The 72,089-nt window shown below is 34.4% G+C and overlaps 5 protein-coding genes across 5 annotated transcripts; 2 read left to right on the top strand and 3 right to left on the bottom strand.

The window, feature by feature from the left end:
• Nucleotides 1-19,615: 19,615 nt before the first annotated feature.
• LOC132562956 (plasminogen-like) lies at nt 19,616-24,941 on the bottom strand. Its single transcript, XM_060227734.1, has 4 exons — nt 24,614-24,941; nt 23,211-23,390; nt 21,414-21,842; nt 19,616-19,851 (listed from the first exon to the last, which is right to left on the bottom strand). The coding sequence occupies exons 1-4, from the start codon at nt 24,939-24,941 to the stop codon at nt 19,616-19,618; spliced, it is 1,173 nt and encodes a 390-aa protein (XP_060083717.1).
• A 5,345-nt stretch (nt 24,942-30,286) lies between these two features.
• Nucleotides 30,287-36,942, bottom strand: LOC132562955 (plasminogen-like). The gene is made up of 4 exons (XM_060227733.1): nt 36,912-36,942; nt 36,192-36,371; nt 35,399-35,831; nt 30,287-30,518 (listed from the first exon to the last, which is right to left on the bottom strand). The coding sequence occupies exons 1-4, from the start codon at nt 36,940-36,942 to the stop codon at nt 30,287-30,289; spliced, it is 876 nt and encodes a 291-aa protein (XP_060083716.1).
• A 9,504-nt stretch (nt 36,943-46,446) lies between these two features.
• Nucleotides 46,447-47,478, top strand: LOC132562954 (uncharacterized). Its single transcript, XM_060227732.1, has 2 exons — nt 46,447-46,488; nt 47,017-47,478. The coding sequence occupies exons 1-2, from the start codon at nt 46,447-46,449 to the stop codon at nt 47,476-47,478; spliced, it is 504 nt and encodes a 167-aa protein (XP_060083715.1).
• A 2,893-nt stretch (nt 47,479-50,371) lies between these two features.
• Nucleotides 50,372-51,464, top strand: LOC132562953 (uncharacterized). The gene is made up of 2 exons (XM_060227731.1): nt 50,372-50,440; nt 51,069-51,464. The coding sequence occupies exons 1-2, from the start codon at nt 50,372-50,374 to the stop codon at nt 51,462-51,464; spliced, it is 465 nt and encodes a 154-aa protein (XP_060083714.1).
• Nucleotides 51,465-55,717: 4,253 nt separating this feature from the next.
• LOC132562944 (extracellular tyrosine-protein kinase PKDCC-like) lies at nt 55,718-65,968 on the bottom strand. Its single transcript, XM_060227720.1, has 6 exons — nt 65,092-65,968; nt 64,122-64,244; nt 60,277-60,485; nt 59,524-59,780; nt 58,656-58,832; nt 55,718-57,851 (listed from the first exon to the last, which is right to left on the bottom strand). The coding sequence occupies exons 1-6, from the start codon at nt 65,698-65,700 to the stop codon at nt 57,754-57,756; spliced, it is 1,473 nt and encodes a 490-aa protein (XP_060083703.1). The 5' UTR covers nt 65,701-65,968; the 3' UTR covers nt 55,718-57,753.
• Nucleotides 65,969-72,089: the final 6,121 nt, after the last annotated feature.

Here is a 72,089-nt window from a genome sequence, read left to right as displayed (position 1 = left end):
GGTGGTCAAATAAATTGAAATACAAAAATCATAAAGTTACACTTATTTACACTAATTATTATAATACAGAAAGGTATATTAATGATTAGACATGCGTCTTGTAAGACTGAATATGTCCTCTGTTTCCAATACACTGCTGTTGGAGTTGTCTTAGAAACATTGCTGTATAATGTAAAATCAATTCTCAAAAACATAGATTATTTCAGTCATATAAGAACCGCGGGCATGAAGACCTGACCTATATCGGTTCATGTACGTGACTGGTTGGCACGTTTGGTTCATGTATATAACTAAAGATGCAATTGTTTTGGATTCCTAATATCTGTGTATAAAACGTGTGTGAAAGCTTCACTAAAACCCTTCTAATGATATTGTGATGAAAATATGCGCATGCGTATCATATATGCTATTGTGTAAGCACACCTCTTATTAGTTCAGGTAAACTTGTATTGTTTAGGGTGTAAGCAATATTATGGTCATATACACTACAGTTGTCATGTGTCTTAATATAATAATAATGATAAAAACATTAAGTTATGATATTTTGTTGTGTTCATTGTCCAGATACGTACAGTATAGAGATAAAAGGCTGTGGCTATTTATAGATTGACAAAGAAGAGTAAACAGATAATTTTAACTCATCTTTCGTATCTGTATGATCTTAACTTATTAGCAATAGCACAAAATTTTGACACTTACATTAATTATGTTGTGACTGATATGTTTCTTCTTTCAGCTTTCGCATAGTCATAATGATTAAGGTCACGCTAAACGCATACCGCCCAGCTGTCACACGTATACATGAACACATGTATTGAATTAAATGCTAAGCTTCCGGTGATACCACTACATGCACATAGTAGCGGAGGATTGCACATAGAAGATTGTACAAAAGACACACAAGTCAAAAGCACCTTTTGATATCAATTTAGAGTCGGATACAATAGAGCCAAACGACGAAGTTAACTGTATCATACAGCTGTTTCGTCGTTTTAGGACTTGTCAGTGATGCTTAGGGTATATATTTTGAAGCCTAAGAGGCGATTGAGGAAAATCGAAAAAGAAAGTCAAAACTTAAATCGGGAGATGTACTAGACCCAAGATAAAATAGATTTCGGAATTTTTATATATCTGATGATTTTAAGACAACGTTTGTAAATGTGCTGCTGTTTTAATGAATTAAAACGTGGCATTCAGGTTTGTACGACTAGATGTAATAGTCTTTAAAGCCCGACTAGTGATGGTATATGCGATTCCTTGTGACACTTTGATGCACGTAAATAATATGCTTTGAAAATTGTTATCAGTGTTAGAAACATAGATCAAATCTCAAACAATTCGACTTATAAAGTGTATATCCTTGAATAGGACGCTCCGACAGTAAAAACCTAAATTGTATTTCACTATTGTGACCAATATTGAACAGTATTTCGGAATCACGATTTCCCCGTAAAAATATGAAAGGAAAAAATACCAATGAGGATAGATCGATGCCGTTGCCGATGGAAAGGCGAATCTGTAAATAAAAGTAGTCAAAAACAGTCAAAAATTCTTTTCGAATGACATTACTCAGCTTGCGACTTTATGATCGAGGTATAGATGTTAATTATTGGCAATGAGATATGTAATATTGAATGATATATTTGATTATTGAGAAAGCCAGAAACATTACTTAGGTTACCATTACCTTTTTGTTTGGCATTTTGGCATAAAAATCGATTTCAAATTAATTATCGCCATTTGGCGTGTTTCTTTTGTCGTTATTGAAGTGTATTATTGTCTATTCCTTACTGGGCATGTGACGTCATAAAGGATTAACGTTATAACAGTTTTTCATTATTTAACCGGCATGTCAACACAATTTTAATAAAAAGTTAAGATCGTTGCGATACTGACATAGTATGAACAAAGAATCAAGTTTTCGGAGATCCTTGAATATACCGGAAGGTCGATGACGACCGTTATATTAATCTTGGTAAATCCAAGTAAATGTAAGCAACAAAGAACCACCATGCATAGTAAAAAGAATGAAAACATTCTAATCACCAATGTGTCTTTTGTACAATTCTCCTGCGATTGAAAAAAAAACTCAATCAACAACACAATCTACATCAAAAGTCACATTTTATTAGTTAATGATAAAAAAATGAACAACACAATATGAAACATACCAAACAAAATCTACACCGTTTTTGTAACAAACACTACATCTGTAAATACATTGTATCTGACGTAACTTAAACCAATATGCTAATGAATTAAAACGTGGCATTCAGGTTTGTACGCCTAGAGTCGATACAGTCCTTTAAACCCCATGTAGTGATGGTGCAATCAATTCCTTGCGACACTTATCACTTTTTATGCATGTAAATGATATCATTTTAATAATTGATCCAAAGCGAAAAACACGTTTGTTTTAACAACACAAAGAGAAACAAACCGAACAAATCTACATCGTTTTTTGTAATAAAGGTTACAACTTAAAAGTCTAGATAAATTGTATCTGACTTAAACTGTCTGCATAGGCACAGCACCAATCCATGATCTCTGTATTGTCACTTGAATACATTTACCGATATATTTCGTACATTCGTATACACATTAACCTTGAAGACAAAAAGCAAAGCACAGTGAACTAGATATTACACTTAAGTTTTATTTACTGTTAACAAACAGTGGGAAAAAAGTGTCATAAAAATTGATAGCTTAAATTACATATGTACGTGTAATTGTAGTTTATCAAGTATTTTCACAGAAGAATTATTTAAGAAGGGCCTTATCAAATTCTATCAATCTTCAGTTCGAACCAATCATAACCAATGAACATGAACTATCAACTACGTTATTTCTTCGATTAAGAAATCAAGAATATATGATAACATTTCTATGTTATAGAAAGCAAGGAGTTACTGCAAAGATGCTAATTTGATATATTTTGGACCAGCCTTATGTCCAGGGGAATAGTACCTTGTATGATTCCATCATATTGACTTAGTCATATGTTAAGTATTTTAAATTGACTATATAATGAATTTGTTTTCAAAATATGTGAATCTATTAAGTAAGTCTATTTTTTTTAATGTATTGAGCCTTTGGCGAGGAAAGTAGAAAAACAAATTGTGACGAGTTTCATTAATCACTTATCAAATGAAATTGAACTTCTTTGTTACCACGTGACCTAATTTTCAAGCAATTATTGCAGAAAACGGACATTTAAAACAGATAAGTTATGTCCATTCTATATTTATGATCTCCACGTGCCATCTGTCAATGTGTGACGTGATTTTGGTAATCTGTAGTGACTTCACACGAAGCTGTATTACACCGACAATACAATCTATCTCACATAGACACATACAAAAAAACCATCAAATAACATTTGTAGATATCTGTTTAAAGTGATTATATGGCATCTATATATCTATTACATGATTAATGAAGTTATAGCGACAATACAGAAAACTTCATTGTCAAATTATCGAGGCAATCTGCCCCTTTATCAAGACACAAAATATTGCAAAAGTTACATCACATCAATATCTATATAATTACATTTACATATCAAACTCAGCTAAACACTAGGTAATCTGGATAAATTGAAAATGAAAGATTTTTGTCTGTTTCATCTCACTTTTGATAACTTGCTAAAATGTAGGTTTCTACAAGAATGCCAGACGTGTCATCTGACGGCCTGTTAGCCACGTGTATAACTATAATATTTATCGCTTTCAATCTGTGGCGTTTTATCACCATGAAACACAATGAAGCATTTGTTTGTCTGAGTGAAGCTTTGTCTATTTAAATGTATAACATAGTTATTGACACATTGTCTATCGTGATGTAGTAAATAGTGTATGCTGGTTGATCTGAGTGTATTATATATGTCTATCTAAATGAATGTAATACATAACATTTGTTGGTTGGTCTGAGTGTAGTACATACCATATATTTACCTATCTGAGTACATAACATATCTTAACTTATCTGAGTTTAGTACATAAGATATGTTTACCTATCTGAGCAGTGTACCTATTTGAGTGACGTATATAAGATGTATTTACCTATCTGAGCGGTGTACCTATTTGAGTGACGTATATAAGATGTATTAACCTATCTGAGTGTAAGTTCGTAAAAATGTTGGTCTATTAAAGTAAACAAAGAATATCATATTGTCTATCTGACAGCTATTGTCAGTTTGTTGGATATCAAAATTGTTCATTGAACTATACGCTTGTAAGCTTCAAAACTTTTGAAAAACATGGATACCGAAAAAAGGATGGAAAACATCACCCTCTCATGTTAGAGTATTAGGTAAATATAAATAAGTTGTTCATTAGAATATATAATGTACCATCCTACAGTTATAGCCTCAACAAAATCATACAGGTTTTTCGCACTTGAAATCAGTCTATGCCTGCTTCAGTTTTCATGCACAGTATTGCTGCTTTGAAGCTGGACTGGAAACAGACAGTTGAGTTGATCAAACTACTGTTAACACGTATTGCTTGAATGATGCCGACATAGCGACCTTAAACGAAGTAAAACATCATTGCCTCCTGGCGGTGAAAATTTCATAGCACTGCATGTGACCAAACTCTTGAATTACGCAACTGAGTGAGGTTGACTAGGTAAGACGTCAAACTCTTGGCGTGACGACGTTTTCTTTATTGATATACCTGCAAAGAAAAGTACACGCAACGATGACATCCGGCACGACAATACAGCTAACAACGACTGCTATGATAGCACAGGCCACGCCTCCCATGACAATACTAGAAGGCCTGGATTCAAATACGCTGATTCGTTTACGTCGATAGGTCGATGTGTTGTTTTTACTGACATAGAGTTTCTTCTTAAGTTCTGTTATTGCATCAAGGAGTTCGGCGTGACTAAGACGGGTGAAGTTCTCTTGTCTCTGTGTACATGTTTTATTGGGATAGACCTGATTAGCAGTGGCAACCGACATTGTGACTCCCATCACCGTGGTAACATTCGTTGTTGATACATTCGTGACTCCCATCACCGTGGTAACATTCGTTGTTGATACAATCGTGACTCCCATCGCCGTGGTAACATTCGTTGTTGATACATTCGTGACTCCCATCGCCGTGGTAACATTCGTTGTTGATACATTCGTGACTCCCATCGCCGTGGTAGCATTCGTTGTTGATACATTCGTGACTTCCATCGCCGTGGTAACATTCGTTGTTGATACATTCGTGACTCCCATCACCGTGGTAGCATTCGTTGTTGATACATTCGTGACTTCCATCGCCGTGGTAACATTCGTTGTTGATACATTCGTGACTCCCATCACCGTGGTAGCATTCGTTGTTGATACATTCGTGACTTCCATCGCCGTGGTAAAATTCGTTGTTGATACCTCTGCTACTTGCGTTTTCGTTGCTGAGGCTGGTGATACTGTGATCGCTGTAACTATCAACAATATACATTTTGAAATCTGTTACAAAAATTCACTATGTAAAAAATATTATCTACGCATTATAGGATGATCAGGGGAAAATCTGTCATCATTTGATATGTAAATGGATAGTCTAGTAGGATGTTAAATGATGACTGCATATCAGGATTAGAAACGATTCTATGGGACGCTTAGATTTTTGTATCCTCTCATAGTAAACCAAAGATAAACAGAATATTAAACATAATTTTTATCGAATACTGTAGACAGAGGATGCAGCAACCCTACCATTGACACATATTGCCGTCATTTTGGAACTACAAATGGCTTTGTGAAACCCGTTTAAGGTCAACATTCCGCACACGTCATCAGCGCATTTGGGTTCTCCAAAGTTCCATTCTGCCCAGTTAAACGGATTACCATTGGTCCAAACGTAATTCGGGCAGACAGCAGAGCCCATGTATAAACCAATCCAGACCGCCGGACCACTGCTGCAGTGAATATTAATATAGTATCATCTGAGCTTTGTTATAATTGATAAAAAGAAAATTCTGACAACCACTTACACTCGACATAAGTGAGAGAGCACTATACGTGAAAGGAAACTCGTTTGTTACATATTTCAATTCACGATTTATGATGATTTCAAAACATTGTGATTTTGCTCTGACAGTTTATTCATCTTCTTTTCAAATATTCTTGTTTTTTTCCCCGGATAATTAATATTCTCCGTTATTTTCTTCACAACACCTTTTTAAAATAAATTTTCGTCTTTTATTACAGGGTAAGAGTATTATAATTTGATATTAAGAAAAAATAAAGTGAAAATGATAAATGTTCATTTGATTAAATGAGAATTAAACTGCATGGCAAACAAAAATGAAAATATTCCAAAACAACTTAATACCTTTATTTGACCAACTTTTAAAAAAAAATTGTGTTTGAAAATTTCAGGGATATTTTCATAATTGAAAAGGAAGAGTTAAGAAACAAACTAAAATATTTGTTTTCTGGTCCTAGAAATCCTGGAAAGTGGTTCACCAAGTTGGAATTCACACGTTCGAAATCAGTGATTTGTGGTGATAATTCATGCAAAATTTAGTTGAAATCTTTCTAAGACTTACAAAGTTATTATCAAGAGAATTATCTTAGCAACCACAAAATGTTGAAAAAGCTGACGTCATCAACCGAACCGAACGGCAACTACGCAGACTAAAGAAGTAGTAAATAAGCGAAATTCCTTCAAAATGTCAAGAAAATCGCCCTTTTTGAGGTTTTAAGCACAGCTATGGATAGCCAAGTGTATCAGAATTGGTATCCATTTGCTGTTTCCGGTCAAACGTCAATGAATACACCCGAAAGTCAACGATTCGAAAATATGGGAAATAATAACGTTGATAACTTACATTCTGTAATACAGCGTGCATATATCTTTGAATGGTGTCTGGTGTAAACATCATGCTTCTGTGATGATTTTATTCAGTTAGAGTTATCTCCCTTCATGTAACGTTTTGTATGCATCTACTTTTGTAACATCACCACCTACCTAATTAATGTAATTAACGATGATTGACTGATGTGTAAACTAGTGTTTTCTAAATATGTAATCATATCTTTATAAGTAAATAAAAATATTTGTGTTACGTATTTTGGGTTATGAGATAGTTTTTGGTGCTTTATTAACCTGCAAAATAATGAAGACATCCAGAATGTTACACCAAATTCTATATAAAGGCTCATTGAAACCAGTACTAGTTGCTGAAAGTTTTGCCACACAAAAGACCATAGAATTAAGGTAAGCATTCGCTACATACTGCTAACAGTAGCTCCTACATAAGGGGTCCCCCTGAATAAGGCTACTCTGGTAACATATTGTACGTGTGGTTGGTGCCGGTTGGTCGACGGGTCAGTTACGCCAGAAGCTCCTGGATCTTTTACGCCTGACTGCTGATACAAGAACTGACACCTTACTTCGTAACCTTGTTGGAATATAAGTAAAGTTTACGTTACTTCTTACAGACTAAATGGTTCTCATCGAGAAGTCATTACGGAAACCAATTTCGAGATGAGTTACACATTGCCATTTACTTCCTGGATATCACATATCCGTCTAGGAGAATTAACTTACCTAAAAATGATGTGATACTTTTTGTCCATAATGTAGTCGTATTGTCCTTGTGTTTCTATTGTCAGCATTCGGCCATGGTTTAAATCACAGTAGCGTTTACCTTCGAACCAGTCCATATTTTGTGGTGTGCTGAAGAATGATGAGTTATAATCCGATTCCGATGTCGATCTGTGAACTGTAATAGAACATATGAATAATCTGTGAACAATGAAATATTCTGGTTCGATATATCTTTGCTAGCAAATTAAAAACTAACAACATGACAATAAAAAACGGAACGTACTTTCTGCATGTTTAACAACCTGTTAAATGTACATTAGATCTGTAACCACCCGGTTATTCATTGGTTGTATGTTTGAAACAAGGTAGGTGGGACAGGCACACAGGGCCGCGTTTAATACAATGAATTTATGAATGCCAAATAAATACATATGTACACATACCAATATACTGTTACAAAGTGTCAAAAAAGGGAACAGCTCCAGGAAATTTTAAACTTTCCAAAGTAATTCAGAGTAAAATATTATACTATTTCGTGTGACGGTCGTTATAAGATAACACTGAAAACAAAACTGCATGGAAAACGTTTCAGAAGAATTAAAATTGAATTTTTTAAATGTATCATAAAATTAATCCTTTCCGTGCGGCGGACAGAGTGATTGCTCAATTTTTTGTTCAAAGACAGAATTACAAATAACAAATCATGTCAAAAAATAAACATCGATACTTCAGTTCACTTTCTTTACTTAATAAAGATCAGAGATCCAACCAGCAGACCCTGAAATCATTACTTGTCATAAGCGAAATACATCTGTTGCGAGTAAGCATTACACAATACGTAATAAGCTATCCAGAAAGAGAGTATCATTGATTTTTATCATAGAAAAATCATTAAAATGAAATGATGGAACAATAACGATGAACAAATTGTACCGCTGAAGCGATAAGGTTCTTTTGTGAAAACAAGTATATCAGTTCAGCTTTAAAAATCAGCCGTTTCGTATATAACACAGAAGTTTTAGTGTATGCTTTAAAACGTTCAACAATTATACAGTGCACAAAAACAGACACCTTTCAATAACATTTAAATACAGATACCGATGTTACGTCCTTGAAGCACTCAGCAGTATAACTGAAACCCACTGTACCTTGTATCTTCTAAAAATGCAGTCTGAATGTTCTGTTTCACGAAAATGTTAACTCTTCAAATGTATTAGTTTTCAGACAGAAATATAAAATTTTCACTAACTGTGCTGTTACTACGATGAAGGTAAATGAAAGAATTTACCTTAAGATCGATAGGTCCATAAATATCTTCTACATTAAAATATTTTTACTTTACTTTCAAACGTAACAAAGGTTTATAAACTGGTATTTCAACAACTTAACGTTGTGTTGCATCTTCTATGTACTTTGATACCTTCATTATGATTTCTCATCCCCAATTTCTCAGTCAATTAGAGTTCATGAATTGCCGACCTGACACAATTGCTACTTTAGCAATATCTAAAGTTTAACACACTTATACATATTTTTTCTTTATTAGGAATTCTTTTCTCTCGTGGAAAAAAATTCTTTCTCTTATAATGTCATTCATTTTCCGAATCTACTTTTCCCTAGTAGTACAACTTAGTAGAGTGAAAGTAAAGATGTTGCCTTCCTGTCTTTGAATTGTGCGTTACTGATGATGGAATGACGAGGAAAATGATAGTTAGAATGTGATATGATATAGATCTTATAACAGTTTTGACAATAAGAAATGTGAATTTATCATCTTGATTAAATCGTGTATAATCACTACTGATGATAGAACCTCTCCAGTGATAATATAACTTTGGTCGCTTTGATTGATTAGAGCTATGCTTTATCGTCAGTGCATTGAAATTCACAAATTCCCTGCGATGGTTGGATAAGTTGGCTTTCCATCAACTAATTTGCTTGTACTTTTTTTCTCCTTTGCGACATACAGAAATAGTTTTGTTAGCCATTCTATCCAGATAACAGCATAAACTGAAAGAATACCATGTAAAATAGCGTCGTCTTGTTGTAAAGCGTAACCTTAAATTATCTCACTTAATTGAACGCGATGAAATTTCCCCAACTTTTTGGATAGGTGTTTTTACTTTTACGTCAAAATACTATGGTTTCCAGTTTCATATCATTTATATTTCACTCGTATGGCAGAACACATTCACATTTTTTCACTCGCGCTTCTCCTTGTGAAATATAGATATTCTGTGCTCGTGAAATATATTCGATATTAAATAGGAAACCATGTCATATGAAATTGATAGGACACTCAATATGTACAAATATATTACAACATTTTCGACAGGTTATGTAGACAAAGAGCTGAAAACATCATATATAGGGTACAAACGGAATATAATCAAACGTAAAAAAAAAAATGCCGGTGTGACGGAAAAAGTGGTGCTGGATGAAACATGACAAAGTCTTCGAAAATTCCCTGAGACAAAATCAGATGTTCTCCGAGAGCGACAAACGGGCAAAGCAAAAATGATAAATTATGCATCTGCAGTCCGATTTAGAATAATGTTCTTGTATTTGCTCTTTGTGACTTCTAATCCCTGTTTTGATGTAAACACATTATCCATGTAAATAAAAAGTAAATGGAGTTGCATGTGATAATGTCTCATAAAAACATTTAAAGTTGATACCAGAGGTGAAATATCACATCCCACGACAGCTGACACATATATACATTCTCTCATGGTTTGTAAATAAGTACTATTTGTGCTTTCAGAAGTCATATTTTTCAAAAGTATAGCTGCTGCTGACGGAGTAACAATCAAGAACCTAAATCAATGTGACTCATGCTGATTTCAGTAAAGTTCAACCTCAACACAAGAACAACCGTGATGAGCTAATGCTTTAGAAAACAAGCAGACGCACAATTCAATAAATAGTAAAAAGTTAAATAATAATATCAGTAATACCTGTCAGGAGAAATATCGGCGTCCACAGGATACACACAAGGTAAAGGATTTCCATTTTCTTTCATCAAAATCATCAATTGGCAAGTGTCTTGTAATGTATTCAGCCACAAATGTTTACAATACTGAGTCCCTTGTCTTTTTTTGTATTTATCATTCAAAGCATAGATTCATTATCCAATGACTTGTAGACGACATGAAACATATTTCCTTTGTCTACTTTGGTTGGCGTCTTCATCATTATGGATAGCAGATGCCAAAGTCGATGGAGTGGTCGTCTGTTGAAAATTCTCTTTGGTACTGGGGCAAATAAGGATGTGTTTAAATCATAACTTAACTCAACTCGCTCGTGACATGTTTATGATTGGTTCAAGTCATTCAAGTGAAAAACAGTCTCGATCGATCTTTCAGTATATAAAGCATATAACGCATGGTTTCTTCAACATAATGAGTTCCAAGAAAAAAGTTTTGCAGTAGTTATTAATTGTATATATCGATTTCTTGAGTTCGATCTATGGTGTCTGCAAGTCTCACTTGATTCGATATTCAATGGCTTGTTCCGAGATTTATAATTTGCGTACAAGATATCAACAACTGACAGATAAACTCACAACACAGAGCTTCGAGCGATGCAAGTTAATGAAAATTATGGGGAAGTTGTGCGCTCGTCATAAGCATCTCAATATTTTCTAATTTTTTCTACTGATAGTAATTACAGATATAAGTAACATTTTTTTTAAGGAGAAAAAAAGTATGACATTCGATGGATAGCTGAATTAAGGCTTTGCTAAAGCATCAGGACACATTTGTCTCATTAACTGATATAGATATTAACTACATATGAGACTTTGGATGGGGTGATGAGGTGCATTTTTCTACATATCATGTATCCATCCATGCATATGTATCTTGCGCAAATCATCGGTGCCGATAACTTTTACCCCACATTTTGTTGTACGTATAGACTGAAGTTAATGACATTCAGATCTATATATCATATAACAACAGTGATTGATATCATGGGTGTATTTGAAATGTTCCTGTCATTTAATAAATGACAATTTGACAACTTTTTTCCCCTGTTGTTGTTTTTTGTTTATATGATATGTACAACAAATAACAAGCGGCAGTCTCTGAGCTGGTTTACCGTGCTAACACAAATATGAACTACATAAGCATGTTTCAACTTATTTTTTTTAAGTATTATCCATTTCTGGAAAACAGTATTCCTGCATCTCCAACCTATTTACATTTGCATGTCACAGTTGATTCGATATTCAAGGGCCTGTTCTCATTATCACGATTTTCGTGCAAGAAGTCGTCATCTGACTGACAAACTCGTAACACGGGAGTTCAAAACATGCAGGCTGATGAAAATTATGGGAAAGTGTTATGATCGCCATAATGATCTCATTGAGAAACATGATATTTCTTTGTGCAATATGAAGCTGGACGTATTTGATTCTCGATAGTTTGCCTGTTGTATCCGTTGTTGTATACCTTGTTCTCATTTGATAACGTGACATTACTTACTTGTATTGACCAAGGTTTACACTAACTCTACGTAAAACTTGCTTAAACAAATGATGATATAAATCCATATCATGCACGGCGATGGTGCATTCACTCGAGTATGGGTCTGGTGATAACACTTCGTTGTATAGAAATGAGCGATGATTTTTTTTATATCCCTACGTGTCATATAAACATGACAGAAATATGAAAATACATGTAAGACACATAAATGTAATGTCACACATTGATATATATGCGAAGGTAAATAAACATCAAATTTAGTCATTTGCTCTTCGTTATGAGCGCTGCCGATGTCGCTGTAGTGCCATTGGAGGGTTTCGTCCACGATTTTAGCTTTCATTAAATTCTGTTACAACGTAATCAAAATAACACTACCATCTAGATATATTTTCTTTAGTTCCTTTTTTTATAAGAGATCGCAACATTGAAATCAAGCAAAAAAAGTTACAAAACATTGAATTAAGTCATAGAGCAGAGTTCATATCATTCAAAGGTAGCTTGATGTTTTGGCCACGGTCACCATAAGGTCATCCCATTCAGTGTCGTCTAACTTCACTTTCGTACGATCTCCCAGCAAGAAGCTGGCCTGATCCACTTCATCCAGGGCAGAAAAGTCAACATAGGCATGGGCTTTTATAGAGTCTAACACCTTCTCTTAGAAAACATATCTACTTTGAAAAAGCGTTTGACATTCAATAATGGAGTATTGTACTATATCGTCACTTTTCTTTGCATATAGCTTACATATTATTTCTTTCTCTGCCTAACTGAACGATAATTTTAGTAAAGATCGACGAGATACCATGTATACCGCCATTCCTTTGACTCACAGCAAAAGGATTGGGGTCATCTGTCCTGATAATAAGTGAACAGCGTTCTCCAAATGTAGCTCACTTCTAAAACAGCTTTTCTCTAGACTTGCTGAAGTACCACTCTGATAGGAATCTTTCTACAAAGCGCTTCCATGCTTGTTTCGGAATCAGAATATAACTAATAAGAAAGTCTTGGAACAGCACTGTATTCGGAAATTCGTAAATATGTTGAATATATCTGGAATAAAGTCGCGATATTTTGTCAATGGATATCCGTACAGGAAACTACTAAGCCTTGTAATGAGTTTCCACATAAAATCCATTTTGCCATTACAAAGTTTACTCCAGAACATCAATTTTTCTAGAAATGTCACCCATACCAAGAGCCGAGGATCGTTTCTTTAAGCCGAAACAACGTCGACACGCGTATCTCTGGGTTCTCCCAAGTAAATATACCGATATTTGATTAAAATCATTCCACAACTCCATCCGTACGTTATACTAGGTGCGACGATCCTCTTAATGATCGTAACACTAGTAAGTGGATGGAGACCATCCGGATGTAAACCAATACTTAGTAAGGAGTTCAGTATTTCCCTTCCCTTCGAACACGCTTCCCTAATTCCATGATTGGATTCAATGCTTCCGTTAAGATAAATACCTGTAAAACTTGTTGATTTTAGCCTATTGTAGATCGTTGTTTCCAATGTTAAAGGGCATTAAGCACTTGCTAGCATTTGATTCGCTTTGCCTGCTTCAAAAGGTCAAGTTTTTTGAAGCGATTATAGTTCAGCCTCCATTTGCTGTCGTACGCACAATATTTAGTTCATTTTGTAACATCGTTTAAGACGTTTCCGCTGATAAAACACGTGGTACGTTAAGACTGCCAACTTTTAATCCTTGGTTAAGCTAAACAAGATTAGCGATAAGGTCATTTATGATAGTCAGAAAATACCACTCAGATAGTGTTCTCCCCCGACCGACGTCTCGCAATATCGCGTATGGCTCGCTCTAATTTACGTCCAATAACACAAAAGAATTCACACCCTTACAGGAGCCAAATAACCACCGCCAAAATTTGCCATCCCGAATTGTACAACTTGTACATAAGCCCTTCGATCCAAACACTGCTGAAAGCTTTCTGATTGTTGAAATCGCTGCAAAAACTTAAGTTCCTTGTTCAAGGTAGTGAGTTATTGATTCTATTCTTGTACAATAAAGGTGGTAATACTTGCACATTGTGAACGGAATCCTTGTTGTATAGGATGAGGAAAAGACACACTATGGAACATATATGAAGATACAACACTTCCTCAATTAGCTTTATGGGACCAGATGTTAGCGTTACGTCCCTATAGTTAAAACATGTCCTTATTTCCTCCTTTGAATAGTGTTATAATTATTCCATGCTTGAAATGAGATGGAAAATGTTCAGCATCCAATCTCTTAATGTAGATATTTACAATAGCACGTAAAAATGTATCTCTAAGTGATTTGATATCCATAACAACGATCCCGCCATGACCCCCGCTTTGCCTTTTTTATGTCAGAGAGTGCGTGCTTCACTTCCCCTGTATAGATATTTTCGCATATACCATCGATATTCTGGTAACCTTTATTCCCTGACACAATGAGAGATATGTCGACGATGTTTTTCATCGAAATGCGGCTGACTTAATGGTTGGGAAATTTGCTAAAATGACGTCTCCAAGCATTTCTGATTTTGTCATTATCGCGCAAAATATGACCATCTATACGTCGTTTGTTCGAAAGTACTCGTTACGCATGAGTGAAAAGTCTAATGAGGTGACCGGTCACGTGGTACATAGTGTTAATTGGAATGGGCGTGTCTAATTTATACGTAAGCAGTAGTTTAGAGGCAAAAATTTCTCATGTGTCTCCGCGATACCCTTGATCATAAATGAAAAATTCTGTTTTAACTAAACACTGTATATAAAGTTTTACAAACACTTTAGCAGACAAACCTATTTAAATAAAATAATCATAGTGGAAAATCCACATCGAAGGATTGTAAGACGACGATATCCAATTATGCATGTATGTATATCTTCGAATAAGAACAGCTGGTACTGTTATGATGTAGTGTTTTGATAAATAATATGGAATACAATTATACAGGTGTTCATCATATTCAATATAGCGGCTCTTCAGATTAGGATGTATAAAAAAAGTTGTTTTGTGACAGAGGTATCTATGACGTGTGCTCAGTTTCATACATGTGTCAACTACGTAACATCCCGTTGCCAATTCACCAGTATGAACTATATGACTTGAAGGATATTGAACGTTGAGATTTCATTACTTTTTCAATACGAATGTCTTTATCACGTAGATGCTTTGACTGGCTATGTGCGGTACGCAAATGTCACGGTCCGATAGTATTTGCATACACAGGTCCAGATATTTATGTGAACTTAAATTTTTCAGAGCACAAGAACAATTTCTTGATACTTAATTTACAGTTATAAAATTATCTCCGTGCAAGATGAAATGAACGCACTTGTAGTGTGGGTGTGTAGGTGCACAAGTGGGGAAGTTGTATTACATGTCAACCAGTTATCCCTGAATACAAACCGTTTTGTTCACATTGCAATTTTAACAGGTCTATAAAAGAGACAAACAGCTATTTAACACATGTATTTGATTACAAACACGAAAAATGAACAGCACCACAATTTATAATCTTCATTTAGTTTCACTGTCGTCTGTCTGATTATTCCTTTTCCCAAGATTTCAATTATTAGGCAAAATCTATTTGATTTGGTCTTGAAATTTAAATTCAGTCGTTATTTATAACATATAGAAATACGACAAAAATATAATATTTCCCTCAAGATTTCTGATTTTGTATTTTGGTCATCAGTTTAATTCCAATATATTTCTGATAAGAACTATCCGCGTTAGGAATGTCACAACACAATAATATACGTTATGTAACAATCAATCATGGCATTTTTATCATGTTTGCTATCACTAGATATTATACCACGGAAAAATCTAGTCAAAAGTAATACAAAAATGCACTTATTTTGGATAAAGGCTTTGAATCGAAGTACTGGCACTTTGCATTCAAACTAGGCCTATTGATCGCCCGACTAAGCTTAAGCGGACGGGTCCAGTTTTCGCGGTCGTCTGTCGGAATACCGCCGACTATATTCACTATTTTATCACTTTAGGCGGAAATGTGGCATTATATAAAATCGTGGCAAAAACCCTTTCATTAATTATTGCTACTCAGGTGTGTGATACATGCATTTATCCTGCAACTGGCACTGCCGTTGTCGGAATACACTTGCCAAATATAATTTTGCTGTATTCGGCAGTGAAGGAAAACACCTGTATTTTAGTAAGTGCGGTACTTCTACAGAATTGCTCTCTGAATTTACTTAAATTTCACGTTTAGAAATAAAAAATAGCCGTTTAAATAAGCGATTTTACATGTTGTAGTGAACAGGTTGATTAATAAAATCGTTGTTATATCCAATGAAGTACGGAACTATATTTCCGCGCACGCAGAGCAGCTATTTTGGCGTCCGTCACGTCAATGTCAAGTAAACACAGATTGAACAACAAAACTGTTTGTTTCAATAGTCTGATTTTCAATCATTGTTGTAGGAAAAGTTAGAATGCATTGTCAGTGTCTTAAAATATATGCTGTATTTTTGCTCGGGACAGAAAGACACCCTGACAAAATACAGCTTATATTTTATGACGCGGACCATGTATTCTTTATATATTATATTTTCATTTTTGAAGAAAAATCGTGGGCATAAAAAGAAATAAGGTAACACGCACCAAGTGATATACAGTTATCCGAATCCTTAGGTAAACACCTAATGCATTAATGGTCAATCAACATCTCTCATTGTTTTCAGTACGTTTTTGTCGTTATCTTGTCACACCACTTTCCATTTTGGCGTATATAAGTTAAAAATGTGGCATGCGGAGTTCTGTCGATCTTATCTCCATTCTTACACTTAATACCTCGGACAACATACCCTTCGAGCCGACAAACATTTTGTTTTATCTTGTATAACAACCCGAGGAAAATATTTTAAAATATGATGCATACTTAAAAGATAATTGGATTTTCCAATTCTGATTTTGTCAATATCAATAACTCATTATCATGCTCTATTGAATATTCCACGTGAAAATATATTAAGCAATGATGATTACAGTTGTCCCATGAATAATTGACTATAGTGTTATAATTAGGCTCCAGTACAGAGATGGATGATAGACGCAATTCTCTTCTACACTTGTGTGAATTGTCTCCTAGATGTAGGAGATGTGAAATCTGTCCTACAAGTCCATAATAAACTACATCTACTGACTCACACGAAAAATAATTTAAACTGTTTGAAAATAATGGAGAGATATTCATTTTAAACAATATCTTTATTTATTATTTCATTATTTAAAAACGAAAATGATAGAGAGACGGGGCCAAAAACTATGGCCAACACAGCAACAAACAAATGGGAGATATAAACAACAAATCAGTTGTGAAAACTGAACCAAATACCGCCCTGTTGAATAAAGCCAGTCGTGCGTAAGAACGACGGGCAGGTAAGAGGGGCTCCATGGGGCTCCATGGGGCTCCATACGGGGGGGGGATATTGGGCTCTCTTTTTCGTTTATATTATAAACAAATCAATCGGAATTAGTGGAAGATGTGCATACTAAAGTTATAGTAAGCATTACATCATAAAAATTGGTTTTACAAGAAAAAGCTCAATATATACATACCAACGAATATAATTTTCATTACACCAACATACTTTTTTTTAAAAATGAAAATGATAAAGATGTATGATACTAAGTACGTTTCCTTATAAATTCACAAGTCAAATCCTAATACGTATTAATTCGAAGCTTAATCCGTTGAACTTGAAAATAAATCCAAATAAATAAGTAAAGAATCGGACTTGTATTGTTCATCACCATTTAATATTAAAAGTGATTTGTTCCGTGTTAAGATTGTTGATAACCCATCGTGTGCTTGTGGACATTACTGTGAGGATGTTGGACACTTTTTCCTAGAATGTAAGCTTTATGATAGGGTAAGAATATCATTTTTTCAAAGTATAAACATGTTGAACTTAGATCAAGTGAATTTACATCTATTTTTATTTGGAAATGAAAATCTGTCCCTAACCACCAATACAGAAGTATTCAGACACGTGCAAATTTTTATCAAATCCAGCAACAGATTTTAAGTAAAATGTACTAAATGTTAAATATATTATGTATGCCTTGTTAATGTTATCATGTAAATATTTATCATGTATTGTATTAGAGGAAAAGGCGGTCATAAGTTGAAATAACTTGTGCCTAATCCTCTGCTCAATTTTGGGGCAATAAATATGTTTAAATCAAATCATCAAATCATTTAATATTCCCCAACAGTCATGGGAAAACTTGTGTATTTGAGTGTAGTATTTACAATTTCATTGTACATAAATACTGGTGTGGAAAAATATAACATATGAAACGTTTTTTGATTAAGGATAAAATATCTGTATTTCGGGGTCATGGTATATTTTGAAAAATATAACATATGAAACGTTTTTTGATTAAGGATAAAATATCTGTATTTCGGGGTCATGGTATATTGTTGTGTAAATCGGAAATGTCATTCATAAAATAATTCATGCAAATTAAAGTTAAATACATCAGATGCTCTTTGTAAAGTGTTATAATTAAGAGATGTGCTAACAATGGCCAGTAAAATTTACTGGTATGTCAGCAATAGTTAAACTTGCAGCAGAGCGAAAATGCAAAACACCAAGGAACTACCATGCATGAGAGCGAAGGAATTTTTTACATTATCTGTTTGCGCTGCAATTGATCCTGACCTATTCCACTGCTCAGTTAGTGATATGTTAAACATTAAGTGTTTTTGTGTAGTTTAAGAATCATTTCTCATCTACATAACTTTTATATATTCGTTTGTTCATTGCCATTTCCTATGGTAAGAATTTGAAATTCCTTAAAGAAAACACGAAACGGATAATTTCTGTTCTGTTTATATAGATATAATTTGAGGAATTAATTGGATAACAATAATAGGGTTATAGGTTTCTAGCATAAGGCATATTTAATGAAAACAAAATGAGAAAGGTCTCCGAAGTTTTATCATACAAAATAAATCAAATGTATTAAAAAAAATGAAAAGAAAAAAAAGAGAAAACAATCCAATACATCTTGCAAAATAACAATGCTAAAAGGAACTATTTGACAATACGTCAACATACAAAGATAGATCATGTTACCATAGATTTAAACATTTAACAGTAATTCATACAAACGTGTGAAGTTTTTGTATCTAAAATTAGTGTTACTCCATCGAATACATTGATATCATGACAACAACGAGCCACCAATCTTCCTTGTCATTACAATTACAGCTCACAAACATTCCTTCGCAATACAGAATCCCCACTCTTACTCTAGGTGTTTAATTCAATTCTTTATTACCTCGAGCCTTGCAGCTCATCAGTTCAGAATAACATATACATGTATGAACAGCAATAATACATGTAACACCAGGGTGTCAACTCTCCTTCCAATGGACACCAGTTCTCAAGGCCCCTGCGATCATCATGTACCGAATGGTCATGCAGGCGTTGACTGTCCAATTGATAAAGTATACTTAGCCTGCTTATAGTTTTAACATTTAAGTAAACAGTAATTCATATAAGTGTGTGAACAACGAGCCGCCTTGTCATTATACAGCTTACGGACATTCTTCCACAGTGCAGTATTCCCATCTTCTATTTGGTGAAACAGTATAACACCAGGGCCTCGCCTCTCCATCAACCAACTGACACCAGTTCTCAAGGTCACTGCGACCTTTCAGTATCGAATGGTGGTGTGGGGTTTGACTGTCCCATCGCTGACATGTTATGCCAGTCTGCGTACACGTGACTCGACCCTTGTAGATCTGATTTGTGATGTCATAGCAATCACTCACTGTAAAATCAAAGAAACATGAAAGTTGTCGTTATAGAATGAAAGAGGCTTTGAAAAAAAATTGAAAAAAAAGAAAAAAATGAAACGAAACGCATTATATGGCCACATTTATGTTCGCGAAAAAATTGCTACAGTAATATATATATATATATATAAGATCGCATGTATTACTGTTTATCAAAAACGACAGCCTATTTTCTGTCTACAACAAGCAGAAGTAATTTTCCCCATGAGTTCCTGTTTTGTGCTTATTATCTTTATTGACATAATCAATTAAATGAACAGTTATTTGGGGTTCTTGAATTGTGTGATAAAAAGGATGATACCAACCTCGTTAAAGATGACTAAATAGTCATGATAAATAAATGGAACAGGTTTAAGTTATTGTATGTTAAAAAACACGGAAATGACGTTATATTATACCACAGTAACTTAATCCTTTATGTAACAAGCATTTTTATTGATCATTTCTTATGTTATCCTACAATTCCATAAAAAATCGCCGTCAATTCGTAACGCCAGGTTTGATTGGACAAAGCGGGGGTGAAAATAAATATCAAAGAAAAGAGCACGTTGTAATTAAAATAAGATATTGCAGTTTGTGATTACAAAACTTAAAGTTAATTTGCTTTTTGCTATCTATTGATAACACAAAAACGTGTGTACTCCTGGCATTTATATAAAGTACAGTCGCCTTTTTTTGCGTATTTTTTGTTTTTGTTTAGTTTAGGATCAATAATGTAAAATAATTATCAAAGTGGAACCTGGTTTAAATGGTTGTAGGAAGTTTTATAGAGTGATAAGCCGACATGAATTGCTGTCACAACATTTGCAATAGTAATTGCAGGTTAACTGCAAAATGTCATCATGTAACATTTTCAATATGACTTTAATAGTCTATGTGGTCTCGCGTTTGTTCATTCCTCCTGTGATATCCATTCAAAAATATAATATTGCATGTACAGTTGCGTAACATAACTTGAAATCAATCCCTTAGAGTTTTTATCTTTAACTGTATACAACGGTCGTCATAGGGACCAAATTGAGAAATATTCTTTTTATTTGTGCCATATGAAGCCGAAGGTGTTTGATGCTCGTTAGTTTACCTGTTGGTTTCGTTGTTGTATACATTGTTTTCATTCAAGAACTTGACTTTACTTACTTGGATTGACCAATGATTACATGGAGGGTGTTGTCGAAGCAGAAGAAGATGTAATTCTAGTCTTATTCTCATTGCACATTTTCCGTCTCCGTGTAAATCTTTTCTTTTGTTCATATTTTACCCTAGTTTTACCTAATTTGATTTTTTTTGACGCACTGTTGATGTTTTACATCAACAAGTCTTTCAAAAATGTTCATTACATATTTACTTTGGTAGATTATACAATTCTAAAATGACATCTTTGAAGTATTGGCGGTAACGTAACTATGTAACCATGAGTAATACATGAAGATTTATGGCCACACGCATCCTTTACATCACACGCTGGTTTATAATCAAAACCCCCGATGCTCTTTTGGACTTTTTGTTTTAAAACGCTAGTAATAAACTTGAGACTCACAAGAACAGGAAATATTTGCTTGCGACCATGTAAGGTCTCCGTCGCAGCGTGTCAGGGGACAATGAGACACGGGGTCTGCAGTTACCAAGGATGCACATCGATACCATGCAAATGCGGTTGAGCCTCGATATGGCCTTTCTGTGTTGATTCTAACACCTGTCATGTTAGGTGGTGTTAATATGGTTGGCGGGTTTCCACAGTCCAGGTCTTCCACTGGACAGTAGTCCCATCTCATTTTCGGATCAGTTGTATAACACCAGGGGCGCTGCTCGCTGTACATTTTACATCTATTTCCGAGATCACTCCGACCGCGGTAGAAATTAGGTACATGAGGTGTGTCGCTATCCCACCTCTGACATGGCACGCCCCGTACGGTACAGGAAACACCGCCCTCGTAATCATACAGACTAGTATTGAAAACATCTTTCACTGTAACGATAAACATATCTTGTTAAATCGTAACAATTTCGTCAAATCGGATGTGTTGACAGTTGGTTAACTGATTTTCTTAGAGTAACTAAAAGAATTAGTTAAAACATAAGTATTTTACCTTCTCCATCTAATACCAGATCAAACGATCAAACTTGGATTCATATGAAGATTGATTAACTTACATTCAACACCTGCAGATATATATGTTAAAATTGAACAAAATAAGAAAGTATTCTGTGCGTTTTTTCTAGGAAATGTTTGGAATGGAATAGCTTACAAAAAAGGAAAATTAATTTTTAGTGATTTTCTTATTCAAATTTTCAATACAAGAAAGTGACACTACAAGGCATATAAAACTCTGTCCCAGATACTATGGATAGATATAAATCAAAATATCAAAATGCAATGCGAGAGAAATCTGGACATGTTTGATGCTCGGTGATATGTCTAGTGGTTCTGTTGTCCTTGTTCTCATTTTGGAACATGACATCAATTGACCAATATTTACATATTTACACTGATCAAATAATTGATGGATTATGAACTATTTTGAGGGTATCGTATCCAAAGTGATTCAAACGACTCACGTACCATTGGTTCATAATATCAACCAATTTTTCCTAATAGGTTTGACATTGTTAGATAGAACACATATATAATTCATGAGTGTGACTACCAATGTAATATGTTTAGTCTCCCTCACGGATGAAGTTACCCAATTATTTGCGATGTGAAATATATTTGTTATTACTGAAAATATTATCAAATAGGTTTTGGTATATTTCCTTTCTTGTTATATACTATTGTATGGCGTTTTTGGATTGGGAAGTTTATCAGACGGAGCGGTTAAAAATGTTATATTCCTTTAGAATAAAATAGTGAAAAAAACATTTTAATACTTCTCAATATTTCAGAGGTAAAGATGTAATAACAGGATCATTAACCTGTCATAGATAGTCTGGTCATCACTTCATTTTTCTAGAGCTCAAACAAAACCTAACCGTGGTCATTTACATTAAAGAGAGTTTTCATATCCATATCAACAAATTGACGATTTCAACATCGATACGTTTTAGACACCTAAGCTTTTGAATAATCGGAACATCTGGTCCTGATTACTGTGTCTATACTTAAAGGCAAGATCGCCGCCTGGGAATCTACTGAGGGGTTCCGGTTAACTTTTGACGTGACCCATGACGCACTTCCGTCAGGAGGTAATACAAACAACGAGTAAGGATATACATTCAGAAATTAGTCTGAAGACGAACAAAATATTTGCTCAATTCAGTCCAAAGCAACAATGATAATCTCATAATGACTGATTTTCGTCAGTTGATGTTACCATAAGTTGAGGTGGAGAGTTACCTGAACAAGACGCAGGCGTTGTTGTTAAACTTTGTGGATCATTACACAGAACGATTGGACAGCTGCTAACCACTTGTTGACCTGCAATTTCCTCGCAATGGTATCTCGCCCGAATACTGCTTCCGTAATACGGATATTCTAAGGAATAGCCTTGCAGGACCGGCAAAGATTGACAAATATCTGCAAAATATTACGAATCAGATTTCAGAACATGCAACATGTTGCTTCGGAACATTTTCTTCCGGTTGATAACTTCAATAGATGTGAGATTCTTATGATTAAGATACAACAAGTAGAAGTAAAACCTTCTACTGATTGTATCATACGAACTTCTATCCTAGCTTATCATATTTATCATATTTAATTTTATATTGTACAAAAAAGAACGTACAGAAAGAAAATAATTGCGATTGCAGTTTATCCCTCGTGAAAGAAAACACATGTGTTGTACACGAAGGGCTAGTAGGAGATCATCACATATTCATACTGGATGCGGATAGTATCGATTGGTATACAGGTATAGAAGTGATAGCATGGTCATTAAACTAATCATAAGTATGACTGTCATAAAATAAGTACTTACACATACAGTTCATATGGCACTATGTCAAATTAACCGTAGTTTGATCATCGAATTACATTGATTTCCTTGGATCAACATTGGAAATTACGTCAGTATTCCACGGAAAATGGTATCAAAGAGCTGCATTTCTTTCGAAACCAAGATGAAAATACCATAAAATCATAAATCAATAAATCCAACTCAAAATATGAACAATAAATGAAAGATTTACAATCTAGATGGACGATACAAACGTTTAAGAAACAATGTCAAAAACCAAATTCGTACATGCACTTATCCCTAGATTCAATCCATTTCCTTATCGTAAGCTACGTGGCTAAAAGTAGACCTGGTTAACTATAACAGAACCGTCAGTCGTACTAGCAAGCATCGAACACATCTTCAAATCTCATAAAGATATAAACCATTTCTTTTCGAGATAATTAAGACGATCATAAATAATCCTCATCAACATGAATCTGCAAACTGCCGACATCTTTCACGAAAATCTTAGTAATAGGGAACAAACCATTGCCAAACGAATCAACTGCACAATGTAAACGCACTAGGTTGTTGAAATCAAAACGTTTTTTTATTAAAAGTGGGAACATTTTCACATTTAACAACAATTTGATGAACTGTTAACACAGTAAGTTCCGTTGTTAGAAAAGATCGATGTCAATGGCTGGGTGGGGATCCTCATTCACTATGATGGTTTCAATTGTTATTATTAAATATGTTAACTATAAGATTAGAAAATAATGGTAATGTATTTATCATTGAAACTTTCCAATTATACTTATATTTGTTTTACCATTTCATTTATAGTATGTTTACTTACCGTGTAGTTTGTAATGCTGTACAACACTTGAAGTTTTACAGGATGGCCTTGCATCAATGTCTTCAATAACCACCCGACACTCGCCAGTTTTACTGTTAAAGGTAAAAGCTTCCCGGTTCTCGATATCACAAAGTATTGCACACTCTAAAGGTGACGCGGTTGTCGACTTTGACGTAACAGTGAGCACCGAAAAACATATTTCTGAAGAATACTGATGCCCATAAGTTTCTACATACTTAAAAATCACCACGAACAGACACTGTAACATAATAAACCGATACATTTTCTGGGGAAAAAGTTTTCGCTGGTTTACACCAGCTTTCATCATCTTGTCCTGTAAAAGTTCTACAATATATAAGTGCTTATTGATGATATGTTATTGTATGTTTACGAACAGTTCCTAAGAGGACCGGTTCATGGAAAACAGTGCAATGCCATCCCACAATCTAGTACAAGTTGATATTACATTATATGATTGCAAGCTTTAACATCCCTACACGATATCGTGTATTGATTTCAAGTCCAAGATCATTATTTATTTCTGAAAAATCTAATGTCTGCATGGTACCCTTAAGGTTACCTGATGATTAATTTTCAGAAAAAAAAGATATAAATGTACTTTATTAATGTTTTCAGCGATACCAATTGCAATAGCAATTCATTTTATTGCTCAATATTTCATTAATATAAAAGATACATCGTTAATATTTATTAGAGGGAAGATGTTTGGCGTCGCATACGTTCGAGTTAAGTTCTTCTACCGGTATTTTGTGTGAGTTTGCGTTGTGATTTGCCAAACAGAATGATCTTCTTTTTTCATTTTTTTATGTTGACAACAGCAATAGCTTATGAACTTTAAAGGTACAGCCAGCAATTTTGTAACTTAGGCAGGATGTCACTTTAACATATAGATGAATTGCACAAAAGCAATTGGCAAAAATAAAAAAAAAATCTTCATTCCGACAAGTTCACACAAAACAAACGTTGATCTGATTTAGAGTAAATCTTGATCAACCGCACTTCATTTGACCGACTGAAGGAAACTCTTAAAAAACCCTTATTTGCAGTAACGGAATTTAAGTATAATGTAAGTGATACTTTTGCGAGGTATTTCAAAACTCTCGAGTGTAAGAATTTAAATTTAAATTTCATGCAGTAAGGCTTGTTTCACGTCAGACAAAAGTTTTCTCTTCGTTGCTATACGTAAACGTAGCATTTAAAGAAGTTAGCCTGTCAAGTCTTCAAGAATATATCTGTAAACATCAAGCTAAAAGATGAAGGCATTTTATGGTACGTCTGATTATAAATCAGAGGGTGGATCTCCCAAAACCTATGACCATCTCAGTATTCTCATGTCATAACCTTTTAACAAAATCCCATCTCATATTCTTGTAATAGATGACTTCAATTATCCATATGTAAACTTGGAGACGCGGAACGCAAAAGAAAAATCCGAGGAATATCTATTTGTGGAAAGCGTTCTGGATTTTTCCCTCTTCTAACATGTAAACAAAAACAAACCCTTTGGAGAGGTACAAATAAGTTTGAGTCTGGCATTCACTATTGCGGCAGACCTGAAATCAAATACTGAACACTAGAGTCCCCTTGGCAAGAGTGGCCACTTTACACCGAGCTTCGATTTCAAATGTTACACCACAACCATAGAAACTGCTAGACCATTTTTTTCACGATAAAGCTGATTTTACTGAAAATTCCAACATGCTGGCGACTTTAGAAACAATAATAAATACATTTACAGTCTCACATTTCATCCTAAGAAAGTGTTATTTATATAGGAAATCAACATTTTTGCGTAATTGTTTCTTTTAATCAATCTTGGTTATAATCCTTAACATGGAGTGTCTGTTAAAATCATGCAAATTTAACATCGGCATTACACGAACAATGCAGTTCAATTCATCTTACTTTGTTCTGGATTCTTTTCTTTTCCAAAATGTACGAAAACGAATTCGTTGGAGAGGTAAAAATGAGTCTTCAAAAGTTTGGCAGAATGACTCACAACGGCAGCGATCTCGGGCCGTATTAATAAACTTTATCCGAAAAAGTCAAACATAAATGTTAGAAAACAATCATATTTTATGAGTTGTAAATATATGGAATAGCTTTTGAGGAAATGTTGTATAAACGCTGTAAACAAAGAGATTAAAAGACAGACTGAATAACCACTAAGCCGACCATGTTTTATTGTATTGTCATAAAGTTAAAGTTCAGGTTTAATGGATAACGTGATGTTACATTTTATAGTGTATTCCATATATATTCAGGGTCTGGTGAAGAGAATAAAAAAGATCCTGTATAAGAAAATAAATTAAACTAGATGTAACACTGGTAAAATGGTCATTCCATTACCCCCGGTTAGTAGAAACATCAGCTCCCAACATTGTAGTGATAGTCCTCAGCATTTCTTCTTGTACCCTTCTGCAGCTCGATGTTTGCAGTTTTAGCCTTCTGAACCATATTGCTATTTTTCAGCCTTGTCAAAACTTCAAAATGGCAGGCACAGTAGCGATTTTGTAGCATGATTCCACAACTTTTTCATGATACTGTCTAGGAATGTTCAAAATTTGAATCCATCAGCTTGACAACCATGCTCAAATACAGTAGTCTGTCTATCCGTCGATTGCCAGATGACCGTTAAGGAGCATTGGCTTTCTTGTTGAATTTGTGTATATAATATTATGTGATCTTGAAATACATGAGCATTATCTTCAGTCACTTGGTCTTTTTCACTCGACACATCATCTATTACTTCATATCTGACAGTAAACACAATTTTCCAATCTCCGACCATTGGCATGTGTTTGCACTGAATGCAATTATAAGAAGTACTTATCGCTCTATTCTATGAGCCTGTCAATATCTGATAGGAATGCAATGCATTCTCATCTTCGAGTCCACGTTTCTTTAGAATTTATACTACCTTGTAGATCCCTTCTATTTAGGACAAAGTAAGAGGACAGTCATTCGAATTCAGTAAGCAATACTATGATAGTGGTTTTCATCAACATTTGCCTCTGGTATTACGGAGCACTTCAGCTCCATATTTTCCATTTCCCAATTTTTTCCATTTTTCTGTTGTATACAATTCCATTTGTGTGGACAAAATGTCTCACACATATTATAGGTAGAACTTCGCTCGAACGTCTGCGGCGCCAAAACAACTTCCCTCTAATTAATATTAACGATGTATCTTGTTAATTGTCAAATCAATGAGCAATAAAATGAGATGCTATTGCAATTGGTAATGCTGAAAACATTAATAATGAACATGTGTATCCTTTTTTTCCCTTGAAAATTAATCATCAGATAACCTTAAGGGTACAATGCAGACATTAAAATCCCCAGAAACAATTATCTGGGACTTAAGATTAATACATGATATTGTTAAGCGATGTTAAGGCCTGTAATCATATAATGTAATATCAACTTGTACTAGATGGTTGGGTGGCATTGCACTGCATGAACTGGTCCTCTCGGGAACTGTTCGTAAACATATAATAACATACATGTATTATCACAAAGCATTTGGATTTTGAAGGTCCCCTTTTAAGGCTGATTTCATCACATGATTTTTTTTTTCTTTTCTTTTCTTTTTTTCATTGTATGACTGTTACGAGTGTAAGATGGCTCGATGAGAAAGAAATAAACAAATCATAGAGAGTTTACATGTAGGTGTTTGCGTTTGAATTTTGGAATTTATTTTTTTTTAATTTTGTATCAGTGAGATACAGAAATACTGTGAGTTTATGATGCTAATGTAATATCACAAGGTTTTCCAGTGATTTTGGCAAGATATATAGATGTGATGCTGGAGAGAGAAACAAATTGGTGAACATGCATGTAATTTATGGATCGATATGATGACTGATTCAATCAGGTATTTCTGCCTGTCAGGCACATGCATAAGTATTTGTGTATTGGGTTGTGATTTGGAATAATGTATAACTTCTTCAAAGTAAATATACGACTTTAATTCAAAGCTTTCAAGGTGAACTTGATAAATAATTCAAACAAATCAATAAAGAACTGATTTGATATCGTTTACTGTCACTGAATATCCTCATACAATCTAGTGAAAACCTCATCAAAACTAAAGGAGTACAGAAACGCTTACACATATTTACGCAGATGATTGATAGTGTTCAGCACCTATGTAGCCAACGCAGCATTTCCAATATCCGTATCAAATCATTGCAGATAAATGTACACTCGTGTACCTTTCTAACCGAATAGAGGCCCGTTAACCTAACTTAAGATTTGGTTGGTCATTGGGTATATAGGTCTATTATAAGTAATGTTATTTCTCATCCTGTGACCTGTGGCCTACATATATTGTTTCTTGCTTATACAACCAGAGGTAGAATTATTTAATTCCAGTATTACTGTAAAAAGAAAAGCAGATTTTAAAAAGAATAACAGCAGTCTACCCACACCTAATCCCACCTCTTTACCCTGAAGGATCTCCTTTTTTAGGGACCATCCTTACCAAATCAAGAAATAACCTGTTTATTGTCATACTTTTATCTCAAATATAATCTAATTCATATTTAATCCCTCATCAACTGAGTGCGTGTAACTCAAACATAGTTTTTTTTTTCGGAGTTCCAAAACTTACAGCTAGATACTAGCGCATTTCTTATCATGCTATGTATAATACTATATAATAAACCAATCATCATGTTCTAACTGATCTAAGACATACATTTGTTACATTGTATCTCAGGCGAAGTGTAACAGTAAAAGAAATACCTCTCCAACATAACTAAATGACCAATGTATACATAATGTAGAATCATAAGTTTTATATCAGCATTAAATATTTCATTTGCAATTTTATCATAATGTAATACATATTATCCGTCTGTATTTCTGAGTATACTTATTTTACAGTTATATTAATGTTGGCGTGGAAAATGTATCAAAAAATATCAGTATCACTATGCATTTAAGAGTTATGTCCCTTCCGTAGAAAAACCTATTACTACAAATACTATAGCTTTGTTATTCTAGGTTTCTGTTGTGTGGAATATAAATTTATGTCGACGATCTATGTGTTATTTTATTTATGTATCAGAAAGGTAAGATGTGTATGTAACACATACGAAATATATGTCATTTGCTGTTAAGAATAAGATATAAGTATTTTCATTGTCTACATATTCGTTATTGTGTGTATAAAGAAATAGGACGTGCGTATGAGTGTTCAACAAATCGGACAATCTTTGACAAGTGTTATGAAAATTTCTAGCGAATAAAGTAGATTCCGTATTGATATTTTCATCTATAGGTGCACATATCCTGATATAAGTTAATGAAGTGCAGAAAAGTGATAAGTGAAATGTAGTATTTCAACTTTTAGTTAAAATTGTTACAGTTCGAAACACGGCATTTGGTTAGTGTCATGCATTTATTATAAAGTCAACAAAAGAAAAAGAAAATATGCTAACATTTTGTGTAAAATATTTGTGACATTATGACATTACGACAAAATACCTTCCAGTTATAGATTATGCTACCACAAATTTAAGAGTAATAGGTATAACGTGTAAAGATGTTGTATTTAAGATAAGTGTTACTAGTTATAAACAATCCACCGAGTACATCCATAATATGACAGCAACGAGCCGCCAGTCTTCCTTGTCATTATACAGCTCACGAACATTCCACAACAGGACAGTAGTCCCATCTTTTATATGATGAAACAGTATAACACCAGGGCCTCGCCTCTCCATCAGCCAGCTGACACCAGTTCTCAAGGTCACTGCGACCTTTCAGTATCGAATGGTGGTGTGGGGTTTGACTGTCCCATCGCTGACAGGCAATGTCTGTCTGTGTACAGGATACTCGACCATGGTAGATCTGATCTTTGACGTCATAGCAATCACTCACTGTAAAATCAAATAAACATGAGCTGAAGTATAATTTGATTCAGAATGAACATTGGAACACGGTACGTTAAATAGATAAAAGGGATTTTGACAATAGATTAAAAAAACATTCTGTATGTATAAAGTAAATGATATTATGTTTTGTAAATGTTTCATAATAAAATAATCAATGCATTGTACCTTGGCGTCATTTGAGGTTCTTGTATTGTGGAGCATAAAAGATGACACTAGCTTGGTTTCAGATACGCTTACCACAGACTGGACACAATAGTCACGGTAAATAAATGGAATATGGGTAATTGTGTGTTGAAAACATACATACATAAGAAAGCGGTAACATGGAAATGACGTTATGTTATTCCATAATATCTTAATCCTAAGAGAAACAAATCAAGCATTTTGATTGGCCATTTTATATGTTGTCAACCCATATTATCATATTTTGTCAAGTCTGATTGGCTAATTTGGTAGTGTAAGAAATTATAAAATAAAAGATTAAGTATAAAGACATTCCAGGTAATGATTGATATTATAAGAAATAACGGGAACTAGTTTTATATGGTTTTGAGCAACGACCACGGGATGTACTTAGCACTTATACAGATTACAGTCTGGTACTCTGGTTTGTGTGTTTGGGGAGGAGTTTAAAGGTGTGAGGATGTTTGTGTTTGGGGAGGAGTTTAAAGGTGTGAGGATGTTTGTGTTTGGGGAGGGGTTTAAAGGTGTGAGGATGTTTGTGTTTGGGGAGGATGTTTGTGTTTGGGGAGGAGTTTAAAGGTGTGAGGATGTTTGTGTTTGGGGCGAGTTTAGGGTGTGAGGATTTTTGTGTTTAGGGAGGGTTTTAGGGTGTGAGGATGTTTGTGTTTGGGGAGGGGTTAAATGGTGTGATGATGTTTGTGTTTAGGGAGGGTTTTAGGGTGTGAGGATGTTTGTGTTTGGGGAGGGGTTAAATGGTGTGATTATGTTTGTGTTTGCGGAGGGGTTTAATGGTGTGAGGATGTTTGTGTTTGTTGAGGGGTTTAATGGTGTGAGGATGTTTGTGTTTGTTGAGGGGTTTAATGGTGTGAGGATGTTTGTGTTTGTTGAGGGGTTTAATGGTGTGAGGATGTTTGTGTTTGTTGAGGGGTTTAAGAGTGTGAGGATGTTTGTGTTTGTTGAGGGGTTTAAGAGTGTGAGGATGTTTGTGTTTGGGAAGGGTTTTAGGGTGTGAGGAAGTTTGTGTTTGTTGAGGGGTTTAATGGTGTGAGGATGTTTGTGTTTGTTGAGGGGTTTAATGGTGTGAGGATGTTTGTGTTTGGGGAGGGGTTTAATGGTGTGAGGATGTTTGTGTTTGTTGAGGGGTTTAATGGTGTGAGGATTTTTGTGTTTGGGGAGGGTTTTAGGGTGTGAGGATGTTTGTGTTTGGGGAGGGTTTAATGGTGTGAGGATTTTTGTGTTTGGGGAGGGTTTAATGGTGTGAGGATGTTTGTGTTTGGGGAGGGTTTAATGGTGTGAGGATTTTTGTGTTTGGGGAGGGTTTTAGGGTGTGGGGATGTTTGTGTTTGGGGAGGGGTTAAATGGTGTGATTATGTTTGTGTTTGCGGAGGGGTTTAAGAGTGTGAGGATGTTTGTGTTTGGGAAGGGTTTTAGGGTGTGAGGAAGTTTGTGTTTGTTGAGGGGTTTAATGGTGTGAGGATGTTTGTGTTTGTTGAGGGGTTTAATGGTGTGAGGATGTTTGTGTTTGGGGAGGGGTTTAATGGTGTGAGGATGTTTGTGTTTGTTGAGGGGTTTAATGGTGTGAGGATTTTTGTGTTTGGGGAGGGTTTTAGGGTGTGAGGATGTTTGTGTTTGGGGAGGGTTTAATGGTGTGAGGATGTTTGTGTTTGTTGAGGGGTTTAAGAGTGTGATGATGTTTGTGTTTGGGGAGGGGTTTAGGGTGTGATGATGTTTGTGTTTGGGGAGGGTTTTAGGGTGTGAGGATGTTTGTGTTTGGGGAGGGTTTTAGGGTGTGAGGATGTTTGTGTTTGGGGAGGGTTTAATGGTGTGAGGATGTTTGTGTTTGGGGAGGGTTTTAGGGTGTGAGGATGTTTGTGTTTGGGGAGGGTTTTAGGGTGTGAGGATGTTTGTGTTTGGGGAGGGTTTTAGGGTGTGATGATGTTTGTGTTTGGGGAGGGTTTAATGGTGTGAGGATGTTTGTGTTTGGGAGGGTTTTAGGGTGTGAGGATGTTTGTGTTTGGGGAGGGTTTTAGGGTGTGAGGATGTTTGTGTTTGGGGAGGGTTTTAGGGTGTGAGGATGTTTGTGTTTGGGGAGGGTTTTAGGGTGTGAGGATGTTTGTGTTTGGGGAGGGTTTTAGGGTGTGAGGATGTTTGTGTTTGGGGAGGGTTTAATGGTGTGAGGATGTTTGTGTTTGGGGAGGGTTTTAGGGTGTGAGGATGTTTGTGTTTGGGGAGGGTTTTAGGGTGTGATGATGTTTGTGTTTGGGGAGGGTTTAATGGTGTGAGGATGTTTGTGTTTGGGAGGGTTTTAGGGTGTGAGGATGTTTGTGTTTGGGGAGGGTTTTAGGGTGTGAGGATGTTTGTGTTTGGGGAGGGTTTAATGGTGTGAGGATGTTTGTGTTTGGGGAGGGTTTAATGGTGTGAGGATGTTTGTGTTTGGGGAGGGTTTTAGGGTGTGAGGATGTTTGTGTTTGGGGAGGGTTTTAGGGTGTGATGATGTTTGTGTTTGGGGAGGGTTTAATGGTGTGAGGATGTTTGTGTTTGGGAGGGTTTTAGGGTGTGATGATGTTTGTGTTTGGGGAGGGTTTAATGGTGTGAGGATGTTTGTGTTTGGGAGGGTTTTAGGGTGTGAGGATGTTTGTGTTTGGGGAGGGTTTAATGGTGTGAGGATGTTTGTGTTTGGGGAGGGTTTAATGGTGTGAGGATGTTTGTGTTTGGGAGGGTTTTAGGGTGTGATGATGTTTGTGTTTGGGGAGGGTTTAATGGTGTGAGGATGTTTGTGTTTGGGAGGGTTTTAGGGTGTGAGGATGTTTGTGTTTGGGGAGGGTTTTAGGGTGTTAGGATGTTTGTGTTTGGGGAGGGTTTAATGGTGTGAGGATGTTTGTGTTTGGGGAGGGTTTTAGGGTGTGAGGATGTTTGTGTTTGGGGAGGGTTTTAGGGTGTGAGGATGTTTGTGTTTGGGGAGGGTTTTAGGGTGTGAGGATGTTTGTGTTTGGGAGGGTTTTAGGGTGTGAGGATGTTTGTGTTTGGGGAGGGTTTTAGGGTGTGAGGATGTTTGTGTTTGGGGAGGGTTTTAGGGTGTGAGGATGTTTGTGTTTGGGAGGGTTTTAGGGTGTGAGGATGTTTGTGTTTGGGGAGGGTTTTAGGGTGTGAGGATGTTTGTGTTTTGGGAGGGGTTTTAGGGTGTGATGATGTGTGCACAGTAAATGAGAATAATTCATTTACAATGTTAATTATACGGTTTATTCAGCACTGACTTAGTTTTCCCAGTCTGGATTTTCTCTAGAATCATTAATGATGCTGTGAATTGATCAACCGCACTGAATAAAAATTTCAACCCACATCAAATCGAAATGACTTGATGTCTGTATATACAACTTTTATTGCCAATACCGTTAGTAATCACAGGTTATTGAAAAAATGTTTCATAACATTGTCCATATTAATTTCTCGTTCACTCCCGAATATCCTTAAATATTGATAAACAGTCACGCAGACATTGTGAAACCGATCCCATGGTGTTTTGATAATGAGATGGATGTATTAAAATCGACTTAATGATAATTTATGTTTAAAGTTACATGTTTACATAGACTCCTTTCATTAATGTGATATTGTAACGAATTTATTATGTAAAAGTATCGGCTCATTAGATGTCATAATTTTGTTAAAAGTTGTTTTCCTTTTCGAATTTATTTTGATTTTTTGATAATATGGTTATTTTGTTTCCTTGTTTCCCTGTTTTGATTCTGCAAATCAATCCATTTTCTGTTCACGTTTCAAGGTAGGTGTAACTTAATTACTGTAAAATCGATAATTTTCGTTGAAGTTTTATTTTCATTAAATTAGTGGATCCTCTTAATCTAAGAATTTCAATGTACGAATTAATAAGAAGATAAAAAATGATGATTTTTTCACAAAATTCAGTACCAATAAAAAAGCACCTTTTTGTAAAATCACGAGATTTCGGCTCGACGACAATACTACTTAGTTGTTTAATTTCGCGGAGCATATATTTCTCAGTTGTAGGTTTGTGCTACTTAAAGGGTATCTAATTCCGCGTTTCTCTATATGATTTGTATCGATGTATACAGGAATAACCGATATTTTCTGAGATTTTGAACCAGGAATGTAGTGAAATTAAATTCACCGCGAATATTCAGTAAATGATCTTACGCCACTAACATTTAACCTCTTACTTAGTTTTATTTATTTCTTGACATATTAGCCTTGTTTTACATCAACATGTCTTTCAAGAAAGTGTCTAATAAACATTTAGAATAGACTATTCTAAACTGTCGTCTTTGAAGTACTGAAGTTTCTTTAAATGAAACATTAAGACCTAACTACAAGTGCTGTAGAATTATGTTATAAGTAATGACGATTTTTAAGGCTAAATGTTACCTTTACGTCACACAGGAAATTAAGTGTATATACTTTACGTAAATTGTGGGTAATAAAACTTAAATGTGGTTGAAATTTACAACTGGTCTTCTGACATTACTTAGAATTATTTTATACTATGTAATAATAATTCATTGGTCCACACTGGTCATGAATGTGAATTCGTCAGCAACACTTTGTAATTGGTATAAGTCGAAAAAGAAAACAATATTAATCAAAATCAGACATTTAATTACAATGTTCTTTTGGATTTTTTGTTTGAAAACCAAATGGAGACTTACAAGAACAGGAAATGTTTGCTTGCGACCATGTAAGGTCTCCGTCGCAGCGTGTCAAGGGGCAATGCTGCAGGGGTTCTGCTGTTACCAAGGATGCACATCGGTACCATGCCAGTGCGATTGAGCCTCGATATGGCCTTTCTGTGTAGATCCCAGTTCCTGTCATGGTAGGCGGTGTCAAAATAGTTGGCGGGGTTCCGCAATCAATGTCTTCCACGGGACAGTAGTCCCATCTCATTTTCGGATCAGTTGTATAACACCAGGGGCGCTGCTCGCTGTACAGTTTACATCTATTTCCGAGATCACTCCGACCGCGGTAGAAATGAGGTACATGAGGTGTGTCGCTATCCCACCTCTGACATGGCACGCCCCGTACGGTACAGGAAACACCGCCCACGTAATCATCCAGACTATTGTTGAAAACATCTTTCACTGTAACGTTTAACATTCATATTGTTACTTGAGGTGTTTTTTTCCAAACCAATACAAAAAATAGACGATTTTAGTACTGATACTGGGCTTTTCACCAATAAAAGATTTGATGACCACATGGGATTCTGTCAAGATTCTATGAATGACTTTTAACATGAACAATATTCTCATGGGGATATGACGTACTTTCGTCAGGTGGTATTATATGCAACTATTAAGGATTCACATTTACGTTCACTAAGAACAAATACATTCAAAAGAATTCCCTTTGTCAGTACAATGATAGTTTCATATGATTGATTTATTGATTTAAGTGTATGTAGAGAAAATAAATGACTGTGCATGAATGCGTGAAATTACCCGAACAAGATGCAGGTGTGGCTGTCAAGTTTTGTGAATCATTACACAGAACGAGTGGACAGCTGGTGACCGGTTGTTGATCTATGATATCCTTGCAACGGTATCTTCCACGAGCACTGCTTCCGTAGTATGGATATTCTAAGAAGTGACCCTGCGGGACCGGCAACAATTGACAATTACCTGCAAAATATTACGAATAAGACTTCAGAACAGGTAACATATTCAGTTTAGTTAATGTAGAAGATACGATTAAATTGTAATTTATCCATTGTGAAAAGAGGAATATTTCTATAGAGCAAGCTGAACTTAACACGAACTACTGGTAGCAGATCATTATATAGACATATTGGATACTTCTTTGTGCGACGTGAAACTGCGTAACTGATGCTGGTTAGTTTACCTGTTGGTTCTGTTGTTGTATACCCTGTTCTCATTGGAACACGTGGCATTACTTTCATGGATTGTCCAAGGTGTACATATAGGTCATATTTTGCCCTAGATTCATGGAATTTGAATTCGAATTATGATTATGATGTCATGCTGGTATTATCTTGATATATTTTGTGTAAACAACCAGCATCGAAAATGTTTTTTGTTCAAGTTGTTCATGGGCAATTCCTGAGGTATGAAAATAAAGGACACAAAGCAAAAATCAGATAGGAATGAGTATTAGTAATTAACAATAATATATATCCTTGTACTATATTGTTTGTTATGTACGCGATGGCTGTGATTTCTCTTTCACCTCCATTTTCGCGATCAATAAAGAAAAAGTGAAATTAGATAGCCAGCGAACATTTATTTGATAAATGACAATTTATGAAAATATCTGTCTGCATGCATTGACACCAGTTCATAAACATGCGCAAAGTTAATTACCCGCGAGCATTCCCAAACCGAAAATACCTTGAAATATTAGCCCCGTGAAATTAAACAACTGTACATTAGTTGGAGAAAATATCATTTCATTATCCGAAAGCTAGTTTGCAGGATAAAATGTAAATTCTTGATTCTTTGGCCAAGTTCGCCATATTTGCATCATTCTTGCATAAAAAATCTTTGATCATTATAAAATTATTAAACTATCCGAGAATTAGGGATTGAGGATTATGATTAATCGTATTTAATACATTATGTAGTATGTGATTATAATACAAGGAATGAGGTTAAAACGTGAGTCAGTACATCTGTATATTGTAAATCATATCCGCTATATTGATTATATTGATTTTCGATTAATTATAGGCTATGGTTAAAAGTTTGATTAATTATAGGCTATGGTTAAAAGTTTGATTAATTATAGGCTATGGTTAAAAGTTTGATTAATTATACGCTATGGTTAAAAGTTTGATTAATTATAGGCTATGGTTAAAAGTTTGATTAATTATAGGCTATGGTTAAAAGTTTGATTAATTATAGGCTATGGTTAAAAGTTTGATTAATTATAGGCTATGGTTAAAAGTTTGATTAATTATAGGCTATGGTTAAAAGTTTGATTAATTATAGGCTATGGTTAAAAGTTTGATTAATTATAGGCTATGGTTAAAAGTTTGATTAATTATAGGCTATGGTTAAAAGTTTGATGAATTATAGGCTATGGTTAAAAGTTTGATTAATTATAGGCTATGGTTAAAAGTTTGATTAATTATAGGCTATGGTTAAAAGTTTGATTAATTATAGGCTATGGTTAAAAGTTTGATTAATTATAGGCTATGGTTAAAAGTTTGATTAATTATAGGCTATGGTTAAAAGTTTGATTAATTATAGGCTATGGTTAAAAGTTTGATTAATTATAGGCTATGGTTAAAAGTTTGATTAATTATAGGCTATGGTTAAAAGTTTGATTAATTATAGGCTATGGTTAAAAGTTTGATTAATTATAGGCTATGGTTAAAAGTTTGATTAATTATAGGCTATGGTTAAAAGTTTGATTAATTACAGGCTATGGTTAAAAGTTTGATTAATTACAGGCTATGGTTAAAAGTTTGATTAATTATAGGCTATGGTTAAAAGTTTGATTGAAATTGAATACAGATAAGTCAGATATAAGTTTTCTATAACCAATGGATATGAACATTACTTGATAGTTATATAAAGGTTCGATAAGTCCTTAACATCATCATAGCAGCAAATAATATAATATGACTTTTAAATTAAATGACGACAGTTACAAAACAAATTGCACCGTCGTTAAAACATTTATGTGTTCATCATATTATACATTACAGCTGGATACTATCCTCACTTTACACTACTTGTATGTGCTCTAAAACTAATCGTACAAACAAAGAGAATCCTAAGAAAAACGTTCAAGATATTAGAAAATTCACGAAGACTTGAAAGACGCCAAATGTTTAGTCATTTAATAATAATAAAAAAAAAGTCACACAACTTTCTTTTGTCCCCTTAAATTACACAGAAACCACACGTCTGAAACAAAGCTGTTAACTGCGTGCAGTCATCTTTGAAACACACAGATGATGCAGATGTAATTAATAAAATGCTATTACAAACATATGTTATCATAAGCTATGATAACTAGACCTAAATAAGAAATCCTGATCATAAAAACGGAACAATTTGTCATTCACAATGAATCTGGCAAATAAAAAGTAAAACAGCAATCAAATCTACATATGTATATGATTTGGTGAGAGTATCAATAAATAACACATATCATTTGATATAAAGAAGTGTTTCAACAGACTGCAATGTTTACGTCCCGTTTACGGTAACAAGATTATTAATTTATGGGCGGCCTTTCACCCTGTCATTGTTTACATATTCTAAAACCATTTTATTTTCAGTACTTATGTCAATGTAAAAAGACCACAAAATGACACTTTTAACAAAGGAGCTTGTTGAATCTTAAATAGTATACTTGATTGTTCCATTGTCAACTACCATGTACTCATCCATGAACGTGACATTAATTACTTGGCATGAATAAGAGTAACATGGCGGTTGTCGCCGATGAAGTAGGAAACAATGACCGTTCCTAAACACTGTCTTTCAAGAGTCTCCATGAAAATCTTTCTTTTGTCAATAGTTCTCCTCGAATTGAACACTTTACACAATTTCTGAATATCAAATGATTTTTCATAAATTTCAAATAAGACTTATTGCCTTAAATCTTTAAAATGTTCAAGGTGTCATAAAAAGTACCAGTCGCAGCCAAGTATTCATCAAATAAATGGTACTAGGATAGTTGAATCAATACATCGACTTAAATGTATTCTATGAGACGTTGAGACGCCACATCCTTTACGAAAATCTATTCTATAGGCATATTTACAGAAAACTAAAAGTCAAGGAAACTATTGAAATGGTTGCACAAAAGGCACACACAAAAACAGCACCTTTCAATACAAATCAGGGACGAGATAGAGTAGAGCCAACTAATGAATAAAACTGCATAATACTGCTGTTTTATCCATCTACGCCTCACCATTGGTGCTAAAGTTGGGAATTGGTGAAACCAAGAAGGCGACTGCGAAAGATCCAAACTTAAAGACAATGTGAAAGAAAGTAAAAATACAAAAAGACACTGATTCCTACATTCAAACAGTTACATTGTTGTTAAGCCACGTTGCCAAATGAGACAAGGTTACCGAGAACAGAAGCGCCTGACGTACTAGCAAGGCATCAGACATGTCCATTCTCCCTAATGAAATCAAAATGATGACTTCAAATACTCAATAATAATTTCCATCAAACTGCATCTTTCGAATCCGCCATTTGAGTTTATTTCTAAGCTGTCACTATTCATTGTAATGGGGAAAAGTAATTAAATAACGCATACACTACGACCTGCTACCAAACAGTGGAACATTCAAAATAGAAAAAAAAACATATATATTATACAGTTTATTGACATGCTGTTGCTGTTAGATTCGATGCAAGAAAATGTCGTAGTCAGCAAATGATATGAATTTTGACGCGTTCAACATAATTTCGACATCATTTTCAAGTTAATTGGGAGAAGGTCTTGATTTAATAAGATGATTTCAATTTTTCATTTTGATCTATAATGACCAAAATTTTGTTAAGTTTGATGAAATTTACGGTACCATATCAGCAATAATATTATTTATAACATGTCTGTTTACATACCGTGTAGTTTGTAATACTGGGCATCACTTTGAGTTTTACAGGATGGCCTTGCATCAATGTCTTCAATAAACAACTGACACACGCCAGTCTGATTGTTATAGGAAAACGCCTCACGATTATTAGTATCACAAAGTATCGCACACTCTAAAAGCGACGTGGTTGTCGACTTTGACGTCACAGTGCGCACTGCCAAACACGTCTCTAAAGAATAACGACGTCCATAAGATTCCACGTGCTTAAGATTCATCACAAATAGAAACTGAAACAAAATACAGCTATACATTTTCTGAAAAGAATCTTTTCACGTTAGGAGTTCACACAAGGTAACCACGTTCTGTCTTTAAATAGTCTTTTAATGAGAGTCCTTGGTGATGCGCGTTTATATATGTAAACGATCAGTTCCTGTAAAGACTGGCTGATGGAAATGGAGTGGTGACATAATATATTACTACCGATGAAGGGAAGGTGTGAACGTTTCAAGTACTGTAGTACTGAACAAAGTATTGATAGTATTGTACTGAAGTACTTCACCAATCGAATTCCTTAAATTTATGCAACAACCTCTCTGATTGGCAGAGCCAAGTCTAGATCGATTGTGGGTGGAGCCAGGTGAAAAAATACTGTGCAGACATCGGCATTTTACAAACACTCGACTGTCGCGAGAGGTTAATTGGAAGAGTCCAAGTCACAGGTGGCTTCAGATCAGACCTAATTGGGTTGTCCCATTTGTTTCGTTCTACACCCAATGATACTTTGCTTTTCCATCGATGGTACAACGAGAAAACGATATATATATATAAACTAATTTACGTACAAAATATATATCAACAGGTTAGATCACTGGGACCGGAGAATTCATAACATCTTAACAGTGAATGTAGTCACATAGTCATTCTGTACTAGTTTTATTTATTTATTTATTTTTTTGAAGGGGGGGGGGGGGGGGGGAGGGTTGGCTCAAAATATTTCGGTTTAAGCCCAAGCTCTATTATATGTAACAAAGAATTACGAATTACCTGGGACCTCCTGATATATGCCGATAATTCATACTGCATTAAAAAATAAAGGAATTCTGTGGTCCCATATATTTTTTATTTTATTTTTTATCTTTCCATCGAAAATTATACATATCCGCAACATGTGAAAAAACTTTGAAGTTGGTTGGGCGGAATATCTAGAGCATTTACTACTGCAAGTTCCAGAAATTCTGACACAAGTCGGGTATATTTGCCCGAAGCCTCAGTCTCATGACATTGAATACATATTCAGTTACGTTGTATTCCGGGGAATAAGGCGGCTGAAAAACCAGGGACACGCCATATTCTTTCAGCATATTTCTTAAAATGCGCTCTCCCTGTCTATGGTGATGGAATCCACAATTATCCATCACAACCACATCGCCTTGTACAAAAACAGGATTCCCCATATCGTTCGTATCGGACATAATTTCGTCGAAGAAAATTTTGCGTACTGTTGCCGTCGTCGGACATTTTTCCAGCGATTACTTAGTACTTGTTATGTAACTGATAGTGTACATTAACTCCGCCTACCGGAACAAATTGGGTGTCAGATCAACTATTCAGGTTGTCTAAACTCCGCCCCCGACCAATCACAGAGGTCGTTGTATACTTGACTCGATTATTTGAATACTTCAATACAATAGTATCAATACTTTGTTCAATACTATAGTAAGTGTGTCGTTCACACCTTCCCTTCATCGGTAGTAATGAGGCTTGAACATCATCCATACCCGTGTATTGATCTATTACCCATTACGATGAGACGTTAACCGATACATCTATTGATATTTGCAACATTACATCTGCAATGATTTCAAACTTTTCACTTAAATAGCTGTAATGAGGAAATCTGTCTTGGTTTTGTTAAATAAGTTGTTTTAGCATGTTTCCGGTTTCAGATACAGTTGATCATCATTTTATACAGTGTCATATATGAACGCTTTACAAAGGACTATATATATATATATATATCATATTTTTGTATAGTGTCCTAGTACAGTATTCTTTTGAGGTGACACTGTCCCTATTACAGTATTTGGAGGTGATACACTGTAAGAGTCAATGTCCCTATTACAGTATTCTTTGGAGGTGATACACTGTAGGAGAGTCAATGTCCCTATAAAAGTATTCTTTGGAGGTGATACACTGTAAGAGTCAATGTCCCTATTACAGTATTCTTTGGAGGTGATACACTGTGGTAGAGTCAATGTCCCTATTACAGTATTCTTTGGAGGTGATACACTGTAAGAGTCAATGTCCCTATTACAGTATTATTTGGAGGTGATACACTGTAAGAGTCAATGTCCCTATTACAGTATTCTTTGGAGGTGATACACTGTGGTAGAGTCAATGTCCCTATTATGGTATTCTTTGGAGGTGATACACTGTAGGTGAGTCGATATCCCTATTACAGTATTCGTTGGATGTGATACACTGTAGGAGAGTCAATGTCCCTATAAAAGTATTCGTTGGAGGTGATACACTGTAGGATAGTCAATGTCCCTATTACAGTATTCTTTGGAGGTGATACATTGTAGGAGAGTCAATATCCATATTACAGTATTTTTTGGAGGTGATACACTGTGGTAGAGTCAATGTCCCTATTAGAGTATTCTTTGGTGGTGATACACTGTAAGAGTCAATGTCCCTGTTACAGTATTCTTTGGAGGTGATACATTGTAGGAGAGTCAATTTCCCTATTACAGTATTCTTTGGAGGTGATACACTGTAGGAGAGTCAATATCCATATTACAGTATTTTTTGGAGGTGATACACTGTAAGAGTCAATGTCCCTATTACAATATTCTTTGGAGGTGATACACTGTGGTAGAGTCAATGTCCCTATTACAGTATTCTTTGGAGGTGATACACTGTAGTAGAGTCAATGTCCCTACAAAAGTATTCGTTGGAGGTGATACACTGTAGGAGAGTCAATGTCCTTATTACAGTATTATTTGGAGGTGATACACTGTAAGAGTCAATGTCCCTATTACAGTATTCTTTGGAGGTGATACACTGTGGTAGAGTCAATGTCCCTATTACAGTATTCTTTGGAGGTGATACATTGTAGGCGATACATTGTAGGAGAGTCAATCTCCCTATTACTGTATTCTTTGGAGGTGATACAATGTAAGAGAGTCAATGTCCCTATTACAGTATTCTTTGGAGGTGATACATTGTAGGAGAGACAATGTCCCTATTACAGTATTCTTTGGAAGGGATACACTGTAGGAGAGTCAATGTCCCTATTACAATATTCTTTGGAGGTGATACACTGTAGGAGAGTCAATGTCCCTATTACAGTATTCTTTGGAGGTGATACACTGTAAGAGTCAATGTCCCTATTACAGTATTCTTTGGAGGTGATACATTGTAGGCGATACATTGTAGGAGAGTCAATATCCCTATTACAGTATTCTTTGTAGGCGATACACTGTAAGAGTCAATGTCCCTATTACAGTATTCTTTGGAGGCGATACAGTGTAAGAGTCAATGTCCCTATTACAGTATTCTTTGGAGGCGATACACTGTAAGAGTCAATGTCTCTATTACAGTATTCTTTGGAGGTGATACATTGTAGGCGATACATTGTAGGAGAGTCAATGTCCCTATCACTGTATTCTTTGGAGGCGATACAGTGTAAGAGTCAATGTCCCTATTACAGTATTCTTTGGAGGCGATACACTGTAAGAGTCAATGTCTCTATTACAGTATTCTTTGGAGGTGATACATTGTAGGCGATACATTGTAGGAGAGTCAATGTCCCTATCACTGTATTCTTTGGAGGTGATACAATGTAAGAGTCAATGTCCCTATTACAGTATTCTTTGGAGGTGATACATTGTAGGCGATACATTGTAGGATTGTCAATTTCCCTATTACAGTATTCTTTGGAGGTGATACATTGTAGGAGAGACAATGTCCCTATTACAGTGTCCTTTAGAGGGGATACACTGTAGGAGAGACAATGTCCCTATTACAGTATTCTTTGGAAGGGATACACTGTAGGAGAGTCAATGTCCCTATTACAATATTCTTTGGAGGTGATACACTGTAGGAGAGTCAATGTCCCTATTACAGTATTCTTTGGAGGTGATACACTGTAAGAGTCAATGTCCCTATTACAGTATTCTTTGGAGGTGATACATTGTAGGCGATACATTGTAGGAGAGTCAATATCCCTATTACAGTATTCTTTGTAGGCGATACACTGTAAGAGTCAATGTCCCTATTACAGTATTCTTTGGAGGCGATACACTGTAAGAGTCAATGTCCCTATTACAGTATTCTTTGGAGGTGATACATTGTAGGCGATACATTGTAGGAGAGTCAATGTCCCTATCACTGTATTCTTTGGAGGTGATACAATGTAAGAGAGTCAATTTCCCTATTACAGTATTCTTTGGAGGTGATACATTGTAGGAGAGACAATGTCCCTATTACAGTGTTCTTTAGAGGGGATACACTGTAGGAGAGTCAATATCCCTATTACAGTATTCTTTGGAGGTGATACACTGTAAGAGTCAATGTCCCTATTACAGTATTCTTTGGAGGTGATATATTGTAGGAGAGACAATGTCCCTATTACAGTATTCTTTGGAGGGGATACACTGTAGGAGAGTCAGTGTCCCTATTACAGTATTATTTGGAGGTGATACACTGTAAGAGTCAATGTCCCTATTACAGTATTCTTTGGAGGGGATACACTGTAGGAGAGTCAGTGTCCCTATTACAATATTCTTTGGAGGTGATACACTGTAGGAGAGTCAATGTCCCTATTACTGTATTCTTTGGAGGTGATACACTGTAAGAGTCAATGTCCCTATTACAGTATTCTATGGAGGTGATACACTGTAAGAGTCAATGTCCCTATTACTGTATTCTTTGGAGGTGATACACTGTAAGAGTCAATGTCCCTATTACTGTATTCTTTGGAGGTGATACACTGTAGGAGAGTCAATGTCCCTATTACAGTATTCTTTGGAGGTGATACACTGTAAGAGTCAATGTCCCTATTACAGTATTCTTTGGAGGGGATACACTGTAGGAGAGTCAGTGTCCTTATTACAATATTCTTTGGAAGTGATACACTGTAGGAGAGTCAATGTCCCTATTACAGTATTCTTTGGAGGTGATACACTGTAGGAGAGTCAATGTCCCTATTACAATATTCTTTGGAGGTGATACACTGTAGGAGAGTCAATGTCCCTATTACAGTATTCTTTGGAGGTGATACACTATAGGTGATCGGCGTACGTAGTGTACGAGATGGTACGGAATGTAGCCGGATTGACTACAGTACATATTTACCATCTGGAGTATATTTTGTTGGTTTAGGATATGTTTACCACCTCGTCACACTATTTTCAACCTTAGTGTACATAGGATTATAGTGCAGCCGATTATAGTGACCGTGTAGTCATCGAAACGTCACACTCATATCTTCTACTGGTTGTGTTATAAGAACTTCTATTCTGTCTAACAAAATGACATGTATCAACAATTGTTTTTTGATAACAAATTTAGATATTTTTTTGATAATTCATTTCAAAAGTATATTTTACATACTAAGAAAATGCTATGACCTCAACTCCTCTTGTTAATGGCTAGAGAAAGTATCACCAGTCATATTTGAGGAATATTGACCGACTTGCTGTCATTTTTCTGATAAGTAAATCCTTCAACAAACTTAACATGCAGGTAATAATATTATCCCTAGTTTTTATATTGTAAATATCACTTTACTGATGAGTCTTTGTGACAAAGAAATCTGATCGGTAAAATAAATGACAGTATTTGAGCGCAATATCCTACACGACCCAAATACCTTTATCATAGACGATAACCCAATACTTTTCCCAATATTATCTATTTACTTGTTACATGGTACACAACCAACCGAAAACAGGGGGAGGGGGTGTTTATTGGTTTTGGATATTAATCTATTGACCTGTGGGCCTGCAAAGACGCTAGGGACTAATACACAGACAGGGAGACGTTTACATATAATGTGATCAGACTAACTATTTAGGACGAAAGGAGACTGTTCATGGGAATTATAAAAGGCCACATTCACCAATTACCAATATTTGAAAATGAAGTTTCTTAAGAGATTCGTCATAATGCTGATATTTCCTGTGATGATAGCCACAACAGTGTACGGGGTATGTTATTTAAAAGTATAATATTTATAGCGATGGAATCTGTTGATCTTCTCGTTATTCATTTTCTAATAAATTAGTTTATATTATAAAATTGTCATGTTCATTATTGCTAGGTAATAAGTTCAATATGTCCGTTATAGTAGAAAAAAACACAGGAATTACAATTGTAAAAGAATATCACATTTCATACTTTATTCAAGTTGAAAATAAAAACAAAAACAAAACAAAAAACAAAAAACAGAAAACAAAACTAAACATTAAATAAATACAAACACTCGCACACAAAACAAGATGTCTGTTTATTTGAATATATGATGAAAACTTCGTTTTCATATTAAGATTGAATTCATTTTGTCAATCTATTGATTATTTTGTCAGGATGGAGATGTTTCGTAAATAGATGATGACTATCGAGTGGTTTTTAGTTTCCTATTTGTTGGATACTTCATTTATTTAATTTCCCTCACTGTAGTTCAGAAATTTATATAAAACGGTAACACAAATAATGTCTTTTTAAATTCCAAACAGAATACATGCCGTTCGGAACCGAAATGTTCATGTGACTTTGCCAGTGAAAATGACATTAGTACAACGACGACAGAGATGTTAGCCGGAGCTGTGGGAGCGATGAGTCCTCTTCTAGCTGCAGGGGCTGGTTTAGGGATTTACAAATGCATACAGAGCTGCATGAGCTCTTCTAAACAGGGATTTGAGCGGGCACCCTCTGACCTGACCGATGACTCCTACCAGGACACTAAACAGAAGAAATTCTCACGTGGTAGGCGTAACAGTACAACCCCGCTGAGAACCGAGACTAGTGATTTGAACCTCAGTCGGAGAGGTTCGAACGCTACGACGCTATCTGTCACAGATTATGACGATTGGGAGGACGATTCAGAAAGAGGTATGTCACCAATTTCCTTCTCAGAAGTGTCTGCCAGAATAACACCTGCAGCGAAAAATGACAACATCAACGCCTGGTTGGGCTAGAAACAAATATGGCAGATTTCCCGTGATACGGACGCTAAAACAGCGGAAAAGAAGAGGAGTATATATAATATTGATAATAGAATACCTACATATTCTTCAGAATAAAAATTGATCAGAAATGCTATGAAAATGAACAGAGAAAGTTGTTTTATTCCATATATAAATCACACTTATTCGGATGAATGCTTTGTCCATTCTAACAAATTGATGATGGATGATTTCTGTCATAATGTGTTAAGTAATAAAATATAAATGATGAAGCCAATCTACATGTATTTGAAAATAATAATTTGTTATCCATCGATCACACCCAGAAAATTAAAAAAAAAGCTATTTTTATAAGATTGCAAGATGTAAAAAGAAACAAATAACATAATTTTGTATGGTACATTAAGATAATGTTCTTGTTGACATACCGTTTGTAAGAATTCATGAATAAAAATATAAACAAAACATTAGTGAATACTAACAAAGTTTGTTATTTATGTATCGCAAACTTGATTCACACATTTAAAACTTGTTGAAAACATGCTAAAGATGAAACGTGTGAGAGAAGTTTCCGTGGGTGATTTTTTGTATGTCCCGTTTTGATTCATTCAAATAGCGACGCGATCCAGTATTTAAATATGTATTAACGGTTCTCTTGAAATAATTGATGCTGCGAATCATGACATTTTCCGATCAGTGCACCTTCCCATCCCGTTCTTCTTGCGATTAATTCTGAAGAATTTGGATATTGTTTAGTCGCCTGATGAATATTAACACATATTAACACTGACAAGTCTTGGAAGGACGTAACAGCTATATGATAAAGTTTGATTCATTACCTACGCTCTATTGAATCTAACTTTGAAGTTATAATTAAGGTGGTATTCACTTGTTTCTTCTGTAGAAAGTTCCTCCGACAATTAACCTAGGTCTACAACATTTATATCTAAATACTGAGATTTGACTTCAGAAATAGGTTGTTCTTTTTACTGTTACAAACCAAAGGTCCGTTTAACTGAAAAATTCTTTGTCTCTTTCCATACATAAACAAATAAAAAAGAATCCCTTGTAGACCCTATTTATATCTAAAAGATTGTTTCCATCTTATACCGACCCCCTTGATAATTTTGGAACCCCGGTTACTTTTATCAGATCTGATTATGATGAGTGGTAATGAATTTCTAAATATTTTACAGATTACATGCTATCAAAAATGACATGTACATACATATAATTCTAAAAAGATCATACTTTCCGATATTTAAAAAAATATCTTATATATTTTCATATTCCAAATATAATACGGCTTGATGTGATTCTTATATCTCAAAATGACAGTGTGAAAACAAATGTCTAGATCAGTTACTACACTGATCTAGTAGCAGTGGATCAAAACTTATCATCGGCATCTACAGCTGGAGACAAAAACAAAACAAATATACCTGAGTTATATAGGGAAGTAAATATCGATTGGTACAAAATCGTTCGTTGTTTTAAAAACAATAGAGAACGGACAGTAAATTTATTCATTATTAAAATTGCTGTCTATTAGGTGTTTGAAAATTGATGTCTTCCTGTTCAATAGTTAGATAACGTTGCTATCGTTTTGATCATCAATACTTAATGTACGTAGCTGGAGCATCCAGCATATCCCACATGGGAAAAACCTAACTCAAGCCCAATAAAATAAACACAATGTTACACAGCACAGATCATTACGATAGTTGAACGGCATCCCATTTCCTTTTGAACACTAAATTCCTATTTACTTTATGTGAACGACTTACAAATCAGCTGGGACATTTTGTTCCTATGGTTAAGATGCTTTTTCACTAGGATTAGAGACAGGGGAGCAATTCTCACCAGGAGAGTATATTTCCACCAGTAATCCTGTATCGATTCTTCACATAATAATCGCACATGACGTCAGAGTTGGACGTTTCGTTATTTTAAAGGTCAACATGAACATAAATACATTTGAAAAAATGATAAGGACATACGCTTTTGAACATACATATATTTTTTTGTTCAATTTTGTTAATCTTTATTTTTTAATTAATATTTTTTTGCACAGCAATGTAAAAGTATAAAGTTAACGATTAACGTGTTATATGTGCTATAAAATACCGACATGTCAACAAAATCTAAATTCAAGACAATTTCGATAAAACGAAAACAAAGATGCGAACAAAAAAAAAAGATTTATACGGATACAATTAAAAAATAACTAGGATAAGAATACCAGATGTTCAGGAAGGGTAAGCGTCTTCTGCTTCATGTCTAGTATTTATTATTTAAATCTTAGCCAATACAGTAAAGTAATGTCTCGTTCCAATTTGCAAACAAGGTTAATAACTGCGGTACCACGAATGCTAACGATTGTCACTAGTTATGTATTCAAATATGTATGATATAACAACACCAAGCACTCACTGATTTTTCATTTCCTGTAAACCCTCGTTTCAAAAATTCAAATAAAATGTTTACATGCTCTTTTTAGTAAATGATAAGTTCATGCCAATATGCAATATTGTAATATGCTGTAATTATATCTATCGCCTAGTTCTTTCGGTATTTCTATCCCTTAATTCGTCTTCAAACGTGTTATTCCATCAAAATTTGTAAGTATTTAACTTAGATTTGGAAGGATTCCAATAAAAAAATCCTAACATAAACATGTATTTAATGGGTAAACACGCGATCAGATATTCATATAACCAATAAACTAAGAATACCTTAGTTATCATTGAAACAGGGTATATTTCCACTCACCACCAATTCGGAATCATTGGTTTTGGCTACACGCCAACACTAAAGCTCTAACGATTTACACTGCCTTAGGTATGTTCTTGATCTCTTTCAGTTCGCCATTATATTTTCCCATGTGGATGTGGTCCTTGGAATCATGATCAAGGTGTTCATTCGGATCGTGTTTATTACCTGTATAGGTCATGTGATTGTTTCAGCAGCTGGGGTAATTATTATTCATAAAATCATAAAGGTTCAATTACGTAATCTAGAGTTATATTGTTTCGTATTATTCTTTATATATATATATATTTCTTCTTGTTTCTTTATATAACTTAATATATGACCTCAAAAGTGCTGCATTAATTACTGTTTTGAAACTGTATATTGTGTTATATTTGACTGTCATGAAATGCTATGGTATCTATGATATAGCATTATTATTACCACTTCTTTGTTGTCACAACTTTTTCTAGAAATCTCATATGTCTTTCATACCAAATCCCATTTTATTGTTGTTTCCCTCCCTATCCATGCAACTATCATAGAAACGCTGACATTGTTAATTAATTATGTTGATTATATCAATTCAGTTTCATTTCTCCCTTCAGCATTACAAACGCTATTTCATAATTGATCCTGATAACAATTGCAAAAACAGAAAGTAAATGAGAAATGTAGCTTTCCTTAAAACTTTGCATTTGCATAAACATTTATGTTAAAATCAGCAACACAACAGATAGAATGGAAGATAGTTTGACCGACTCAATCGCAAGTTTAGCAAAATACGCGAGTAATTGATTCTTATAAACTTCTGCATAAAATAATGTGCATCTTTCCGCTTGTCTTTGCAGACATGTAACGCAGCACCGAAATGTGTTTGCGAGTTTCCGGATGGTAAAACACTTCCTATTGAACCTAACACGGCAGGAAATGAGGCTTTAGCGGGAACAGTCGGGGCGCTCAGTTCTCTTATCGCTACAGGAAGTGGATTTGGGATATGGTATATTTGTAAAAAGCGAAGTCAAGCGGCAAAATTAGGGAGGTCTTCGTTGAGTCATTCTGATCAGTCTTATGATCCCAATAATCCTCCACCATATTCGGAGTTGCCTAGGAAACGGCCTGAATCAGTTTCCACTTTGAGTCAGGAGTTCCCTCGCCAGGAATCAGTAAGAAATACGAATGTCTACAGAATCGGAAGTCGTATGTCGTCTGCTCATTATCAAGGGGCGAGGAGTGACTGGATGTAAACTGAATGAAAAGTAAATCATACAATCAAAGCAGTGTAAAGTGATGGACCATATAATATACAGTATAAAATCAGTCAGGTCTTGTTTACATGGTAAAAGAAATTAAGTCACCTCAGCCGTAACTATATACTGAATCCATCATCAACAACTGAACTTAACAACAAAATCTGACTTTCAGGAAACATCCATTCCGTTACGGCGTAGTGGGTAACACAAAGTCAATATGTGTTTTGATAAATTTATAGGAATACATCCAGCTCTAGACTTTAGATCAACAAATGTAACTCGATTGTTTCATTTACGAAAAAAATGAGTGGGGATATATCGTATTCAAATTTATGTTAACTTTACTTTAACTTAAAGCTTAATTTCTTTGTTTGGTTTCATTTTTAAATATTTCGAAAGCATTATTCAAGTGTTCCAAATAGTAGATATGTGAACATTTGTTGTTTTTTTTCTTGATTTCTCTGTCCCCATAGTTGTCTCATTACATATTGACCCTTAACAATAATTTTGTTTACATCTTGATCAATATAGACAAATGTTTCTGAAAGTTCAGTCAAGTGAAGAACAGAGATGATAGAAATGTGGTGCGTTTTCTCATCTTATAATCTTTATTTTATAAATAAAGTACTTATTTATGACACAATTTTAGCATATCAGGTTGTAGATCTTGTTTCTCTAATATGAGATAGGTAAAAAAATGTTTGTTACGTCGGTTTATGTGGTACAGAAAAAACAACAAACAAAATTCATGGAGTAATGAAAACTATCGAAATATCAGAGAAACAAGATTATATGATCTTAAATGTGAAATATTGTAAAAATCTAGACGCAAGCTACTATTGGAAATTGCTCAAGTTAAATAATATTTTCTTACATTTACATAATATCTATATATATATATATAAAGCAAAAATGCCAAGCAAAAATGAGCTTATTTGAAAAAATGTATGCTTCTAATTCCTTCACTTTCTGTTGCAGTATTACATCTGTAGTTACACATTAAAATGTACTTCTCCATATGGTACCATATATATATATGCTTCCTTTCCATGACAGAATTGTTTTTTTGTATTTGTACAAAGTTTTCACAAAAAATACCAAATTTTCTGTCCTGCTTATGAAATCTATAGCCAGTTTCATGTTTATTTATTTCTTCTGATTGTAAATTGCACTTCTTTGTCATATTAAAATTATTCACCTTCATGAACATGTCGTTTGTGTCGTAATGAAATCTATTAACAACAAAATAGAGAAAAAGGCACAATTTAGCAATTATATTTCGAGGAACCAATTTCAACTTTTTTATGACATAGATTTTCTTTTCTGGAGATCAACCGAACAATGGACAAACACATTTCTCTTACATAATGACGTAGGACGTAATGCTTTCCACATTCGTTGGTCATTTATGACGTCAGTAAATATGTTAATTTATTTTCCAGTTCAGGATTCATATTTAAAATTTGATGGCTTACTCTTCGTTAGGTGAAAAGTGAACTAGCAAATATCTTCTCAGGAAAAAATCAATATTCCATTTGATCACTGTATAGTTGTTAAATTTCGTGGGCTAATATTTGGTGGTTGTCCCAATTTCAGTTAGTTTAGTTAATCAATAATATAGTATACATGTAAATATATACAGCCATATGACATAGACTTTCTTGTTCTAATTTATGTTAAATTATCACTAGGTATTTAATTCTAAACTATAATCACGAATAAAGCGAAAATAAAACCCACTACAAATATTACCAACTATACAGTCGTTATGGACTTGGCTAGTTCTCATAAAGTTGATCACATACAGAAATAAACAAAACACATCAATCGAGTTTTATACCGTTTCATAAATTACGAGGCACATTTTCATTCTGATATGGAATTACTTGATTAAGAAATGAGAAAACTGTAAGATAAAATATATCGATTTAATTTTCGTCTCAAATTAAATCCAAAAAGACCTGAAGTTACGGTCCAAACTTCTTTGTAATACCTAAATTGTAAACATTCTTAGATTTCTAGGTCTTTTAATTTTATTAGTTATAATTTCTTTTTGTTCCTTTTCAATTTTTTTGACAATCGAAAGGACATTTTTGCTTAGTTATGAAATAATATGAATAACTAAACGTTAGGTTAACATGAAGTATTTATATTTGGAAGGAGTTTTGTTTCAGTATAGATTAGGACATTGCACCGTTGTTTTGATTACAAGGTAAGTTGAACTTTACACAGGAATAAACCAAGTAGATAATGATAATCCTACATAGAGTTGATGCTGATAAGATTTGTCTATGTAATTGAAATCAATAATGAATTCCTGTTGATATGACCAATTTGTTAGTTGTAGAACATTTTAAGTTCTTTATTCTATTCTATTCGTGACATTCGCTGTTTTCGTCGTATCTCCAGCCAAATCACTATAATTTTGGATGTTTTTAAAAATGTAATGAACTTGAACGTTACATAAATATCACCTGTAGTATACTTGTGATGTTGCGCGTGGGCAGATTTATACTGATATAGTTTTATCAACTTATTCTAGTAACAGCCTACTTGTCTTTATAGCAGCTGAATGATATAATTATATTATAGATGGTTCCCTTTTGAAAGACGTGATTATTTAATTATCTTCTTTCTGTTTAAGATTCTTTCAGTGTCTTCAAAGTTTTAGAATAATTCCTGTAGTAAACCAATTTGTAATGCAGTCTTAGATTTCTTTTTTTTCTCTGTAATAATTGAAATATTACAGGAATCAGACACACCTTTCAGCACCATGCAATTACCCAAACGTTTAAAGTACATGAAAATAATTCATTAATACAATATCGACGAAATATCAATATAGATTATGAAATCAATATGATCAAATATTGACTGTAACTTATATCTAGCCACGTACCTTTAAATGTTGATTTCTGAACTTTTCGACAAAATTGTTTTACACATTTAGTATACTAGACTTTGCGTGAGGTACTCAGGTAATTAATCATGAAGAAGATCAAAGAATTACCTTATCACAACTGTCATGTAGGGTTCCAATTTTGTTATTGATCAGCAGGTACAGACCATAAGGTGACATTCGCTAGATAAATAAGGGGTTAGTGAACACCTAGAAGCTAACTTACTCTACTGGAATTCATATATTGACAAATGTTTAATGCGTTGCCGTCATCAAAGTAATTGCCTTCACTCACAGCGATGTGTGATTTCATAATGTTTAAAATAGTCAAAACATTGAGAGTGATGATTAAAATTATCAAAATACGTTGAAGAGAAAACAAAAACTTATAGAATGTACATGTTTTTTTTTATTTAATCTGCTTTAGAAAGTGTAACGTAGAAAATCAGAGATATTATGTTCTATGAATTCAACTCTGTCCGTCCTCTGGAATTAACTTAATCTTAAGTCATGAATACGAATATAGTGAACATTCTAAACATTCTAAAGTGTAAGGTGTGGGGAAACATCTTATTACTACAATCAGAATATTCACAGTCACTTTAAGATCAATCAAATACTAGATTTTCGATTTTTCCTCAAAAAAGCTTTTTACTCGAACCTTAAATCCTACATGGTATTTCAAGTGTAGTTAACGATAAAGTGTTATTCAAAAGATATTTAAATGATTAATTAAATAAACAACAAGCATCAACGCTCAAAGTTTGTCGTTTGTGACACAACTTACTGAAAACGATTAAACAACTTGATAACATTTGAAAATGGATACCGAATAAAAGTGCTAAATAAACCACGAAAATGTTATCCACTTTAATCATTTTTTTTAATTTCCACAGAGATATCCGTTCCATGCATAAATTCAATTCGCATTTGATGATATCACCTGTAATCACAATTAAATTTAAAATATACATTAATTTCATTTAAATGTATATTGAAGGTCATATAGAGGTGAACATATTCTGTAAACGATAGTAGTGATAAAACTTTAACGCGTAAAAAAGATCAGACTACTTTAGGTAATCATTAGCCCCAGAGGAACGAAAATGTGCATAAAACGCATTTAATAATTGTGATTGTCAAATCTTAGTACGGCATATCTAAGATTAATGAGGTTTACACTATTGTACTTGTACAAACATAGATATGTACATTCTAAACAACATATATCTCGGAATGCAAAAAAACAATAACAAAAATCGAAAAAAACTACACTGTCCGTGTGTTCTTGGAACAAAACACGCAACAGAGTTTATATTACACACCACCAGTACAGATTTGTACAAACGGTTTGTACTTCGTAACAAAAATATCGTCAACGACACGTAAATTCGAGCTTCGAAAAGATTTTTGATTCAATCCAGTATACAAAAATGTCATGAAATTATATTTCAAGGAACGCAGGTCGGTAATGACCAGCTTTATAGCAACGGGACTATATAACAAAGTAATTGTTCAGAAAAAACACACATGGAAGAAATGTTTCTGGGGAGTATTGTTTTTGGGTATTACCGGACATACCTTTGACGCATTATCAAAAGTCGAGTATTTCATTTTTTTCACTTGTTAGAAATTATGGGTTGCTCATCTTAATTACTTACATGTGCTCGGTTGTGAAATAAATTCTTGATGAAAGTGTTCAACAAAAGGATAGGATATTGACCTAGAATGCAAGACGACACACAAACGGCAATATTTAAACAGGAGTGCCTTCCCCTGAAACACCACACAATTTAAACTCGGTTACACAACTCAGCTATTTGTACTGAACATATCACTAGTAAAATGTTTTAAGAAAACTATTTCTTATTGATATTTACTATATGACTGGGTCTTTACGTATCTTTGGGAAAACTGGGATGTTCACATTGTAGACACAATTTTGGTTGGATTTATGATGATCAAACGACATTATGGTAAGTAACACAAAATACAATAATACTGCCTCTAAAGTTGTGTTTTGGATTTCTTTTAGGTATCAAACTTCCTAAAACCAATATAAAACTTTTGTAATTGAAGAATTTCTTTCCGTTCCGGATAATGATTTCTCTAAGAAAATGGTAAATCTCACGAAATGCATGTTCTTTTTTTAATATTTATAATGAAGTTACAAGCATTCCTAATTGTGGAAGTCACTTATCTTCAAAACTAAAATAAACCATTCCATAAAGAAGTCGGAATATATAACATTTAGCATTCAAAGTAGATGACCTTGCCGTCCAGTGTACGATATACTAAAATATTGAAGTAATTAATATGATCCAAACATCAGGAGCTGCTGTGGTATATCAGCACATGAACGCCTAAATAATTCAATTATGTAGGGCTAAGTAGTAACGGTATAACAATGTGTTAATTGTAGACGAGCCAACGTTTCATGCAATGTTTAGGTTTAAGCTGTATTTAGTTTAAACAGAATTAATTTGTTTAATGACATTATTAATCATTTATCAAATAAGGGTGATCGCGTATAACAACTGAACACTAAATATAACAAATATTTGTTCACATTACCATATCATACTTAAAAGAATAGGCATTTTCTATTTTTGATTTTGACATGAATTTCGATAAAATTTTGATTATGCTCATTTGCCTTCTAAGTTTCAGAATTTAGGCACTTGGTATCACTGACAAGTTCTAAAAGAAATAACAGCAGTATTTTTCATTATTTCAAATTGATGTATCTAATTCTAAATTAGTATTGAAAGGTGTCATCATTGCACGTATAAAACTACGCTAAAAATGACGTTAAGTACACCCCACCAGCGATATTATAACAACTCACAAATTTACAACATGACTAGATTTTCTGATGAAATAACCTCTAGTAATTACTTCTTTGATTTTTTTTCTGTATATACCCTGCTATCCGATCATAAAGCACCAACAATTCCACAGAATTATGTTCACATAGTGAACCTCTACGTTGATATCACTACCATCTAGTAGTATCAAACCAACATTAAAAATGGTAACAAGTTAGTGAATTGTTAATGCTTAACTAATAACTCTTTCGAAGTGAGTGTCCCAACCAATCAGATTGGCGGTAACATCACAACAGATAACCAATGGAACTAACTAAAACATCACAACCATGGAAATGAGCTACAACTCTGTCATATTACACAAAAAGTTAAAAAAAAAAAAAATAGCGCAAGTTTTTATCAACTTTGTTCGTAAGAACTACATGAGGCAAAGTGAATAAATACCAAACAACCAAGGAATTTCACAATACACATACTTATATATAATCGCAGTGAATTTCTTCGTGCTCTATTCACACTCTCTTTCTCACACACTTTGTGATATTTGCTCTTTTGGTTAAACACTCCTATTTGGATTTGGTTTGATATACAAAATGGTGTTGTCATTAGTCGTTGGATTGTCTACGCCTGATTTCAGATGAACAAGAATTCTCCCTGAAATATAAAATAATGAAAATCATAAAACCGATTAAACAGCTATCTTATTATTGGTTGATATTTACGATTTGTCATACATGATAAATGATAGAATCGAAAAAGATACAGATATAGATAATTTTAAATACAGTCGAACTTCGTTATCTCGAGCTCGTATAACTCCAACATCCCGTTTAATTCAAAGCATTTCGTAGATCCCTGCCTAACTTTACAAAAAAAAAAAAAAATAATAATAATAATAATAAGAACCCACTTAAATCGAATTCTCCATTATCACGAAGTTTTCCAGTTGTCCTGCCGCGCTCAAGATAACGAGTTTCGACTGTTTTCAGAAAAATGTTTAACCAAACTTTGAGCTAAGTTGAGTGATAAAATGAAATGTATGGAATTGTATATTTGACTGTATGTATGTTATCAAACAAAACTTAGCTTCTACATATACAGTGGTAAAACATGAACTGTGATTAAATATGGCTAAACTAGTAACTAAGCATACCACGTTTTAATTCATTTGAATATTTGAATAGTGGCATGGTTAAAACATTCACATGTACTTGTTCTTTTTTTAAAAATAATCTAATATTGAAATAACTGTGTCTAGGATTTGATATCTACATTAAATACTTTTGGTCCCTGGTGTCACTGACGAGTCCTGTTTAGCTACTCTGCATCTACCTACAAAGTACTTTTCACCATTTTCTTTATTTGCTATCCGCTAGTATCAGTGAATTAATCGCAACAAGTGATTTATACAATGACGCTTCTACACCTTTTGCCAAAATACAAAGAGTACAAATTTACCTGTCCATGTGAGCTGTTTAGACATAACAAACCCCTGACAATCTGGATCGTCGTCACATATGTTCTCCGCCTCCTTCTGGTCAAAAATAGACACTGTACACCCACTTCCAGAAAGTGAAACCCGACATCTGTAGTCATACTTGCCCGGAAGATCCATTTTGGAATAGATGTGGTATCCTTTTGAGAAATCAATTACAAAATACAGTTTACAGCTGACACAATCATCGATGACTCACTCATATAACCTTGAGAGGTTTTAAACTTCAACAGCAATTTCAATGAATAGATGATAAATCGATCGTTTCCCATTTAATATCATATACGTGTATATCTCATGGGACTTCAATAATTGTACTATATATTGTATTTTACAGGTAAAAAATGCAGCGGTCCTTCAACGTATAACCAAATTCAAGTAACAAAATACAAGAGACAGTGGCATGTCTTTTTACAATGTCGTACAACAATAACGTTACGCTTGACACTACATTTGAAGAATGTCTACGATCAAGCGTCATTTCAAATTAGCCATTATCAGCAGTATCATACCGTTCTGTTAATTGTAAATAATCGCTATCAAAACTGTTATTTTAATTGTCGGAAACCAACAAAACACAACAAAGATCAAAGACTTAGTTAAAGCCTTACTTATTTAACTTCACTTACTTTAAATGTTACTTCATTTGTTATATTGTAATAAACAGACAAGACAGTCAGCAAATGCTCAGTATATTGTTGAATCCATCAAACAGAACTAATTATCTTTGATATGTTGAAAAACATAATTTATTTGAATTAGATCGTTCAACTAGAAGCAATAGTAAGCAATGGCAGTAAATACTTCAAAAAATCAAATCAAATTCATTACTTGTTTGATAGTCGCTGGAACTTGTCCGGTTAAGGTAAGCCCCTGTCTTGTATGATTGAACTATTCTATTCATCATAGCCATCAGCTGACCAGCATTGGCAGTCAAGTTTGCAAATCCGTCAATTGTTTTGTTAATTAATCCGCGGAGAGTAGGAGGAGCCCCATGTGGCAACAAGTATGTTGTAAAATGTCTTGCTCCATTAAAGAGGTTCCTTTTTTCGTTGTAACCTAGACATTTACCATGGATACATGGTAATCTGGGGAATATAAATTAACACGTTCAATTTATATAAAGATTTAATAAAACAAATACAATTTTAACACAGAAATTTCTAGATGTCGGAAACGTTTTATATACACATGGCAGAAATGACACTTAAAATGATACTGGTGGTTTATTACATAGCAAATACCAACATTTCGTTCAGCATTGAGCGAAACAGTAATGATAAAAAATATCTGAAGAGAATGCATAGAAGAAATATGATCTACTTCAATTTTACTACCTCAACAATTAAAACCACTTGCATAGATACTTGCACGTCAGTATATATGAGACACAATATTATAAAGAAATGTATCACTGGCACAAACGACAGATGCAGAGCCCGTCAACTGAGTGACAACAAAACCCACTCAACTACCAACCCTACTCCCCAGCCCCTTCAAACACATTAACCCAAAACGCACTCACTTCTTCGGCAAAAATAATATAAAAACACTTTTTAAGTACTATGGTCTTCGTAGATGTACCTTTTTGTGAAGTTTGCAGAGGAGAAATGTATAGTACAGGTCTCACTATCCGTACAAGATGGATCAGAAAAACCCGCATCATCCACATCGGAAACTTTCAGAACACCATCAACCAGGACAAACTGCTGGCGCCGGAAGTCGTTCATGGCCATACTTCCGTATTGTGTGTTGGACATAAAATGAACGATTTTGGTCAGGTCATAGGATACCTAGGAAAATAATAAAATTTTGGTCAGGTTATAGGATACCTAGGAAAATGATAATAAAAAACACTGTAACGATCATGATAACTAAGTTTGTCACCAGGCCGAGTATCAACTCGTTTTTTACTTTTAAGCTTCTTGCAATATAAACGAAGGAGATTTTTCGGTCATACCGATATGAATGCTAAAACCTAACTGTGTATTAATTACAAGAAAATGGTGGTGTTTTTTTATTGATAACTTTATACTTTCTTCATTTGTTTCATTTTCTATTTCCAATATGGAGAAGTTGCTAACATTTTTATATATGAATATGTAAGTTTACATTCAAGAAATTAAAAAAAAGAAAATGCTGGAGGTAAACGATGACTTTGGTGCGAATCACAAAACACACCTAAAATCGTGTAGTTTCATAATTTGTTTAACTGAGAGAACTTATGAACTCCGTTTTCAAATCCTTGTTTCTTCCGAATTTCATCCTGAAGATAATATGTAATAGAAGCGATACAGTAATTTCAAATGGAAATCTGCTTTTAAAAGTCTATAATCTCACGGTGTCTTTTTAAAAGATTCTTTACAGCTGTGATACGTCTTCCTTCTATCCTTGGAATAGCTAAATAAATTCTAAAGCAAACCTGTCGAATATACTTGCATGGCATTTTATAATTAATAGCACGTATGCCTTTTGTAAACACTGCTGGGAGATTTATAGAAAATTACTAATATTTAGACGTTTTGCATTTATCTCTGACAATCTGGGCCCTGTCTTCAGTCTAAACATATTGTTGATGAGGCATTACCTCTGTCCCGTTATCTTAACTTAGACTAACAGCCCCCCGGCCCACTCCTCCGAGGCAGACATACCCCGCAGCATCTGTAATCGATCAAGTCCAATAAAGGGGCGCTCCGGGGGGTAACATATTTTAAATATTAAATTTAAAAGTTTTCATAAATGAACGAAAGGTTCGAGTGGTCTTAACTGTAGACTAAGATTTCAGTTTCTTTTTTTTAAATATTTTCTAAGGGATGAGGAAATGTGAAGGAAATCTCTCATTAATAGATTTCAAAATTGAACAGAAGCTTCCAACCAAATTCTTTTTGATCCCTCATCCATAAGTTTTCACATGATTTATTTAAAATAAAAGTTTTTGTTCGACATGAAAATATAAAGAGTTTATATGGGAAAATTCACGTACAATAGCTAGTAATTACTAAGAAAGAAAAGTTTTTTTTCTGTTAAAGTTGATAAAGACAGCAGATGTATTTTCTCTCATCTAGACATGAATTATGGCACCTCAGGTCAACTTTTGTTTCATTAAAATCCAAGTACATCCCGAAATAGAGCGATCAGTCGACAAGGGCAGAGAAAAGAATCCTAGCTATGTGTCGGACGGAGATTTTTAAACATATATCTTCATTAGGAAATCATTGCTGAGAAATTGCGCATGTCGCAACATCTTCAGCAGATGGCGATAATTTGATCAAAATACATCATACCTATCTACTTACTCAAGTATTTATCATTTTTTCTTCCTTATCAACTTAAAAATATATCCAGATATATACTATTTGATAAGGCGTATCAAACAATATGCACACGCCCGCATTCGAAAATATTTTGTATGCAGTGCGTAATTCAAGTTGAACGTGTGAACATGGTTTATTTTCATTAGTTTTGACATGTAGTACATCATGCCCGATAAGGTCCGAGTTTACTAAATAGCACCTTCGTCGAAGTGCCATTCGGTGGTCGTCGTTGCAACATCTTAACCATTAGCTCTACATTTTGTCTAGATTTATGACGTAAATCCACGATAATGTTCGCCTGACTGCCAGTCGTTTATTCTCCGTGTACAGTGTTTCCTTGGCGTATCTGGTTCTGGGACTTGGTATCGTATCACTACCCTTATAATTTATGAGATATGTGCACTTTGAATGCACGGCAGGATGTACAAAGCAGATTTCTAGAATATTTATTTGTTTTTTGTACTGAAATCTATCGTAGGTTTTGTAAAATGGTTTAAAATTCTGCTAAAGTTACGTTTTATCGGATCTAGTTTCTATCTATGATCCATATTGCTTCTAATAAATTAGAAGAAAAATATTGATCATGACGTACATATTCACGAATAAATTAAACGTTCAAAAAACCTTAAGGAGTGGGGTGGTGGAGGGGAGATAGAGAAACTAAAACGTTACAGAGAGAAATACACCAAAATTCGCGCAGAAACCGTAAACATTTCCGGTGCCACATAGGGAACCGTCATAACCATCAAGCAGTAGTTATTTTTTGTTAAAGAAAACCCTATTCCATGATTTTTCATAAGTATACAACAACAACAACGGGTGTTCATCCATCATGGAGATTTTGACTAAACAAATTCATCACAAAAGCTTAAAACTGTACCTAATAATTATGTATACATGTACCATTTGAGAAATGTGCATGATGTCTTCGGTCATACATCTAAACCAAGAACATAGGATACTGATTTTGATGCATTTGTTTTGGGAATATAACTCATATTATTGAAATAGATATAAACCATTTTCCTCTAGACTAACAATGCTTTAAACTGCTGACCTGAGTAGCTATATGACCTGTTGCTTACGAGAATTGAAAATATCTAGATGATTTATGTCCCTTTATCATAAAGCAGCACATCAACATCTTTATTGTTTCCTTTAAACTAACAAGCGTAAATTTTTAATCATGATAGCGATAACCTAGTAGTCACCGTGTATGCTGGGAACATTGAACTCCGAAAAAATTCTTCCTTGTGTTTTGTCAAATCGATGGTGAACATACATCTACACCATTAATTAATATTAACAACTTTCAAATAAAATACATTCCTCAATATTTTGATTTTAAAAAAACCCAAATCAATAAGCATTGGTGTTAATCTTGAAAAAAAAATGCGATTCTCTACTAATTAAGGAATACGTGATCTTATCTTAATCTTCGTTATCCAGTTGGAATGGACACATATTGTAAGTTATCTCTTCTCATGTGATTGTACTACCGGGCACGGCATTACCAACAAGCAACGAAAAAAAATCGTATACCGAAGAAGGCCATTGTGACCCACATCTTGTTCAATTCTATGAGCCAAATATTAGATTAAAAATTCTTTGAAAATCGTGAAAGGAACAAAATATCCAGATGAATCTACAGGTGAGATATTTGATAGACATATAACACGTGTTACTGTAGATATAAATATAAACAAAATCACCTTACATAAATAAAGAAATATCCAGGCTTCTTCTCGGTTCTGTTTATTGTGATCATTGTGTGGTGACATAATCACAAATTGATATTATGATTCACATTACTCCTTGACCATCTATCTACACTGTACTACACAGGGACTTGGTACAAATTTCGACCCACACACATATAAAAATTAACCGTGAGTGGGAAGTCGTGCCCAGTCCCTGTGATCTACCATTCAGAAAACACAGGTATGCATTCTTAAAAGAGTATTGTCTAAACAGAAATTGAGAAACATTTTAAAAGTATAGAGGCTAACTATCAATTAATTTTTTTCCATAAAATGATGAAGTTAAGTATATCGAATATGAACCAATGATTGGTAACATTAACTGTACATTGATTTAACTCTAATCCATACCCACCCTGAGACGATCCTCCCAAGACATCTGCAATAGTTTGATGAGGTTGACTGTCTCCCCAAGCTCCGTAATCATGGCAACACCCTGGACATTGTTGTTTTGGTTTGGCACACAGAATCCCAGTACCTTTTGATTAACATTATGTAAAAAGTAATAATAATCATAAAAACACACACGCAATATATTCAGCGGTTAAAATGGTGAAAAGAAAATAAATTAACCGTATATTACACATATAATGTACAAAAATATATGTGTTTTATACGACGACATGTACATTAAAAGGTTTAATACATATACTTATCACAATATCTGGAATAGAATATACCGATTAAATCTGAAAAGATCAAAACTTCTTGTCCTGTATCATCTGACATTGTACAAAAGGGATTAGAAACTGTAAGTTATACCAGTAAATATTTATAATTTAGAACGAGGACAAACGTACACTGATAAGTATATATTGTGTTGCCAATGGCATAATGGTTATTGATACAAAAGAGACAAAACATCTCCCGATATACAATTCCTATCTTTTTTAAAAGTCGTTTTTACAGAAAGTAGTTGTTGTTCATAGAACTATGTTTCTGACCGAACAGGTAAACTTGCAAAGTGCTTATGAATGTTTAACAGTATGCTCAATATATACATGTATTTATCTATTAAACTGAACTGATATTAATCTCGAGGTCTCAATCACATGACTTAAGATAAACGATACAATTTATTTACATCAGGGCACTATAAATTGAAATACTTCGGAAATGACATGTGATTAGATTTTTTTTTTTTATTAAATTTGATATTTATGTTTCCTGTACCAATGCGGTCATTACAAAAGATGTAGTCTGTCGCTTTGTATCTTATGTATGAGACCATGACACTGTTGTTGTGTACAACACTCGGAACAAATAAGATACTTGTGTTTATCATATAGAGTGCTACTACAAAGATTACATCGTTCGGAACCTACCTTAATGACGTTATCGTGTGTAAGTGCCTGTAGCACTAATATTTCCTTGACTATCTTCTGTGCTGCCTTGTTATAACAGTAAGACGCTGTAAACCCACGGCTTACACATGTCGATACGTCTTGGCCTCTTACATCCACGGTCTTAATAGCTATTGATTTGCCTTTATATTTCCCACTGTATACCGCCTTGGTCCAGCCAGACGCTAAGTACTTTCTTTCAGTAATATTGACAATTTCATCACACCCTATAAAATCTTTCGATGATGGTGTGTCAAGTTGACTAGTGCCTTCCATTCGCATACCATACAAACCACTTTCTGACGACTTTTCCATCAATTTTCTCAGTCGGCGTTCGAATCCATTGTAATTTTCCAGAAAATTTAATCTCCATGCACTGTCAAGTGACATATCCTCGAAAACAGAATCAGAGTGTCTATCGTGTTTATTGTATTTAATAGTTCCCCCGGGATCCACCATGTTTTCTTCTTCCAATCCGTTGAATTTTCGATGTAGTATCACTACATTAGCGAGCAGTATAAGTCCAATAGAAAATAAACAAATCTGTTTGACATTTCCCAAATGTCGTCTGCTTCGTATTCGACAAGCCATTTTGTAAAGTTTTATCTTTTAAATTAGATGAACTGGTACAAATCAGCACAACATACCATCACACAATTATAAGCAGGAAGGATTCACAACATTCTGTTCTGTCGTGAGCTGTATAATTTTCAGCCCTTACCTGCGAGCAGACGACACAGCGCTTCGTGTGTACATCCATCACACCGCTAGCTGACCCTAGCACAAGCTTTCCTGTAGCTACGCTGTCATTTCCCCTCCTTAGTTTCTGTCGTGACACAAGGTCGAACCTGTTGACAAGCTCAGTGGAGGAGCCCTAAGACCTTTGGCCTAAAGATGGGAAGCAGTCTATCACCAATGGCATGTCATTCCGTAAGCTCTGTAACGACAAAACGAACTTAAACGAGTTCATCTCAAAACACGCAATCTTATCGCTACAACTTATGCCACTCCGTGCGGCGTTAACTCAAGTTTAGTAAATTAGATTGTTTGAAGAAATATCTCTCGTAATCTTAAGAATTTAACAATTCCATTACGTTACTTGCGATAAACAGTAAACCCGAACACGTTCTTGCCATTCGAGGTCATTCATTGATTTACACCCAAGAGGTAAATCTTCGTTTTCGCACAGCAATACTTTACTATAACACCACATGGAACCATATATCTACGTACAATGTAGAATTAGGTACAAAACACATTTAGTGCAGATGGATTCATTATGAACACGATACATTACGTGTAGTCAACAAAAACACAACATACCGAAAAAAATTTAGAAAAGCACAAGACATTGCGTAGAACACAGAACACTAATGCTCATCTTATCCATAGGTGTTTCGGAACGATCCACAAAATCGATACAGATGCGTGTGTTGTCAGTACCTTATAGCTATGTAGTCTGCTTCGAACGATCCCTGTAGGAAAACAATGTGAGATGAAAATTCCAAACAACTTCGGTGACGTGGGGCTTATATTTTAAAGCACACATCAGGTAATTTTCCGAGCTGACAGCACATCGTTACACTGTTTCCTATTAAATGGCTTCAGTTCCAAATAAAGATTTATTCAACTAGCAAACTGATGCATCTCCTGATGAACTTCGCTGATTTATAAGGTTAAAGTTATTACTTTGTTTTAAAGACAAAAACTGCATTGTTAACCAATTACGAAGATATGATATCATACGAATACCATATCATTAAGAGATATCGCCTCAATTCGAACCCAAAGCTGATGCACTTCTTTAAAGCATGTGGTCCCCGTCATGTTTACTATTAAATCCCGGAAGACAAGGAAGTAGGTAATACTATGAGAGATTTAAGATTCTATAGACAAATATGCTTACAGCATTGGTAGACACGGATGAGACATGGTGTAACTATCTATTTTTAGATCAAATTGTTTCATATTTCTGTCATTAATTTTGCTCTAGATATAATTAGCGATGACAGATGTAATTTAGAAATATATAAAGTGTCATCAGAGGACCCTGGATGGAAATTAGCATTTTGAATACATAACATATCATGGTATTGTCATTAGTTATGCAATTATTAATAACACGACAAAATATTATACATGCAAATTATACGTCCATCTTCTACCTGAGTAATTAGGACGGAGTGATTAAAATGTCCGGTATTTATTATCCACCACTTAAAACGTGGATATTTCTTTCGTATATCGCACATGTCTGTTTTGCAAATAACATCGTTTATCATGCATTCATAAATGTGAATTAAACATTTTTTTCAAGTGTACTCACAATATTCCAACATAAGATCATTAACGTTAATTATGACCATTTTATAACCAACAATAACATATCTAAAATAACACAACATCCGTAAATTCTTATTTAGATATTAAATAGTCCAAAATTTAGTGTTTTAAGATTTGTTACATAAATTTCTTTCAAGATACGCATATTCTTTGCGGAAGCATACATCATACATGTATTCATAAGCGAAAATTTTTTGCATGATATCAGTAGTGTTTTAACAAGCGTAAGTGAGATGAAATACTTTAGCACTTGGTGCTCTGTTTAAAAACTATTTAATAGCGTACATGTATGGAGGTTATCGTCGTTACACTTCAAAATGAGAAATAACACAGAGCACAACTTTACACGCGGTTATACTCCAGCACCAATATTTATGTGAAAACATTGATGACTTTGACCATTGGGTTCGATAACTTACTCATTTCCATTGTTGTAAAACAATGACTCAAAATGATCATTAACTTACCACTAAAACACTTATCCAAAATGGTCATTTGCTTACTACTAAATCACTGATACAAAATGATCATTAATTTTCCACTAAAAAACTAATACCAAATGTTCATAGACTTAACACTAAAACACTGATACAAAAGAGATAATTAACTTACCACTAAAACATTAATAGAAAATGGTCATTAGCTTATTACTAAATCACTGATACCAAATATTTGTTGTCTTACCGCTAAATCACTGATACAAAATGATCATTAACTTGCCACTAAATCACTGATATAAAATAGATCCTTAAGTAACCACTAAAACACTGATACAAAAATTATCATAAACTTACCACTAAATCACGGATACAAAATTATCATAACATTACCATTTAAACATTGATACAAAATGATCATTAACTTACCACTAAATCACAGATATAAAATAGATCCTTAAGTAACCACTAAAACACTGATACAAAATGGTCATTAACTTACCACTAAATAACGGATACAAAATGATCATTAACTTACCACTAAATCACCGATACAAAATAGATCCTTAAGTAACCACTAAAACACTGATACAATAGTTATACTAAAACTTCCTTGGACATTCGACCTAGATTGATGTGGAAACTATCATTACATTTAGACACAAGACGTAACACACAAAAAAACCTCTGTTCATGTGTCAAATCCGCCATTGTATCTCATATCTTGATAACGTTAGCTTTACATACAGTTTTTTTTAACAAAACACCCCATGATATTCAGCGGACGTAATTGTATATCACAGTAACATTCGTCAGATTGTGACCTACGGCTCCGAAAATTCCATCTCGCTGACTGTCTTCCTTATGATCATGAGATACGCACAAGATCCGTTCATATTTCCTGTTAACCACTTTACTATCTATGATTACAACACACTGTCTGTGACAAGAAACAGAAATCTGCTGACCGTGTTGATTTCATTAAGTAATAAGTAACGTCATAATTAGATAAATTTGTTATGTCATATATATCTACTGTATCAGAGAAAGATTCAACTTCATATATGACTTGTAACTTGAACCAGATATGCCGTCAAAAAGGATTATCTTCATATAAAGTATGTACAAAATGTGATGGATACAACTGAACGTAACTTAACGTCTCAATGACTGATATGTATATACGCTGATAAATGGAATTAACCATAATGTAGCCCCCATCTCCCCACCCCAACCCCTAACATCATCAAATAGTCCTAGAAGGCAGAAATAGACATTTTCTGTTGAAATCAGGTTTACACTTTAGAATCTTTGAGCCTCTTTTTATTATTCCTGGAATGAATATATCAATACCCGTGATCAGTCTAACACTACATTTGTACATAGACAAAATAAGATATACTTAGAAACAGAAAAACATACGCAAATCGCATGAAATTGATTTCAATATATTCTTTGTTTTCTGAAAGGACAAAATTTCGATGAATATATATATATATAGAGAGAGAGAGAGAGATACATAGATAGATAGATACAGTCAAGTATTTTCGAAATAAACCCATCATGAACACACACACATAAAAAACCATTACAAACCATAGCATAGAAAATCCATACAGAAAAGCACTGTAGCTCCGGCTGAAGAGGGATTATACGCTGTCGTATTACCAAAATTTCGAACCTGGACAATAGGTTCCACGATAAGAACTTAAAAAACCGTGATACAAAGCAAATGAGATTTGTTCTACACCCATATCCTTTTTACAAAGCGTAAGACTCGTGTTGTCAAATTACAACAAAGCCCATCGCCTCACTTAAAGAAAGAAATTAGCGATTTCCCGTGCGACGACAAGGATCCAACTGTGCTTTACAACACTGAAATCAGCCTCTTTACATGGAGACCGACCCGCACAACCCTCATTACTGCCAAGCTTTAGCTACAGAAGTGTCCCCAAGCACAATGGAAAACAAAAATCCAATTGGGAGAGCAAGTGTAAAAATGTCATTTACTTTTTTTGTACCAAGTGTGCTATATTTGTTAAACACTACGGCGAAACTCCTAAGTGTTGTGAATTAGGTGATTCATTTCACTGTGAACTATATGAAAGTAGGTCGGATAGATGCTTTTCCTCGTCATTATCACTGTTTGGTGACTATTATATTTGTAGAGTCAAATTTGACGAAGTAGAGAGACATCGAAGTCAGAGACAATGTGATAAACAGTGTCCATATTTATTTTCAAACCAGTCCATTTTCGGACTCGTTAAATTTTCAATATTTTGTTTAATTTACATATACATGTAATATGGAATATTCTCAAAAAATCGAGCGAAGTTTTGAAGTGAATTGTAGATGTCCGAATGAAAATGATAAATTTGTATAAATATTTCAAAATAAATCGTATACTTTTACATAAAACGTCCACCGCACGGTAACAAGAACATGTGTTAATGGACTGTATAAACATGATCGTATAAAGCACGTTTACTGTGTCAATGTTGGGTAATGAGATGCTCCAGTGAGGTGTTATATAAAACCATGCATCACCAGTGTTTTGACCAGACATTACGGATAACGAAGTGTAAATGACGGGTCCATCTTAACCGGAATCTTAAATTCTTATTAACATAAACTATATTTATTTTGCACTCCACTCGTGATAAGCACCAGACGGCAATGTTTTGTTTGGGATATCAAATTATCGACTGTACGTGTCAACTTTCCCTTACCTACACCTGTCACACTATTTACATATTCATAAGGTAAAAACGGAGGATAATCTAACCGTACGCCGATATATATATATTTTTTCATTTCGTCATAAAGGTGACTTGATTATTATGTGGAATGCTTTTATAAAATCCAAACGAGACAGACGCTTCATATTTGCACAATTGAAAAAGCTTCCGTTATGAAAAATAAAACCTTACGGAGTCGTAATAACTGGGATGGTTAAAATTTGTATAGTTAAACATCACATCGACCAGAATAAATTGACAAATTGTCATACCGAAAGTGCATGTAAATAATTCTAAAGGTTTTACACGTCTGAGGTAATTCTAGTAGACGTTTGTGCTTTATATTCAATCATGATAGAAGTTTTCCTGTTCACTATAGAGCAGGTTAGTAAGATCATCAATAAATTGATCTATTGAAATCGTTAAGACGCGCGAAAATTTGTTTACGACAAATCATTTGAACTGAAAGTAACCTTCTCGTTCACCCAATGGTAATTTTGATAGTGTTTATAGGTGTGTACCTCTACTAGTCTAACTTACCATCCAACTCCATCAGTTAAGTGAGTAATACTGAATGGGAGATACAACATTTAATACACTATAAACAATGTGTTTATGTTTATTTCAACCAAATAAAAACAAATGAAATATCCAACCCCAAATTTCAAGCGGAAAAGAAATCAAATTTATTGTGTAAATGTCACATATCATAACCGATTCAAAGAGTTGTTTCACTTAGACTGACCGTGACAAGACACGCGTATTACACAAGCATTAGTACATTATATAGTGGATGACACATCTCGCCATGAGCTTGCATAAATAGTGTAACACCTTGGAAATGCCTCTGAACACATCTGCAGGGTTTGAAAATGTAATAATATATACCAAGCGGGAAACGATGTCTATTTATTTCTCATGAATATCTAAGCAAATTTTATCTTGGAAAATCTGTCATTTTCATGTTTATCATTTTATCTAGCGGAAATCTCGATAGAATTACATAATACACCATACGCCTGCCTATTAACTTGTGTACAATAGAGTCTGCTATGTTATAAATCAGATATTCATTTTTGTCGGAGAAAAGCATAACATGCTTTAGTCCACTTTTATGTGCATTTTTCTATCGCGTATTCTTCTACATCGATGCATGAAATGTAATTTGCCAGTATTTTTTCAGAAGGACATTTATCAAAAATAAACAGATAGTGTCATGTTGTTATTTACAGCCAAACAACCATAACAAGTGCATACATTAGGATTTTAATTGGCGTTTACTTCACGAAATCAATGAATATGTAAAATTAATAACTAGCCATCGCATACCAGTACAGTTGTTTTATTAGGAGGTTTGATCTTCCGCTATTGAGTATTGAACAAATTAATGAAAAATAAAAAAAAATCAGCATGTTACTGTCTTACGATGGCATTTATTGTCCTGTAAATGACAGAGCTTAAC

This window comes from Ylistrum balloti, unplaced genomic scaffold (assembly GCF_031769215.1).
Source record: "Ylistrum balloti isolate Yb309-2 unplaced genomic scaffold, AGI_CSIRO_Ybal_v1 Utg371552, whole genome shotgun sequence".
NCBI lineage: Eukaryota > Metazoa > Mollusca > Bivalvia > Pectinida > Pectinidae > Ylistrum > Ylistrum balloti.
Note: the sequence above shows the minus strand (reverse complement) of the source record. Positions and strands in the feature narration are given on the sequence as shown.

What these genes read in the sequence shown, in the direction of transcription:
- LOC132562955 (XM_060227733.1), bottom strand. Translation starts at nt 36,942, where the DNA reads ATGGAGGTGAAAGAGAAATCACAGCCATCGC. An exon ending in AGAGAAATCACAGCCATCGC is followed by an intron (nt 36,372 to 36,911) that starts GTACATAACAAA and finishes AATATTTTGCAG; the next exon opens with GTAATTGTCAATTGTTGCCG. An exon ending in AACATTTCCTGTTCTTGTAA is followed by an intron (nt 30,519 to 35,398) that starts GTCTCCATTTGG and finishes TTTTACAGTGAG; the next exon opens with TGATTGCTATGACGTCAAAG.
- LOC132562956 (XM_060227734.1), bottom strand. Translation starts at nt 24,941, where the DNA reads ATGATGAAAGCTGGTGTAAACCAGCGAAAACTTTTTCCCCAGAAAATG. An exon ending in AACGCCTGCGTCTTGTTCAG is followed by an intron (nt 21,843 to 23,210) that starts GTAACTCTCCAC and finishes TTATCGTTACAG; the next exon opens with TGAAAGATGTTTTCAATACT. An exon ending in AGCAAATATTTCCTGTTCTT is followed by an intron (nt 19,852 to 21,413) that starts GTGAGTCTCAAG and finishes TTGATTTTACAG; the next exon opens with TGAGTGATTGCTATGACATC.
- LOC132562944 (XM_060227720.1), bottom strand. Translation starts at nt 65,700, where the DNA reads ATGGCTTGTCGAATACGAAGCAGACGACATTTGGGAAATGTCAAACAG. An exon ending in CACACGATAACGTCATTAAG is followed by an intron (nt 64,245 to 65,091) that starts GTAGGTTCCGAA and finishes GTTAATCAAAAG; the next exon opens with GTACTGGGATTCTGTGTGCC. An exon ending in TAAACAGCTCACATGGACAG is followed by an intron (nt 57,852 to 58,655) that starts GTAAATTTGTAC and finishes TTTATATTTCAG; the next exon opens with GGAGAATTCTTGTTCATCTG.
- LOC132562953 (XM_060227731.1), top strand. Translation starts at nt 50,372, where the DNA reads ATGATCAAGGTGTTCATTCGGATCGTGTTTATTACCTGTATAGGTCAT. An exon ending in TGATTGTTTCAGCAGCTGGG is followed by an intron (nt 50,441 to 51,068) that starts GTAATTATTATT and finishes TTGTCTTTGCAG; the next exon opens with ACATGTAACGCAGCACCGAA.
- LOC132562954 (XM_060227732.1), top strand. Translation starts at nt 46,447, where the DNA reads ATGCTGATATTTCCTGTGATGATAGCCACAACAGTGTACGGG. An exon ending in TAGCCACAACAGTGTACGGG is followed by an intron (nt 46,489 to 47,016) that starts GTATGTTATTTA and finishes AATTCCAAACAG; the next exon opens with AATACATGCCGTTCGGAACC.